Source organism: Oryctolagus cuniculus, chromosome X (genome assembly GCF_964237555.1).
Source record: "Oryctolagus cuniculus chromosome X, mOryCun1.1, whole genome shotgun sequence".
Classification (NCBI taxonomy): Eukaryota; Metazoa; Chordata; class Mammalia; order Lagomorpha; family Leporidae; genus Oryctolagus; species Oryctolagus cuniculus.
In genome coordinates, this window is record NC_091453.1 from 21,348,982 (window position 1) to 21,421,070 (window position 72,089).

At 38.5% G+C, this 72,089-nt stretch overlaps 1 protein-coding gene across 1 annotated transcript; it reads right to left on the reverse strand.

The window, feature by feature from the left end:
- Nucleotides 1-39,444: 39,444 nt before the first annotated feature.
- LOC103351821 (zinc finger protein 772) lies at nt 39,445-43,788 on the reverse strand. Its single transcript, XM_051827704.2, has 2 exons — nt 43,634-43,788; nt 39,445-43,538 (listed from the first exon to the last, which is right to left on the reverse strand). Exon 2 carries the CDS (start codon nt 43,499-43,501, stop codon nt 41,990-41,992), a length of 1,512 nt encoding a protein of 503 aa, XP_051683664.2. The 5' UTR covers nt 43,502-43,538; nt 43,634-43,788; the 3' UTR covers nt 39,445-41,989.
- Between the last annotated feature and the right edge of the window lie 28,301 nt (nt 43,789-72,089).

Here is a 72,089-nt window from a genome sequence, read left to right on the forward strand (position 1 = left end):
TTTCTCTCTGTCTCTCTCTCTCACTGTCCACTCTGCCTGTCAAAAAAAAAAAGTATTGAAATGACTGTTTTGACAATTTTGGCCCATTGTATCATTGCATTTTGAATAGAAGATTTGCCATTCTCCTAATTCTGGGAATCGTGTCTCCTCCAAATACTGTTTTTTTTTTTATTTATTTATTTATTTTTTGACAGGCAGAGTGGACAGTGAGAGAGAGAGAGAGAGAGAAAGGTCTTCCTTTGCCTTTGGTTCACCCTCCAATGGCCGCCGCGGCCGGCGCGCTGCGGCCGGCGCACCGCGCTGATCCGATGGCAGGAGCCAGGAGCCAGGTGCTTTTCCTGGTCTCCCATGGGGTGCAGGGCCCAAGCACCTGGGCCATCCTCCACTGCACTCCCTGGCCACAGCAGAGAGCTGGCCTGGAAGAGGGGCAACCGGGACAGAATCCGGCGCCCCAACCGGGACTAGAACCCGGTGTGCCGGCGCCACTAGGCGGAGGATTAGCCTAGTGAGCCGCGGCGCCGGCCCAAATACTGTTTTAAAACAGTTTTTTGTAAACAAAGACTTCAAGGAATGTTCTTCAGGCACATATATGTATTAAGATATACATATATATATATGAAGTATATAAACATGTATTAATATGAAATAAAACCTTGCTTGGGGGTAGGAATAATTTTTACTTTATAGAGACTTAAGGATAAAAACAGTATTACATGAATATAGCTAGGTTACTCTATTATCCTATGAAAGTATACTAAGTTGAAAATACAGTACAACATAATGTAATATCTGATTATCCCTTCTGATTTGGGAATGGTATATATAATGTGCTTTCTTTCTTTTTCTCTGGACTCTCAGCTCAGTCTCCCCACCTCAGGGAATCTGACTTCCTCTGGGTTCCTCCTCCAACCATGTCTTGGGGATTCTATAAGCATTAAGCTGGGGCAAATATAGATAGACCTCATCTTATTTATTTCCCGTCTCAGTAATAACTGTCCTCATACTATATTTTTTAAAAACAGCAAAATTTCACATATCTTTTATTATCATTTTTTTGTTCATGTGTTCTGATGTTCAAGTCAAAATCAGTGAATTTTTAAAAATTATTATTTGAGAAATTAAAAGATGGAAGGAAAAAGAGAGAGCGAGGGGAGAGGCAGGCAGGAAGGAAGGATGAAAAGTTTCCTATTCTAAGAATTGTATCTAGGAAGTACATTGAATCTGTTCTTTGTATTAATATCACATTAATATGAAATTGATTAGAATTCTGTTGAATTATGCATTTGCTGTGACTGAAAATCTGATGTATTAATAAATTCCTTTAGATAAAAATTATTATCTGAAAGAAAGAAAAAAAAAAGACGAGACAAGATAATACTGACTTCCCATTTGCTAGTTCACTCCCTGAATGCCTGCAATGGCTAGAGTTCAGCTAAGACCAATGCCAGGAGCTGGGCACTCAGGTAGTTAGATATGGGATACAGGTATCTTAAGCCCGCACATTGATCCTATAAGTGGTTTAAAGGAAAAAGAAATACTTTCTGGAAAAAGAGGGCTTTGACAGGATTAAAGAAGAGACAGACTTTACATAGGTAGGTATGGGGAGAAGCAGGGCATTCCAAATAAGTAGACAACTCAAGAAATAGAAATCCAAGATTATCTCTTCCCTGAAGTGATTTACAATCTTGATGAGCTTAGTAATGTTCTCCTCTGAATTCTTTTTTTTTTTTTTTTTTTTTTTTTTGACAGGCAGAGTGGACAGTGAGAGAGAGACAGAGAGAAAGGTCTTCCTTTTTGCCATTGGTTCACCCTCCAATGGCCGCCGCGGCCGGTGTGCTGCAGCCGGCGCACCGCGCTGCCAATGGCAGGAGCCAGGTACTTATCCTGGTCTCCCATGGGGTGCAGGGCCCAAGGACTTGGGCCATCCTCCACTGCACTCCCTGGCCACAGCAGAGAGCTGGCCTGAAAGAGGGGCAACCAGGACAGAATCCGGTGCCCCGACCAGGACTAGAACCCGGTGTGCCGGCGCCGCAAGGCGGAGGATTAGCCTAGTGAGCCGAGGCGCCGGCCTCCTCTGAATTCTACTAGACCATTATATTTTCATTTGCTACATCACCATAGATTCTGTTTTTCAGATTGGATTTAGTTGTGAATAGTTGGCTTGCCTTTTTTTTTTTTTTTTTTTTTTTTTGGTTGGAAATTTATTGGGAATGGATTGACTCTATTTCAATAGCTGGCAGCAATGAAAGTGGATCATTTTGTTTTAGAATTTAGAATATCAATAGTTACTTTCTCCATTGAGGTAGCAAATAATACATAAACAACAACTTTCAGTTACTAATTTTGCACTTCACTAAGATCACATCATGTGTTAAAAATGGTGAGCATAGCCATATTTGGAGGAGAGGCAAGGTAGAGTAAATGGACTAAAAATCAGATTTGCAAGTGCTTAAGTATTCAGTTCAATTCAATTCTATCAGATTATTGTGAGTATCTACCATGCAAAAATAATGTGCTAGGTGCTAGCTAAAAACAAATATAAGATGCCATGGTCTCTACTCTCAAAGAGTTTATAATTGAATTGGAATTAAGTATTTCCTCCCCATAAAAATACCAAGGAACACAGAGAAATAAAAGAAAACTTCATTAATAACAATTATTAAATGACTTTTATGAAGAGTAAGAAACATAGAAATCCTTAATGTGGAATTTCCTGAAATAAAAATAGGCATATAGGTGAAGAAACAGAGTAGAAAGATGAAGTAGGATCAATTAAACGGAAGATCGGATGGACTCTAGTGTCTAAGATATTTTGTATGTCATGCTACCTCCCTGTAAAAGAATAAACATGAACCTTACTTTGTACCAGTAATGTGGCAGTGCAATGTTTTTCCCTACTTGAAAACTCTTTCTCATTCTATTCACAAGTCTTCCACCTGTGCGCGCACGTGCGCGCACACACACACACACACACTCACACACATTTTTCCATCAGTAGTGACATTTAATTAATTATGCATCTGCTTTCTAATGGCTAATTGTCGATTAGCTCACCAATCTCAGAGGGGAATTCATAATTGTATGGAATTCTCCTGTTTCATTTCAGAAAAAAAGGAAGGATGAGAAGAATCAAGATGTGCTGCAGGGCTCCTGTATGCCATTTGAAGTATTTAACTAGTACTCACTTGCAAATCTCTCATGAGAAGTCTCTTTCATATACACACACACACACGTGCGTAAACACACACACACTTAGTTTGTTCGTTAATTGCCTGTGGCAAAAGTTAATGTCCTAATAAACTAGGTATTAACTGATGTAATGAGTGGTATCATGTAGGTTATGGCTATTATAAACCATACTTAACAGTTTAGAAAATCAATAACATATTAAGCCAAGATTAGTGCTTCTGGAAGAGTTCCTTGGAAAACTGTTGTTTTCTGACAGATGGTGACTGATTTTTCTGTTTCTTGGAAGGTAGAACGTGTACTGCTGCTTTAGAAACTATTAAGAACTTGCATATATGGGCAAAAGTAACACACACACAAGAACCATAGAAATGGTTCAATTTCCATCAGTGGAACCACTTGTTTATAGAACTATGGATTGGAGAAAAGGTAGAGAGAAGGAGGATGGCTAAAAGCCAGAACTGATGCTTGTTTCCTTTTGCTTTTTTCACACAAAGCCTTTCATTGACTTAAGATAAATAAATAGAAAGCAAGGAAGACAGTTACATATTTAGGGGTTTTCTTTAAGTGTGCATTTGTTGTCCCAAGCAATCAAGAATAATGCTAGTCTGATGGAAGTCCTCTTGCTGCTGTGGCTATTTGCTTAGTATAGTTATTCATAAATATCATCTTGAAGCTACCAGTTAGGGGAATGCAGATTCATAGAAAATTTAAGAGCTGTAATTACTAGGAAAGATCATTTGTGTTCTGTCAGAATATACTCCCCTACCTGAACTTCTAGAGTTAGAGAATAACTGGGAAATATTTATAAAGATGAAAAATAGATAATAACATTATTCTGAGTGATCATTATTGAAAGAATGACCTCATAGCCTGTATTTAATAGTGTACTATTTTAATTGGAATTCTCCATTTTGTGTCCCAGGCCCTTCATTAAGCATAGCTCTATAGATCTTATATATATAAAACCTCATTTTATATTTACTTTTTCTCTCTTTAGTACTACTATATATTTTACAGAAAAAAAACCTTATTAACGTGAATTTGTAGCCTTTTAACCATGTGTGTTTTTTTTTTTTTTTTTTAAAGAGAGACAATGAGCAGATAGAGAGCGCCTATCTGCTGATTCATTCCCCAAATGCCTATAGTGATCCCTGTCTGGACCCAGGACTGAAGCCATTATCTGGGAACTCAATACAGGTTTCCACATGGCTGGTAAGAGCCCAATCACTTGAGCCATCATCAATGGCTCAGGTGTGTGCAATAGATACAAAAGTAGGCCAGAGCTGAGTATTGAACCCAGGCTCCCTGGTATGGGATGTGATATCTTAACTAGTATCTTAACCAATAGGCCAAATGTCCACTTAATGATGGGACAAAATTATGGTTAATTCTCTATAAAAGGATAAAAGAGAAATAGTATAATGTATAATTAAAAGCATTCAGCTAGGAGAGAGGGAATATACATTTATCTTCTGAGTTTGCAGTTAAACTACCTTGGCATAACCTTGAAGAAACTATAAACATCCCTTCACCTATAAAGGTTCTTTCTCTTATATGGCAAGCATTTAGTACAGTGCTTATGATGCAATTTAGAACACCCACATCCCATATTAGATTGCTTGGATTTGATAATGGCTCAACTTCTAATTCCAACTTCCTGCTAATGCACACCCTAGGAGGCAGCAGCTGATGGATCAAGTATTTGTGTCCGTGCCACCCACGTGGCAGACAAGGATTGAGTTCCCACCTCCTTTGGCTTTGGCTTGGCCAAATCCCAGGTTTTAGGGAATCAGGGAGGTAAAACAGCAGATGGAAGATTCTCTTTCCTTCCCCCACTTTTATCTCACTTTTATAATAATTAATTATTTTTAAAGAGTCTCTCATGTAAAATGAAAGTATTGACTGAGATCTTATTTAGGTCCCTTCTAGTGTAACATTATATTCCAATGATTTTCTGTGTACTAGCCATAATGCTGAGTGATTTTCCATTTCATTTTACCCTCATAATACCCTTGGAGGTAAGTGACTCTATTTCACTACTGGAGAACCAAGACTCAGAGAGAATGAAGAGTGTACCATACACACAGCCTCCAAGGGGCTTGTCTGATCCTCTGTATTATAATGGCAGTACTGTACTCATCACCCACACCAAAACATTATATGTAGGCAAAACTACTTTTTGTTTGGCCATCAGAGCTGTAGTTCTAGGTTCCTGTATTTTGAGTAGTTCAGAGGTAGGCAAAGTATTTGAATATATTGAGGTGTTGAAGTACCAGTTGAAGAACAGCCACTTCCCTGAACTTTCAGACCTCCTCTTTGTCATTACCCTGGACATGCCCCCTCACCACCACATGTTTCACTCAGCAACTAAGAGGGAATGCCTCACACAGCCTTCTGGAATCCTCTCAGTATTAGGGCCTGTCTCCATTCTGCCTGGATACAACATTGTGATACCAGTTGTAATGTGCTCTAAATAAGACCCTGGACATTACTAACATAGCTAAACTCCCATCCTTTTACTTTCTGGTCCCAGACACAGTGAGTTGACATTTGTCCTAAAAAGTTTTTCAAAGCTCTTGGTTGAGTGTCAATGATGATTTAAAATTGAAGTTAATTTGGTTAAGTTTTTCAAAATCTGTTTATTAAGCTCTTTACTAGAGACCACTGATACTCCGGCTCTGTATGGAGGGAGAACTGGTTTCTGATTATCCCTACCTCTTTCTGAGCTCCTGATAGGAGAATGTCCCCTGCTTTTTTGGCTCTTCTGTCTGACCTTATCTTCAGTACGTTCCTGGAATTTCTTCTCCTGATTACCAGGTTTCTAGATCTATTCCTCTTAAAACTTTCTTTTATGTCCTGACCCAAGACCTCTTTTGATCAATAGAATTTACTCCCTGTCTGCGACATGTGGCTGTTTGAGGATCCTGATTTATGTCCTACCCCAGCCTGTGGGTTAGTGGGAAGTTTACTAATGTTATCTGTATCCCTTTACATTTAAAGTAGTAAAAATGTTACCCTCTTCACTGCTATATATTTGTTATCACTCTAGTGATATTTATTTTACTTATTTATGTTCTTTATTTTCTATCACCATAGATAGTAAACTCTGTTAGGGTTGGATTTTTTTCTGTTTTGTTCATTGATATGTTTCAAGTGCTTGAAACAAGGTCTAGCATACGTGGATCACTGAAAAATATTTATTAAATTAATAATTAAATGAATGGACCTCGAACTTAGTGTGTCTCTGTCTTTGACAATTATAAAAGTTATCTACTAAAAGTTTTTAAATTATATGAACTAAGACAAAATAGATCAGTGTATCAAAGTACAAAACAATTTGGCAAAAGTGCTATGCCCTAGAATAGAAAAGATTGTGTTTGATCAGAAGAGCAGTGGAGAATTGGTCTGTTTGATTGGGTGGATAAATTGCATGAGCTGAGTCAGAGAGGACAAGAGGCCAGAGTAGCTATTGTCCTAATTACTCAGCCAGCAAACCTCATAGAATTGGCCTGCAAATAACATACTCATCACCCTCATAGTCCTCTATCAACAGATGGTTCCATTTTAATTTGAGCTCCCACACCTCTTTCTAGGATGTTTATGTGGATTTTTTGGCATTTCTGCCAGTGTGAGGCTAATTTACTTAAGGAGAATTTCTACCACAGACTTCTACCACAGACAATGACAGGTAGGGTTCAGGTGTACTCAATTTACTGCCATATGAAAGGCTAATTGCTGTATAGTTTTATGGAAAATATTTTATTTTTAATTTCTAGAGCTGCCTTGTAATCAAGTTTTGTTGTTGTACTGATGACATTAATCAAACTACAGCAGAACTTCCTTGAGTTGGTAGGCATAAATAATATACCAAACACATTTACCAGGAACAAGCATTTACCATGGTCATTTCTGATGCAAAGGAATATCAGTTTAATATCATAAAATATGTATTTATAAACATTTTTCTAGGATGTTGATTAGTACCTACTAGCCATGCTCCTGTTTTAGGAAATTGCCTCCCCCATATCCTCTTTTGTCTTTATAGGCAGATTTTGTAACTTAAACTCACATCCAGACTGTGGTGAGGTAATGAAGAAAGGGCATTTCACTGAAAATGTATTGATCTGTGGGCAGCCCTGTAGCTATAGAGTCTGATAGGAGAGTTAGAATTTGACTACAGAAAGAAAGAATTTGTCAGAACTTAAGACAAAATTTAAGGGCTGTGGTAAAAATGTAAAAAGATAACCTTTGGGGCTGGTGCTGTGGTGTAGTATTTTAAGCCTCTGTCTGTGATGCCAGCATCCCATATGGGTGCTGTTTGAGTCCTGGCTGCTCTGCTTCGTATCCAGCTCCTGCTGATGCAACTGGTAAAGCAGCAGAAGATGGCCAAAATGCTTGGGCCCCTGCCACCCATGTGAGAGACCTGGATGAAGCTCTGGCTACCAGCTTTGGCCTGGCCCAGACCTGGCTGTTGTGGCCATCTGGAGTGAACCAGTGGATGGAAGATCTCTTTTGCTCTCCACGTCATTCTTTCTCTTCTTTCCTCTTCTCTGTAACTCTGCCTTTCAAGTAAATAAATAAATAAATCTTTAAAAAGTTAGCATTCACTGAGTGCATACCAAGTGCCTGGAATTATCCAGGATATTACACAACGCATTGTTTAAATCCTTTTAATAGCTCTATGGCCTAGTTTTCATTCTTAATTTGTAGGCACAGGGAAGGTAACTTACTTGAGTATGATATAACTTGTAGGTACAGGATTCAGTCCTAGGTTTATGTGATTGCAGAACCTTTCCTCTTAATCACTACATGACACTGAATACTGAGGAAATAGAATTTAATAAAGGTCATGTTCAAGAGGAAAGATAACCCATGAGCAAATTGAGATACCAGTTGTTTGAGAAGAGAAATGGAGTGGACTAAAGAGAAACAGAATAGCATATAGAAATACAATTCCTAGGAGAAAAGAGAAAGAGAGGGACTGATCCCAAAAACTGCTTTCAGGTAATGTTATGTTTTGCCGTTAGGTTCAGTCTCAAACCACCTGAACCCTTTCATACCACTTGAGTGACTCTGTGTCATTCACTGATAAAATAATCTCTTAAAAATCTGTATGTGTTAATTAGAACCATAAAAGTATATTTTGGAATAAGAACAAACACAGTCAAGTTATGTGGGTTGCTGTGTCCCATTCTTCCCTCCTGCTTCTGCATTTGTGTGCTTGCCTGTCTTCCTTACAAGGACTGGCAGAGGAGTGGGCTCCTGGAGTCACAGCCAGGAGGCCTGAGGTCCAATTCTGGTCGAGTGTTTCTTACTTGATTGGTCCCTGACAACAAGGAATACTATAGCTCTACTGAAGTATCTAGAACCCAATGCCAGTTTCTGTTTCTCCTAATGCCAGAAGACTTCCCTTATTGCCTCATTCTAATGCCTCCCGAGCCTTCTAGAAAAAGAAGCCCGAAGTGGTCCAGAAGCTACACAGATAGCACTTTCTGCTCCTAAGAAGACATAAATACCCTGACCTAGGAAGAAAAATAAGTCACATATACATATGTGCCATTAACTTATTTTGGCAGCCCTTGGTAATAGGAGTTGTGTAACTGAGGATGCAAGCTTCCGTACAGTATACCTTACCCAGGCAGCTCTCCTTTCCAATGACCACTGCTGGATCCCAGGATCTGGCACACTGAGGAAGGTCTTGGCTGAAATTCTAACTTACGTGAACTAAAAGTCTTCTCTGTCTATGGAATAAAATTCTAATTTCCTGCATTTTTTAAAGATTTATTTATTTATTTGAAAGTCAGAATTACAGAAAGAGGAGAAGCAGAAGAGAGGAGAGAGAGGTCGTTTATCCACTGGTTCACTCCCCAATTGGCCACATTGGCCAGAGCTGCGCCGATCTGAAGCCAGGATCCAGGAGCTTCTTACAGGTCTCCCACATGGGTGCAGGGCCCAAGGACCTGGGCCATCTTCTATTGCTTTCCCAGGCCACAGCAGAGAGCTGGATCGGAAGAGGAGCAGCCGGGACTAGAACCGGTGCTCATATGGGATGCTGGTGCTTCAGGCCAGAGCGTTAACCCGCTGCGCCACAGCACCAGCCCCAAAAATACCTCTTCTTAATCTTTGGATCCCTTCACTGTGTTCTTTGCCTTCACCTTGCTCTTTCAACAAGTATGGGTCAAGTTTTAAACTCATCTTATGAAGTACCTTAGAGTCTTGTCCCTTTGAAAAGTGTAAATGAAGAAATGGTGTACAAAGGAAAGAGTGGAATGATTTGGACAATGGTTGAATTGATTATCTCCATTTTACAAGGTTCCAGTAACCTCATATTGATTAGATGGCAATGCATGTAGTTTTCAGAATGTGCTATGATAAATTAGATACCTAAATGCCAGAGGAAACCAGGGCTTTCCAGAATTTCTTTAGATGATTTCTGTGCTTGTGAGTGTAACTGGAGAGTGTACCCAGATTGGCTTTTCATAAAGAGTGGTCAAAACTGCAGTGTTTTTTCTCTGTTACATAGATCATGAATAGGATGATCAGTACAGTCTCATTGTCCTATCCATCATAACAGATTATTATAATGAATAATTAGGAGATCTCAGGATATAGTTCAATTTAAAATATATATTTTAAGTAAAGCTGTTTTATAAATTTAAAGAGCAACACATTTGTGTATTGAATTCATTATCTACCATGCATATAAATTCATTTGTTAAAGTCAAGTTTATGAAGGTATGATTTACACACATGTGTATGAATTACACACATGTGCACAGTATGGTGAGTTTTGGCCAACGAATGGCAGTCATAATACTTACTACTATAATCATAACATAGTGCATCTCCCAAAAGTTCCTCAATACTCCTTTATAGTCAGTTCTGTCCCCTATCCCCAGCTCCTGGCAAGCACTGATCTAATTTTTATTCCAATAGTTTTGCCTTTTCCAGGACAATGTCTTATAACAGAATCAGATAGCTTCTTAGCCTTTTGTGCCTGGCATCTTTAACTTAGCACAAAGTGTTGGAGATTTTTAATATTGTTGCCTGTAACAGTCATTTGCTCCTATTTAATGCTAAGTAGTATCCCATTGTCTAGATATATCAAAATTTAGTTTATTCATTCAATATAGATAGGTAATTTGGGTAATTTTTTGGCTTTTATGAGCAAAACTGCTATAAATAATTTTGTATAAGTCTCCATGTAAACATATTTTCATTTTCCTAGGAAAAATACCTAAGAGTGGGTAAAGTGTTCCTTTTATTTTCAAGTGAATGTATACACATATAAAATAAGATATGAAAACTGATTATCTCTATGAAAGAATCCATAGTATTCATTATATAAGTCATTCATTCAGATGAGGCAATTTATTCATTAACTTCTAAAGCAAGGATTTTGCAAGAACTAAGTGTCTCATCTGAGCAAGATTAGTAATAAAAATGTTTTGGTCCTCTCTGAAAACTCCCAGAGAAATACTCCTGAAATTTTAATGACATCTAAGCCTGTAAAATTTAACTTTTTTCTTTTGTTTGTTTATTTTGTTTATTTCTGTGACAGAGCAGATAGATACAGGGATAGAGAGCTTCCATCCACTGGTTTACTCCACAAAAACCTACAATGCCATGGCTGGGCTAGGCAAACCAGGAACCAGGAATTTCCATCCAGGTCCCCACCTGGAAGTGAAGTGGCAGCCCAACTAATTGAGCTATCATCTGCTACCTCCAAAATGGATGTTAGCAGGAAGCTGGATGGGAAAGGGGCTGCTACTTGTCCTCAGGAACTCAATGTAGGATGTGGGTATCCCAAGTGGCATCTCTACTGCTGCACAAAATAGTAGATATTTTAGATAAGATGTAATACTTGTTGCCTATATCAGTAGCTTGCTCCTTTTTTTTTTTTTTTTGACAGGCAGAGTGGACAGTGAGAGAGAGAGACAGAGAGAAAGGTCTTCCTTGCCGTTGGTTCACCCTCCAATGGCCACTGCAGCCGGCGCACTGCAGCCGGCACACGCGCTGCCAATGGCAGGAGCCAGGTACTTATCCTGGTCTCCCATGGGGTGCAGGGCCCAAGCACTTGGGCCATCCTCCACTGCAGTCCCTGGCCACAGCAGAGAGCTGGCCTGAAAGAGGGGCAACCGGGACAGAATCCGGCGCCCCGACCAGGACTAGAACCCGGTGTGCCAGTGCCGTAAGGTGGAGGATTAGCCTAGTGAGCCACAGCGCCGGCCAACTTGCTCCTCTTTCAAGGATTTTGAATTCCATGATTTTAAAAGCCTTTGTAAAACAATACATTTTCAAAGGTTATATATTAAATAATTAAAATTTAACCAATTTTCTTCATTATAAGCAAGGTTTCTTTAGATAAAATTTATTTATGGAGTAAAAAATACAAATTTAGTGTAATTATTCTTTAATATATTGTTAAAAATCAGTGAGGAGTGGTTAGAATTTTGAACAACACACAGTAGGTAATATTTGAGTATCTCTCCATCTTACATTTATCCGTCCTAATCTGCAAATCAATTCCCCTGTAAGTCCACATGATCGCAATCCAAGATGAGGCTCTGTCAGCCTTCCTGGCAGTTTATGACCTCACTTCCCTATCTGTGGCATTTGAACCAGGGTGAACTTCTCCACTGGCTTAAGCCAATCAGATGTTCTTCCTATAGAAACCTGGGCTGGGATTGAGCTCAGGCTCTTTATGTGGGTACTTCAGTCATTTGTGTTCAGGGCTGTGGGAAACCTATTTTTCCTCCATTAAACTAAGAAGCACAGAATGCTCATCTGCAAGGAAGAATGCAATCTATGTGTAGAGCAACTGAGAAGTGAGATGGCTGCTCCCAGTGACTTTCCAAGCCTTGCTTCCAGTCTGTAGTTTCTGATGGTTCCTGCGGACCAGAACAGTCTTTTTGTCCACTGTGAAACGTATAAAGAGCAAACTTTTAGTTTCACTGAACTTGATTTTTTTTGTCACTTGTCATCGCAGTGTTTATAACTACTAGAACCAGGAGTTTGTTGCTAGTCTCCAACTAACTAGTTGAGAAATTATGTGATAAATGCAAATCTCTGTGTTCTGGTGTTTTGTGGGCTTAGTGGCTAGGAACACAGTACTTAGATATCATTTATGGGTTAATTTTTATCAGTTGGGGAAAAGTTTTTTTTTAACTCCATTAAGCTCTATTTTCTCCATTGTAAAAGACAGATAATAATACAGTAGAATTTTTCTGAGACTATCATTGCAAACTATTCCTAAGACAATTAGATAATTTCTATTGTATACTAACGTGTTCAATAAATGGTGATGTTTGTTATTACTTACAATTATGTAATTGCCCCTTTCCTCCTTTCTTTACTGTCTTTCTTCCTTCCATAGATATTTCATTTTTATGTGCTAAATATTATGTTGAGAATGTTTAATCTCAATAATGGTTAAAGACACATTCACCCAAAGAACTGAAATTCATAACCAGAGTCATAGTGTCACTTTCCAAGTGCAATAGCAGATGTGTGCAGAAGGGCAGTAATCTACAAGGAAGGCTGAGGAGAGATACAGTCAGGGTTTAAACAGCCCTCTCAGGATCTCACTGCCAATCAAAAAACTAGTGGTGGCATCCAAGGTGTATATGCAACAGTGCCTTCTGACTTTAAAGCCTGCAGGGTAAGCTCTTTATGAAGCACTTTTAGATTTGGTGATTTCAGTTTAGGCCCGTAATATCAGACACATTGTGATGCTGTCAAGTTCCTGGGACGAATTAGTTAGTGTGGTGGGCTGCTGAGGTCCCTGACTTCACCCTTCTGCAAATGATAAAAGGTTACCATATGGCTTGCAAACAAATGGCCAAATGGTCCTTGATAGGCTTCTCCCAACAGCCTATAAAATTTGCCTGATCTTTGCTACTCCAAAGGCAAATATTTTCTTAACTTATAACCTAACGTCTCTATTTCAATGACTAGTGCCTCTTGCCTAACTTCAGAGAACTCTACTGTAGCACTTGAACTTTCCAGCAAAACAGATTAAATGAAGATTGACTCCCTAAAAGTCCACATCTGAACTGAACTGTTCCACACCTTTATTCAGCTCAGAGTCAATGTTGCATGTGTATGGTCTTAAATAAAAATAAAGTGTGCTTTTTTTAGATCTTGTAAATAAAGTACCTGAACATACCTAGCAGCTTTCTTTCAAACATGCTGACATTGTCACAGATTTATATATATGAAAACAGACAGATTTCCCCCATGGGTCATGGTGTACTTGTTTGTCCAGTTGCTTGTAGCAGCTGAGCACATCCTGTGTGTTCTTACATTGCAGGCAGTAACTATATTTACTCTGTAAATTGTCTAACAGAGATGTCTCTGTAGAATGGCACTGAGATGTTTCTGTGGATATTGGCAGGTACTTAAGAGAAAGAACTGAGTCTTAAAGAAATTTGTTCCTGAAAGCACCTTGCAGATGATTCTGTAGCCACACACTGCTCAGTGTATCTATTCACTGAATTCCTGGGGGGCAAGTTGGGGATAACAATTTGACAGCTTCTAAAGCCTATATTTCTTCATGAGACTGTATAGGAGAAATTTAACTTTAGTGAACAAGGGGTTTCATTCTTCAGTGTTTAAACTGTTTCTCTAAGTTGTTTCAGTATTCTCAACTGTAATGGAAAAGTGGATGCCCAACTGTTGGTGATAGTTTTATTGGTCTGAGAGATCCTGCCACCTCTCTCAGGATTTGAAAGCCATACACTCTTTGTGAAACTGAGTTTCTAAGTATTCACTGGCTGCTTTTGTAGTATAGCTCAGGGAAAGGTCTTTTTTCCCTTCTTAGAACCCACTCTTCCAGTTCTGAGTTGAGTGATTCCTCAGAAAAATATGAATTCATGAATCCTCATTTTATATTGGTGCTGTTTCATTGGAGGTTTGTCAAGATCCTACTGGAGATGATGTAATCCATCCAACATGAGATAATTCAGGTTCTAGTTACATTGTGGGAATTCAATAGCCAGAAAGGCTCTGTCCTGTCTCCTAGATGGACTCTTTCAGAGTTCATTGAGACCATCTGTAATCCTTATTTTTTATGAAATGGAAATTTAGCTATCATAGACTGTGGACACAATGTGTAAACCTAGATGAAAACAGACCCTGAAGCCAAAATTTTCATGCAAATTTATGCTTATTTACTCTTTTTTCATAGAGCCCCATCATTTGAGCCCTGTGAAGAAAGGTCAGAAAGTTCAAGTCAGGATAGTAGGGTGGGTCTAAACAGACCCTATCTCTAAGGAGGCAAGGATTCTTATCTTAAACTGAGGATTCTTATTAATAATACTGTAAATCTGTCACTCACTGCAAAACATTCCAACATGCATCATCTCACTTAATCTTTACAACAGTATCATACGCAATAAACTTCAGAGTAATTTAACTTTGGTGGGCTCAATCGCAGGAGAGTTTCAAAGAGAAGGTGCAATTTGAGTTGACCCTTGCCAGAAGAAGCATGAATTGTGCCTGAGTGCTTTCCTTTGAGAAGAGTGCGTGTCTCTACATCCAGAGGGTGTAGCTACACCAATAGTTAGTACCCCATTTCTTCTTTCCAAATGGCTTCAACAAGAAGGGCATTGCTGAGGATGCAAATTCAAATCCTAACCCTAATTTTGAGAAATCTGACATTTAACTAATTTCATCTGTTAAAAGACAGGGACGTGATTGACAAGATGATCCCTTAGGCAGCGTTTATCAATTTAGGAGTGTTTATGAAGGTGTGGGCAGATTTAGGGTTGCCCATAGGGAATACTGAAGCACTGAGGAAGCTGAAACAACAGAAGCCTTTACTATTCTTGATGGGGAGAGCTGTTTTGGTAGCTGTTGGGTGTTAGGTGGGAATCCTGTAGGAGGCATCGCAGACAGGAGCTGTGTCTGGGGAGAACTCCAGCCAGGAAGAGGAGAGAAGAGTAAATTCCAAGGCCTTGCTATCCTCCTACCCTCTTCCTCACTACCTCCAACTTCCTGAAGCAACTTCCATTTGTGAAACCCAGCAGCAGCCAGAGGCAGAGGATCCCTGTGATGCACAGTGCAGTTCCCAGTCTCCTTGGGTACAAAAGAGAGCAAAGAAGGGTATCAGCAGATCTTGGCAGACCCCAAATCGTGTTTTGGTTGAGTTGCAAAGTGACAGATTCTAGCTACCATATATTTGTTTGGTTCTTTATTCATTTAAACAGCATTTATTTCCACTTCTATTCACAAATGTTCCCTGACAGTCTGCTGATGTAGTAGCCCACTCACCTATCAGCCAGTTTCTCTACCATAGATGGAAAACATTGCTCTTTATTTGGCTGCTGCTTGAACTTTGTGATTTAGCAATTAGGGCTATATTTTTTGAAAGAATGAAATTATATTGGTAACATAGTTTTGCTAGTTGTCTTAAAACAGGTGATATTAGAAAAACTTTAACTTGAGTAACACGTTTAGGGTTTATGAACTTACAACGGGAAATAGTTGGAACTTTAAATTAGCATTATTTTATTTCACATTGCTAGTGAAAGCATGAGAATTAGAAATTCCTAATTTTATTTGTTTTTTTTAATAAGATTTATTTATTTATTTGAAAGATAGAGTTACAAAGCGCAAGACAGAGATATAGAGAGATCTTCCATCTGTTTCTTCAACTCCCAAATTACCAAAACAGCTGGTGCTGGGCCAGACCGAAGCCTGGATCCAGGAGCTTCTTCTGCATCTCCCACATGGATGCAGGGACCCAAGAACTTGGGCGATCTTCTACTGCTTTCCCAGGCCACAGTAGAGAGCCTTATAAGAAGAAGAACAGCTGATATACAAACCAGTGCTTGTATTTGGGATGCTGGCATTGCAGGCAGCAGCTTAATGCACTGTACCACAATGCTAGCCCCGATTTTATTCTTTATAAGAATCAATATATTTATATGTATTAAGAAGTGTGTGTGTGTCTCTTGACTAATGGCTCCTTTATTTTTAGACAAAATTTAAGTGATTATGAAACAAAATACCATGCTATATAATCTCACAGGTTTTGTTTGCTTATATTGGACCTGACTGTGGTATGTCAGAAGTGCAATAGAGGATTTTCCGTACCTAACTTGCAGAACTAGTTGCTCTGATTTTCCACTTTGTTGCTTCTGCAATAATTTACTGAAATACCCAGGACTCTAAAGTCCCAGGTAGAATGCAGAAATGATACAATAATTGTAAAATGCCACATAAGATATATCTTCAGGCCTGATGTTTAGTAATCTTGAGAATAAACAGCAAATGAAGAAAGAATGTTACCTTCAAACTTCAGGTTTTAGGATCTGTGCTTTTATTTCATCCAATTAATTTCTAAAATGAATTTGTTTTATAACATTGTAACAAAAAATTCCTCAAATGGCAAAGTATACTGTGTCTTTAAGCCTGTATTACTAATATTTGCCAAGTAATATTAAGTGGCCTCTATGTGCAGACCCTCCCAAGGACCTGCACGTTATCCTAGGTCAAGGGGTTCTAGATGTAGTCGGAGATGAGGACCCAAGTGACATTTAGATCTTCACGTGGTTTCCCCAAAGAACATCCTGCTGTGAAGAGCAGCACGGATTCCAAACTGGAGGCAGGGAATCAATGCAGGTGTTCAGTCCATAAACGCAAATCTGGGGAAGGTGTGCAGCAAGGTCCGTTGAAGTGACGGAGAACAAGGGACATGCCATGAAGTCACGGTGCAGAATGAGTCCACAAGATAAGACGTGGGCTCTTCTTTGTCTTGCTCCTCCCAGGAGACCGTGTCTACTTTCAGATCGATGATTCCAGTTCTCTTGCAGGAGGCACGTAGGGGAGTCCAAGGTGTCCCTATCCATGAGTCAGAAAATACAGAGGAGGAAGACAGGCAGATGCTTTCTATTCAAGTCCTTATTGATTACCGTGCATTGGGCTGCTATGTTCTTATTTAACCCCGGTCTAGTCCGGGCAGGAAGCAGTGGCCTGTGAGGTATCATGAAGGTGATTCCGGGACCGATGTCCCTGTTCCCAAATACCTGCCACTTAAATTGCCCCGAGCCTACCCTTAGCTTATTAACCCCCCACTTCCTGGATAAAGTCCCACGTGGTTATCTCCCTAAAGGGAGAGTACCTGAAGGCCCCTACTAACATTTAAGGATCCTGACACATGCGTGGGTGACAGGTTGGCACCTGTTCAGGTCTGGAGCATGAGGGACTGTCACTCAGAGAAGATGACCTAAGGCAGGAATGCTGCAGCTGAAATGGGGAGGCAAGGCGTCTCACTCGGCCCCAGAGTAGCCAGGAGAGAATCAGTGTGCTTGATTCCCGAGCACTGGGTGGGGTGTGGTGGGGGGCTTTCGTAGCCTGGGTCTCCCCAAAGCCTCATTTGAGCCCAGCCCTTCCACAGCGAGAGTTCCCAGGAACATGATGTAACCATGGTGTCTGTTTCTGAAGTGGAGGCAGGGAAAGGCAGACAAGCCACATTTAACCTGCTCTGAGTCAGTCACCTGCTGGGATTTGTTAGCTCTACGCTTGTTAATTTCTTGTAATTCCTCTGAGTCAGTCACCTCTTGGGGCATGTTAGCCCTTCGCTTTTTAATTTCTTTTAGTTCTACTTGAGTTCTCTTGTGCTGCAAGTCTCCTCGTCCATTCAGGAGAGATTTGGGGAAACCAAACAGGAGGTCAAGTGAGGGTCCCTCCAGCCCATCATCTCCACCAGTGTCACAGGCTGTGGCGTGAGTGAGATGACCACATGGGGCTTGCACATGCTGCTCCTGAAATGGCGAGGGCTTGCCTTGGGTCCCGTTGTGGCAATGGAGCAGCAAGGCGGCCCGCCCCAGAGTTGTCCTCACACGGGACCTTTCAGGGAGGAAGCTTTTATGTATCCTGAGGGAAAGGGACCATCTTCGAACTTCATGTCTGTGACTAGATGGAGTCTTTTCAGATTGTCATTTGCTGTAAGGTCCTTTTATGGGTGAGCCAAAAACTGTGCTGTAAATGTTGTATTTAAATAGATTATTCCTCATTAAAAGTAACTGAATAAGAACGAGCTAATTTGTTCCCTGAAGATGCTAAGTGCAGGCCTTCTGCTTGGCACATCTCTGTTATGGTCTTATAAAATGCAGAATTGTAGAATTGGCTAAGTCGGTACTGGTAGGTAGTGTAAACATGTGATCTTTTTATTTCCAACTGTGATTTGCACATACCAGTCTTCAGGTGATTTTGGATGCGCTCTATTGTTATGTTCAGTGATACATGCAATTCTGAATTTGTAAATCAGAAGTTACAGGCTTCTAATTTACTGCCTGGATTTACAGACCCCTGACTCTTCATTAACTTCTTGATTTATAAACAATGGACCAAAGGTCCCAGCTGATAGATGTAAAATCTTCTGCTGGATTTACACACTCTCACCAAGAGCCCTATGGTAAATCATTCTTGAGTTTACAAATGTTCCCATTAGTTAGTGCTTTGGCGGTCTGATTTGAAAACACCTTCTCTCTTTCCTATTCAATTCTGATTTATCTTTTTAATATACAGCACATTCTGATAATTTGCTACTAGCAAGTGCTGATTTATTAGGACACTACAATAAATTTTATAACATAAATTTTAAAAGTTTTGAATTAGGTACATGAGGTTTTAGAAAGCTTTATTGCTGCAAAACAATTCTCAGAAGCAAGAAGTAAATTTTACATTCAATACCCTATAAGCAAACATGGAGTGCTGGCCATAAGTGTTTGTTCTTTTTATATTGTTTTCCCACCCCCTGCATTAAGACTTTGCTTTGTGCACAAATGTGTACAATTTTTGCCTAGGCCTAAGCAGATTTCCAAGGGCAGGTAAGTCTAAGGGTTTGATTTGGACAAGTTAATGTGATTACCATGTACTAAGCTCCTTGTTGAATTGGAGATCTTCATGGCTTTATCTTGGTTCTCTCCTCCATCTGTGCTTTTCCTACATTGCAGGGACACTTGGGCATATAGACTGAAATCCTTGCTTGGGGCTCTCAGAGCACTTATTGAACAGTCCATTAATTACATATGTGTGAAAGCTATTGTTTCCCTGGCTAAGGGCTGAAGGACTCATGTTTATCAGTTTTAGGATGTTGCTTACTGGTGTCACTACTGCACACTGCCAGAGAGAGTTGCTTCTGCAGAGGACCACAGAAGGCCTGAAGGCACTGGGTAAGGATTAGCACTTCAGGATAATAATATTCTTAAAGGTATTATGTGTAATAAAGGAAAATGGATGATTTTATATATAATATCAAATTTAGCAGATCTATGTGATTGACTTTGTTCCTTATGTTCACGTTTTTATTTTGTTGTCTTCTCTGTGTGGTATATATTGCCACATGGTAACATTTACTGCAAAAGTTTTATCTTACGAAATTTCCAGGAGCTGAGAGCTATAAAGTGTGAAATTAAGGGCACAGATATTCTTTTGAATGCTTCCAAAGAATATGCAGAAATTATTACCCTGTACCCTGTACGTAACCCTGAGATTGATATGAGACAGAGATTTGGGGCAAGAAAAAAATGGTGGGTGGACAATTTATCAGAGTTGTTGTGATTTACCATAAAGAATTTTTTTGTTAAAGCTTTTTTATTTTAAAAGATTTATTCATTTGAAAGGCAAAGTAATAGCAAGAGAGAGGGGAGGGGGGAGCTATCTTTTCTATCAGTTGGTTTATTTCCCATATGGCCTCCATCCAGATCTCCCACATGAGTGTAGGCAATCTTCTGCTGCTTTCCCAGGTGCATTAGCAGGGAGCTGGATCAGAAGTGGAGCAGCCAGAGCTCAGGGCATCTCTCATGTGGGATGCCAGCATGGCAGGTGGCAGCTTAACCCACTATGCCACATTGCCGAGAATTTTCATAAAGCATTTTTTAACAATGCAGTTTTTAGAACAGTATGCTCCAGTGCCAGGCATTGGGACTGGAGTTTGGGATACGGAGGAACTAAGACTGTGTTCTAGAATTTCAATATGTGGTCCCTGTCCTCAAGGGCAAGTTAAGGTAGCAAGGCAAATTTCAAATAAAAAGTAGTAAATAAACAATGAAAGGTTTTTACTGGAAGCTCCAGGGCTTCATTAGGTTTTCCTGCCAAGTAGTTCTTTGAGCCACAGAAAAGTTTCATCAATTTGTCAGGGCCTTAGTTCCTCCACCTTAAAAACAAATGACTTGATTAACAAACATGCATTTAGTATTCATTAATTTCCAGGCATTTTTGAAACTATTAGAGAATGAGTGAACAGTTAATCCACAGATCAACTTCAACAGAATTAAAGTCCAGAAAAGAAGGCAGAAATTTCCAAAACTAATGTCATTATATATTAGAAAAGTCTGAACCAATATTATAGAAGAGGAGAAAAGTACTTCAAGGTTTGTGTTGGTCCTTAGTACTATTCACTTTGTGACACATGCTTATAAATCCATAAGTGAAATCATTATGCACATAATATTACTTTTTCCATTCATTTCACACACGTAAAATGACCTTTATTTCATAGTAATTTCCCTCCTACTGTCACAATACTTTTACAGTTTCATTATATTAGAGATAGTTATTGTATAGTATTATTGATTTCAAAGGGGAAGGAGAGGTAGAAATAAAACTGAATCAAGTAAGAAGGTGAATAAATAGAAAAACTATCTCAAAAGGATTATATTTGTTATATATATTTTTGCATACAAGAAGAATGGCAGTGGTGTGCCCAAAATACTACGTAAATACTAAACTTTTGATGGACAAGAGCACTGCTCAAATTGATGTTGCATTTTGAAATATTAATGAATTTGATAGCATTAACCATGGCCTGTGTTATTTTTTTGGATAGGATTTTAGCAGCATAACAGCGTCATGCATTACGATCCCTAAAGAGCAGCAGGTGGCCAGCAAGTGTTGCCATATTGAGCAGAACATAGTGATGAAGATTACACATGTAAGTGATATCCATGGGTTTCACAGACCTTGCTTGTTATTGTGCTCCCTCCTCACTCACTGAAAGGTTTGAGATTGCCTAGTCTTCCTGATATTGCCTGGCAGGATATTCCTCAGTGCCTTTGGGATGCAGTTATAATGGATTCATTCCCTTAAGTTTGGATATGTTCCAAATTTGCTCACTGCATTGCTATGACCACCACATGTTTCACCTATTTATAATACTTAGGGACATCATTCAGGTCCTCTCACTGTCACTAGAGCAAATTTAAGAGCAGAATGTTTTCCCAATGACAGCTTAATTGAGGAAAAATAAGACCTTTCTTCACTTTGAATATAGGAAATGTCTAAGTAAAATTGTAATAAAGTGAATTTTTGTCTAAAGTTTTCTTTCTGAATCAGTCTTTAATTAAGACTACAATTATATATGGGCACTTAAAGTACTCATTTCTTGTATATCACTTTGACTTTTTTCTGCATGTAGTGCATTTATTAGATATGAAAGCTTTGAACATATTCATGCAAATGTAACCATCAAAACATAATTACTGAAATGATAAAAAAATTCTGTAGGCAGATGACCTCTTTGAAAAAAAGAAACAATAGTAGTTAATAAACCCGCCAAGTGAATCTGAGAAATACACTGCTTTCTGCAAATCTGAGAGGAGAGTGAACATTCTTAATTATTCATTACACTGATGCTTAGGAAAAAAATAAATTGAGGGCATCTTATTTTATGAAAATTTAATTCAGTTTACATGCTGTCCTTTTCTACTCCCTTTCTCATGATGCCTGCTTAGCTGGAGAGCTGTGTGAAAAACAGCAGCTTTCTCCTATTAGTGTTTCTTCCTGCCACAGTCTCACATATCCCCACGCCTAGTCTAGTGACATCAGACTCAATTCAAGCCTATGGCTCTACTGATAAAACTCAAGCCAGACTTATAAACAGAATGGTGTCTACCTTCAGAGAAGATATGGATGGCACAGACACATGCTTAGGTTTAGATATGTTCTTTTAAACATTTTAAAAAGTAAGTGGAATGAATTCATGGAAATGATGTATGTTTGTTAAATGCATAGATGATGCAGAAACGGAAGTTAGCTATTATGATAGATCACAGAATCAAGTTTCAAAAAGATCTTGGAAAGTTGGAAATTGTGAAGTGATCCATTTATATGTACCTGGAATTTCACTCACATCTGGTTTGGATGAGACTTTGAACTTTAGAGTTGATGCTGGAATGAGTTAAAACTTTGGGAGCCTTCAGGATGGAATACATGTATCTTATATATGAGAAGGACATGAATTTGGGGGCACTAGGGTTGGAATGAAATGAACTGAATATTTGTGTCCCTCAGAGTCTTATATCGAAATCATATTCCTTAGAGTAATGTTATTAGGAGATGGAGTATTTGAGTGGTAATTAGGCCATGAGGGTACAAGCCTCATGAATGGGATTAGTGCCTTATCCAAAGGACCACATAGAGCTATGTCTCTGTATTTCCCCCTTGTGAGGAATCAAGGAGAAGATAACAGTCTGCAATCCACAAGACTAATCACAAAGCCCTGACTATGATGGGACCTTGTTTTCAATTTCCAACCTCTAGAGAAAGGCGAAATAAGTTACTGTTGCTTAAGCCTACCAGTTTTTGGTAATTTGCTATGGTTATAACAGCCCAAGATGACTAAGGCACTCACTTAGGATACAAAAAAAATCAATTGCATATACAAGCAGATTCAGGAAAACCTAGATAGGTGGCAGATCATGTTAAAGCAAAAACAGCAGCAGCAGCAGCAGTAGGAGTGGCACAAAATGAACCTGAAGTTTTAGTTGATCCCAAGCTTAATATGAATCCCCTGTTTCAAGTCTACTGCCATGAAACTCAATTTTGGAAAATGTGATGAAGGTATTTTGCAGAGTTTCTTTGGGGGATGAAATACATTCTAGAAGTGCTCCAGGAGGAAGTTTTCCAGTTCTTTTTGATGTATGGCATCATGAATTGCACATACCTTATTTGTGTCAGGTGAAGCCAGTAGCACTAAATGAAAAAAATGTAAGAAATTAGGACTGGACATTGTGATTATGGCTCTTTTCCATAGCTGTTTTATTGAAATGTCTGACTTATCTAAAATTTGAACTAATAATATGAAGTTTTCAATGTTTGTATAGGAATAAATTTGGTACAGAAGCCAAAATTACATAAAGGTCAAAAGTATTATCCATCATTAATCTAATTTTTCTTTTTTTATTTTATTGTGATAAGAATGCTTAATATGAGATCTACCTGCTTAACAAATTTTAAGGGTACAATACAATATTGTTAACTATAAGGCACAGTGTTCTACAACAGGTCTCTAACTTATCTTGCATAACAAGATATATACCAGTCAATTAATAACTCTGTGTCCCATTACCCCCATCTCCCAGGAACTACTATTCAACTCTTGGTTTCTATGAATTTGCCTATTTTAGATGTTTCATGTAAGTGGAATCATGTAATATTTGTCCTTAAAGTTCACCTATGTTATTGCATATTGTAGAATTCCTTATGCTGAAATACGTGTGTACCACATTTTCTTTATCCATTCATCCACTGATAGACATTTGGGTTAAATCCAAATCTTGACTATTGTGAATAGTGCTGCATTGTACATGAGAGTGCTATTATCTCTTCAAGATTATTTCAGTTAGTTTGGATAAATATTCAGAAGTGAGATTCTTATTCATCCTTATAAATCAGATATGCTCATCCTTATTTGGGGATACATAGAAACACAGGATTTGGATACTCTCATATACTGTTAGGGAAGCCAGGAAACTTGTACGTATCTTTCAAATTTTCATTATACATATTTTTCATTAGATAACTCAATTTCTGTTTGTCTTTCCTACACAAATGCTCAGATATATGCATGAGATATGTAAAAAGGCTACTTTATTCCATCTTATTTATAATAGTAATACATTTAGAAGATGTAAAAAATCATTATGGCATAAATGGCTCATAATTTTTAATTAATCATGGAATATAGATACTATGGAATACTATGTATTTGCTTGAAAGAATGAGGGAAGAGCAGATGTTTGGCATAGTGGATAAATCTCTGCTTGGGACATCCACATCTCATATCAGAGTGCCAGTTTTAAGTCCTGACTACTCTGCTTCCAATCTGCTTCCTGCTTTTCCACAGCTTGGGAAGCAGCAAGTGATGACTTGAGTACTTGGTCCCTACTACCCATAAAAGAGAACTGGATTGAGTTAGAGTTCCTGGCTTCAGTCTAGTCTGGCCCTGGCTGTTGCAGGCGAATTTGAGGAGTGAACCAGTGGATAAAAAAGACTTTGTCTCTCTTTTTCCCTTGCAAATAAGATGACTATAAGTAAATACAAATTCTTTAAAAGAATGAAGCAAGTCATAAAGTATATAAAAATGGGTCTAATTTTGCAAAATGAACTTTTATATAAAATGTAAATGATTTAGTGTGTAAAAAATGAAAGCCATGCATGGTTCTTTCATAACATTCATTTTATGTAATCTTTTTCAAGACCCTTGTTATGTATGGACTTAAAATTTTTTGCTCCCAAATAAACTTAGCTTTTACTTTCATTTTAATTGAATTGTTTGAAGTACCTTTGTATGTCTGTGCATACACACAAATGTATTTGGGAGATAAATGTCCATGAATCTCTCACAGTTAGCAAATCTTATAGCAGCTGTTATTCCGGACTATCTTTTCAAAGCTTATTGTATGGTAAACAGCCTTGGAAGACAGAAATAGTGTCTCCTTCTGGAATATGAAGCAGAGGGCGTATTCATTTGCTGTCCAGGACAACAAAGATAATGTCTTCCGTAAGAGTAATGTTGGGCAGGTTCACCAGCAGTCCTCTTTAAAAGACTACAGTTTCCTAAAATCAGAGTTCCTCATGGAGATAGACATTAAGTTTTGCTCCCTCTGAGTATGTTTATGAGGAATTCCATCTTGGTCTCCCACATGGGTGTCAAGAACTCAAGCACTTTGGCCATCATCCACTGCCTTCCCAGGTGCATTAGCAGGAAGGTGGATCTGAAGCAAAGGAGCTAGGACTTGAACTGAACCTGGCACTCTAATATGGAACTCTCTGCTATGGCCTTGGGAAGCAGTGGAGGATGGCCCAAGTCCTTGGGCCCCTGCATCCATGTGGGAGACCCTGAGGAAGCTCCTCGCTCCTGGCTTCAGATCGGCACAGCTCCAGCCATTGTGGCCAATTGGGGAGTGAACCAGCGGATGGAAGACCTCTGTCTCTCTCTCTGCCTCTCCTTCTCTCTCTGTGTAACTCTGACTTTCAAGTAAAAATAAATAAATCTTAAAAAAAATAAAAAAATACTCTTAGTTTATTAATTAACTTAAAGCGGTAGGAATCTAAATTAGTATAACCATTAGTGAAAATTGTATGTAGGTTCCTCATAAACATAAAGCTAGAATTATGACACGATCTAGCAATCTTACTTCCAGGTATTCATAAGGTTTGAAATCAGTATGTTGAAGAAGTATCTGTGCTCCTATGTTCCTTGAAGTACTGTTCACAATAGCCAAGTTTTGAAATCAATCTAAGAGTCCATCAACAGATGAATGGATAAGGAAAATATGGTATATATATATACATATATACATATATATATATATATATATATATGGAATACTATTCAGCCTTTAAAAAGAGGGCATTTTGCTAATTGAAATGAACCAGACACACAAATACTGCGCTTACATTTGGAATCTGAACAAATCAAACACAAAGAAGCAGGGAAGAGAATGGTGGTTATCCAATGGCTGCCATGGCCAGGTCTGGGCCTAGCTGAAGCCAGGTGCTTGGAAATCCATCTGGGTCTTGCACCTGGGTAGCAGGGACCAAGCAGTTGGGCCATCTCCCACTGCTTTTCCAAGCACATTAGCAGGGAGCTGGATCCCGAGGGAAGCAGCTGAGTCTTCAAAAGGTGCTCATATGGGTGCAGCTTAACCTATTGTGCCACAATGCTGGCCCCTGAGTAAGTATTTTCTATTTTAATCATGTTACATTGTGGTCTGGGGCACTGAGGGCTCTTCCACTTCCCCTAATTTGGTTTTCCTTTTTCCTTCCTTTCACTTGCTGGAATCTCCATTACTTTTAAAATTGGTTTCTTGCTTGATTTTACAATCACAGCAGGCTTTAAAGGTTGGATTTTTGGATCATAATGTTATTTGAAGATTAATTTATTTATTTAGAAAGAGTTAATGAGAGAGAGGGAGAGACAACATCGAGAGAGAGCGAGAGAAAGAGAGAGAACCTTCCATCTACTGGTTCATTCCCTAAGTGACTGCAGTCAGGCAGAAGCCAGGAGCTTTATCCAGGTCTCTCATGTTGGTGCCAGGGGCCCAAACACTTGGGCTGTCTTCTACTGCTTTCCTAGGCAATTAGTAGGGATCTGGATCAGAAATGGAGCAGCCGGGACATGAACTGGCACCCATATGGGATGCTGTGTCACAGGTGGGGACTTTACCCACTATGCTACAACACCAGCCCCAAGGATCATTAAATTTTTGGACTTATCTCTTTTGAAGTATTCTTAAAAATTTTTCTTTTTTTTTTTTTTTTGTGATTTCCTGACTTGCTCACTGCTTATGGTGTCTCTATCGTGGGGTGTAGGCCACGCAGACTGCATCTATTGCAGCCAGATACAGTATGTGCTTGCTAGCTCTAGTGTTAACGTCAATGCTGAACTTGGGTAATCTTTAATTGGGGGAGAGACTTATTTAATTAAAATAAACCCTATTCTTTTTTTTTTAATTTTTTTTTATTTTTTTATTTTTGATAGGCAGAGTGGACAGTGAGAGAGAGAGACAGAGAGAGAAAGGTCTTCCTTTGCCGTTGGTTCACCCTCCAATGGCCGCCGCTGCAGCCGGCGCACCGCGCTGATCCGATGGCAGGAGCCAGGATCCAGGTGCTTTTCCTGGTCTCCCATGGGGTGCAGGGCCCAAGCACCTGGGCCATCCTCCACTGCACTCCCTGGCCATAGCAGAGGGCTGGCCTGGAAGAGGGGCAACCGGGACAGAATCCGGCGCCCCGACCAGGACTAGAACCCGGTGTGCCGGCGCCGCAAGGTGGAGGATTAGCCTATTGAGCCACGGCGCCGGCTTAAACCCTATTCTTTACATATGATCTTAAGTACTGCTGGCTATGCAAGTCATTATGAATGATTTGGAAAATATGAGCCCTAGGGGCGCCGGATTCTGCCCCTCTTCCAGGCCAGCTCTCTGCTGTGGCCCAGGAGTGCAGTGGAGGATGGCCCAAGTCCTTGGGCCCTGCACTCCATGGGAGACCAGGAGAAGCACCTGGCTGCTGGCTTCGGATCAGTGCAGCACGCCGGCCGTGGCGGTCATTGGAGGGTGAACCAATGGCAAAGGAAGACCTTTCTCTCTGTCTCTCTCTCTCTCTCACTGTCCACTCTGCCTGTCAAAAAAAAAAAAAAAAAAAAAAAAAAAAAAAAAAAGAAAGAAAGAAAGAAAGAAAGAAAGAAAGAAAATATGAGCCCTAGACTATTGTTTTATTCTGCTATGGTTTTCCTCAATCACTTTTTACCTTCTTAATAATGTTTTTCTTACTCTTTGTGAGATTTTAGGGTACTGATGAGCCTTACTAAATTTGTGAGAGATTAGAATATTAGAAAAGTAAGGGCTCATGATATTGACAAAATTAAAGAATTTCTACTCAGAAGAAATGGTCACTGTGCCCCTGAATCTACTTTCACTATTTTGAATTTCTTGACATAATCAATTACTCAAACTTGAACATCTGTAAGAATTATCAGTGTAACAAATACCACTGATCTCTATTTATTTTGTTTAATGCCACATAATTTCCAGGAATTACTGATTTCTGCTGTATACAATGAGAGGCTCAGCAAGTTCATTATTTTATATTTTAATTATATTATATTTTAATTCCATTCTGCCACAAACTTTTAAAGGTCCCTTTTATTATACTTGATCTTAGCCAAAAGGCCAAGAAGCAATGCTCCCTTTTATTATAATGATTTATTGATTTGAAAGGTGGAGCAAGATGAGAGAGAGAGAGAGAGGGAGAGAGAGAGAGAGAATCTTCCATCTGCTGGTTCAGTCCTCAAATGTCTTCAACAACCAGCAGTGGGCGAGGTCAAAGCCAGGAGCCAGAAACTCCATCCTGGTCTCCCACATGGGTGGCAGAGGCTCAAGTACTTCAGCCATCATTGCTGCCTTCCGAGAAACAGTAACAGGAGCCTGGGTCAGAGCAGAGTAGCTGAAACTTGAACCAGCATTCCAATGTGGGATGCCAGATTGCAAGTGGTAGCTTAAACTGTGATACCATGATGCTGATTCCACTCCCTTTTAAATATTGGATTTTCTGCAGACCATTGGAAGAACTGAATGAAATATTTTCTCTTCAATCATTGTGCAATGGAAAAAAATCAAAGCCCTCAAAATTGGGCTTTGGTCAAGGTCTGCTATTTACTAGCTTTGTGATCTTGATCAAATCATTTAACTTCTTTGGACTGTGTTCTTAATATATAAATTAATGGAAAGAAAAATAGATTTTCTGAAGATTTGTCTAACTGCAAAATTGTATGACCTTTAAATGAAAATGTGTTGGTATGATTGCCATTGTAATGTACAAGTATTCTGAAATTAAATCATAAAGTGAAATTCTTACTGCTCTTTCCTCTGTATGGTTCTATTGTGTGATGTTAAACAGCTGCTGTATGCTCTCATGGCTATAGTCCTTCAGTTCTGATTGAAATAACTCTTATGTGAATACCGAGAAATAAGGCTAATACATGATTCAGCACCTTTATAAATCAAAGATTCTATTACAGGCAGAAAATAGCCCAACAATAGCTATTCTATTACACTTCAATGGCATTAGAAGAGAATATGTCAAGTGAAGAACATAGGTTATTCCTTTTTATTCTGTAATACAATGAAATGATTATATAGATTTTAATAGTTTCTTTTGTCCAGTAGTTAGTACATTGACACCTTTAGTGGGAATGGGAGTTTTATTTCCTGATAGCTAACAGGAAACAATCGGCATAAAATTTGTGTTAGGGGAATAATATGAGTGTATATTGTTTTGTACCCATATATCAAAGAGCTGATTTGAAAGAACAATCATATTTAATATAAATCAAAATCATCTGTCATTACTGTTATATATCGTATTCCCACTCTTCTATTCATAAACTTACAATCCTAGTCTATGTTTTATCTTATATAGAGCAGTTAGACATTTATTCTTTGTTTTTTTCTTACCATTTCAAGAGGACACATTTAGATTGTCATTAAAGTGATTAACTACTTAAAAATCCACAACACTTGTAGATACCTTATATAGTAGGCTGAGAAAATGACTTTTTCTCTGTCACTTTTGGCCCAGAAGCTCAAGCATACAAAATTTATTTTACATGGGAAACCAATTAATTATATGGGACTTAATATGAATAAAGAAATCCAGCCTGTTCATAACATATTAGAATATCACATACTAGATGGCAACAACTATAGAAAATTTGGTAAATATCTTGCTTCATGAAATCTCAAAGTTTATACTTATAAAAACAGAAAAGACAGAGCTAAGCCCAAGCTCGTAGAACACTTTAGGGCACAGGTAGGTTTGAGACAGTAATGTATGGAGAAGAAGAGATGATGTGGCAATAAATATTTTTAAAACCATAACCCCAGGGCCAGCGCCGCGGCTCAATAGTCTAATTCTCTGCCTGCGGCACAGGCACATCAGGTTCTAGTCCCCGTCGGGGCGCCGGATTCTGCCCCTCTTTCAGGCCAGCTCTCTGCTGTGGCCCGGGAGTGCAGTGGAGGATGGCCCAAGTCCTTGGGCCCTGCACCCCATGGGAGACCAGGAGAAGCACCTGGCTCCTGGCTTCGGATCGGCGCAGTGCGCCGGCCGTGGTGGCCATTGGAGGGTGAACCAACGGCAAAGGAAGACTTTTCTCTCTGTCTCTCTCTCTCACTCTCCACTCTGCCTGTAAAAAAAAAAAAAAAGCTTCATGGGTGTATTTAAAAAAAAAAAAAAACATAGCCTCAGGCATGCCATAAATCTAGCTATGATGATTTTCTCATTAAAATTACTCAGTTTTGAAGCCATCATTTCCCTCACCCTTTCTTTAAAACAACTTGAAGGGAAATAGTATTTCATTGAGATCTAGGTAGATTTCATCTAGTATATAAAGATAAAAACTCATGTCCCATCATGTTTCTTTATGTTTCCATTAATATTCATGAATGTAGAAACATTTATTTTTCCCGAGTAGCAAGAAATATATGATTTCTTTCTATTCTTATTGTAAGTAAGGTAAGTAATGCTTTAATGTCAACTTAGAATGTAAAATTTGGGGCAGGCCTTGTGGTACAGCAGGTTAAGCCATCTCCTTGGAATTTCTGAATCACATATTGGAGTGCTGGTTTGAGTCCCAGCTACTCATCTTCCAATCTAGAACCCTGCTAATGTACCTAGGAAAGTAGCATATGATGACTTAAGTACTTGAGTCTCTGCCATGAAAGTAGGAGGCCTGGATGGAGTTCCTGGCTCCTGGCTTCGGCCTGGCTGTCGCTCCCCCTCTTCGTGGAGGAACGACACTAAACCCTGCCTAGGCTTCATATCCGAGTCACGGCACCATTATGTCGCTCCCCCTCTTCATGAAGGAACGACACTAAACCCTGCCTAGGCTTCCTATCCGAGTCACGGCACCATTATGTCGCTCCCCGTCTTCGTGGAGGAACGACACAGGACCCTGCGCTGTTCTTTCGTCTGCTCGGCCCTCCCCGGGTTTGCTGCTGGTTCTTCCCGGGTTGGCTACCGTCCCTTCCACCTCCGTGGAAGGGCGGTTCCCCCTGCCACTTTCCCCACTTCCGCGGGGGAGTGGCACACCGCCGGCCAGCTCTCTCGGGGGCTGCTCAGGTGTTCCTTCAGATGTTCCCCTTAGATGTTCCTGGTGCATGTTGTCTCTCTCCTCCTTTATAGTCCTCCTCCGCCAATCCCAACTCGGCTGCCCACACGCCGAGTACGCTGCTCTCCTCCAATCAGGAGCAGGATCAGCTCCTGGAGATCATCACTCAAGTTGGCAAGAGGCAGCTGCGTAGAAGCTGTTTCTCCCTTCTCAGCGCCATATTGTGGGAGAGCAGATGCATAGAATAAGTCTTAATTCCAGTAACTTAGTCTAGTCCGGGTTGCTCCCCACACCTGGCCCAGCCCTAGCTGTTGTGATCATTTAAGGAGTGAACAAGCAGATGGAAAATATCTTTCTGTATGTCAGTCTGCAAATAAAATTATTTTTAAGTTGAATTTGCAGGGGCTGGCGCTGTGGCATACCAGGTAAAGCCACTGCCTGCAGTGCTGGCATCCCATATGGGTGCTGGTTCGAGTCCTGCTGCTCCACTTCTGATCCAGCTCTCTGCTGTGGCCTGGGAAAGCAGTATAAGATGGCCCAAGTCCTTGGGCCCCTGCACCCAGATGGGAGACCTGGAAGAAGCTCCTGGCTCCTGGCTTCAGATCAGCACAGCTCCAGCCGTTGGGGTCATCTGGGGAGTGAACCAGCGGATGAAGACCTCTCTCTCTCTCTCTGTGTAACTCTGCCTTTCAAATAAATAAATAAATCTTTTAAAAACATGAAGTTGAATTTGCTTTTTTATTTTTGTTCTTAATTGGCAAAATTATACATATTTATGAGATACCATATGTTGTTTTGATACATATATACATTTTGTAATGTTCAAGTTAGGGTAAACATATCTATCCTCAAATTTATCAAAAAATAAGGGGAGGGTTTGGTGCTGTGGCATACCAGGCAAAGCTGCTGCCGGCAGTGCCAGCATCCCATATGGGCTCCAATTCGAGTCCCGGCTGCTCCACTTCTGATCCAGCTCTCTGCTGTGGCCTGGGAAAGCAGAAGATGGCCCAAGTCCTTGGACCCCTGCACCCATGTGGGATATGTGGAAGAAGCTCCTGGCTCCTGGCTTCAGATCAGCCCAGCTCCGCCGTTGCGGTCATATGGGAAGTGAACCAGTGGATGGAAGACCTCTCTCTCTGCCTCTGCCTCTCTGTAACTCTGACTTTCAAATAAATAAGTAAATGTTTTTTAAAACAATAAGGGGAGAATTTACACATTTGCCCTATCATTACAAGGAAGATTCTTGAATAATAATAGATTAAAAGAATGCATTTGTCCAATAGAAGCTATACTCTTAGGAGCTACATAAAAATAACATGACACATTAAAGTAGTCTCCCAGTATCTAATCCTGATAATGTTTCATAAAATAGCATGAAGTAATTTAGTACGTTAAAACTGAAGTTAAATTACTGATGTATTTTGCACTTAAATAAATCTGGTATTTCTGAGACCCAAAGAAATACATGTCAGTACACCCTTAGTGAAATAAAATCAGTCCTATAGGTCATTGCTTGACTTTGTGGGTTAAAATTGCTTTCAAAATCTTATTATTGGGGCTGGCATTGTAGTGTAGCAGGTAAAGCCACAGTCTTCAGTGCCAGAATCCCATATGGGTGCTGGTTTGAGTCATGGCTGCTCCACTTCTGATCCAGCTCTCTGCTAATGGCCTGGGAAAACAGTAGAAGATGGCCCAAGTCCTTGGGCTCTTGCATCTGTATGGGAGACCCAGAAGAAGCTCCTGGCTCCTGGCTTCAGATCGGCCCAGCTCTGGCCATTGCAGCCATTTGGGGAGTGAACCAGCAGATGAAAGACCTCTCTTTCTGTTTCTACCTCTCTCTGTAACTGCCTTTCAAATAAATAAAATACATCTTTAAAAAAGAAAAGAATGGAATGCTTTTGAGATAGGTGTCTGTGCTTGTGACTGATTCCTTTTACTTTCTTTACCACCTTCTTAATTTAGATCTCCCTTAAGCTGAAGAATAGATGTGGGAATCAACTTCTGTCATTTTATTTTACTGCCAAATCCATACTGTAATTTCTTTTTCACATGCTGCTTTCCAAATGTCATGAGATTAGAAGGCTGTTTGTTTTTACCCTGTTTTAAATGTTTCTTCAAAGAAATGAATCACATTACATGTGTGTATATCAGGTGCATCTCTAAGGGAAAGAGTACTAAAAATAGCTACCAATCAACAGATTTACAGTCTGATAGAAATATTTTCAGTGTAGTACAGTCTGTTGCTTCAGGGCTGAACAAAGTCTATTTATTTACCTTTACTTCTGCATTGCTTTTTCACTTCCATATTAAAAATGAGTTTTGCTTTGATTTTTTCCCAATTTAAGAGTACATCAAGAAACAACATAATACAATTTATATATTCTGGAACTAGTAGAATACTATTATCAACTCAAAGAAATATTTACATATTGTCATAAATATGTATCAACAGAGTAATAAAGGTATATATTTTCTCAAAATAGCATCTTTAATGGGACTGGCTGTTTTTTTTTTTTTTCATCAAAAATAATGCCATCACTCCCTATCATTTTTTAAATGCAGTCTTTTCAATAGAAGAGCTGAAGGATTTTATTTTTTGAACAGGACATTTTATTTTGTTAAGGAAACTAATTTCTGCTCCTTTCCCAAAATGTTTAGCTGAACTTTATAATATCTTCAAAATTTTATTTTTATTTTTCTGTTTTAAAGATTTATTTATTTATTTGAAAGGCATAGCAACAGAGAGCGCAAGAGTTCTCCCAGTGCTTGGTTCATTCCCCTAATGCCTGAAACAACCTTGGCTAGATTAGGCTAAAGCCAGGATCTAGGAACTCCATCCAGGTTCTCCCATGTGGGTGGCAGGAATCCTGGTATTTGGGCCTTCCTGGCACATTAGCAGGAAGTTTGATGGGAAGTGTGGAGTAGCCAGGACTGGAACCAGGCACTCCCATATGGGTTAGGAGCATCCTAAGTGGTGGTTTACCACCCTGTGTCATGACAGCTACCCTTCAAATAATCTTTAACTCTCAAATCCTTCCTATATACTAATGCTAAAGAATTTTCACGTTTTGTTATAAGAACTTTATTTTTAATTATGTCAATATTGTACCTTATATATATATACATGTTTATATGCATATCTATATTGAATAGTTTGTCTTATTAAAAATTCCATTCTGTCCTCACAGCTTTAGTCCTCAGAAGTAATAATTTTCAACTATGTGAAAAATAAAAATCAGATCAAATTAGATTTTGTTTATTTATTTTAAACTTCTCTACATCTTTATTTTCCTTCTTTTTATAAAGATATTTTTATTTATTTGAGAGACAGTGTTAGAGAGAGAATGATGGGGGAGAGAGAGTGTGATATCATCCATCCACTGGTTCACTTCCTAGATGGCTGCTACAGCTAGAGCTGGGTGAGGCTGAAGCCAGGAGCCTGGAACTGTATCCAGGTTTTCCACATGGGCGGCAGGGACCCAAGTACTTGGAACATTGTCTGCTGCCTTCCCAAACTCATTAGCCGAGAACTGGTCAGAAGTGGAGCAGCTTGGAGCTCCTATGGGATGCTGGCATCACAGGCATCAGCTTAACCTGCCTCTGCTACAACACTGGCTTTCAGGAAGTTTGTTTTAAAGATACATTATGGCGGGCGCCACAGCTCAATACGCTAATCCTCTGCCTGCGGCGCCAGCACCCCGGGTTCTAGTCCCGGTTGGGGTGCCGGATTCTGTCCCGGTTGCTCCTCTTCCAGTCCAGCTCTCTTCTGTGGCCTGGGAGGGCAGTGGAGGATGACCCAAGTGCTTGGGCCCTGCACCCACATGGGAGACCAGGAGGAAGCACCTGGTTTCTGGCTTCGGATCGGCGCAGCACGGCGGCCGTAGCAGCCATTTGGGGGTTGAACCAACAGAAAGGAAGACCTTTCTCTCTGTCTCTCTCTCTCTCACTGTCTAACTCTGCCTGTCAAAAAAAAAAAAAAAAAAGATACATTTAATTAAAAGGTGGGGGTGGGAAGAGGGGAAGGGAGAGAGAGAGAGAGAAAAAAAAATGATTACATTATACAGGGCTGGGCTAGGCCAACCAGGATCCAAGAAATCTATCTGGGTCTCCACCATGGATGGCAGGGATCCAAACACTTGGACCATCATTTGTTGCCTGCTCAGGACCATTAGCAGGAAGCTGGATCAGAAGTAGAGCAGCCAGTACTCCAACTGGCATTCTGATATGGGATGCAGGCTGGAGCTTAGCTTGCTGTGCCAAATATAGGCCCCCTAGAAACATTTTTAAAGTTTAGTGTACATACAAAAGGACAGTCGCAAACAGGTAGGCCTGATTCTAAGAGTGACAAAAAGCTTACTTCACAGCTTTTATAGCACAGTTTATAAAGCATAAAGGTGGATGTACTTTGACCTCTCTTATGATTGGTTATTATACATTAACATTCTTTCAGTGGAAAGTAAAGCTATTGAAGCAGACTTTTCCATAGCTGATTGATTTTATGTCAGTAAATCATGCTGACACATAAAAAGCTTTTTGTGCTTTGTGATTAGAGATAGTGTTTCAGAGAAACTAGAATGCCTCTAGTTTCAGTTACATTGTTTTGTACTATATATATATAGTAGTTGTTAAAGTAAAAAGGGAATTTAAATATATTAAAATATAAATATATATAAAGCAAAAATGGAATATTAAATATATTGGGTCAGTCCAAAATTAGGAGCCAGGAATTCCATCAGGGTTTTGTTACTTGAGACATCATCTTTTGCATCCTAAGGTGAGCATTAGGAGGAAGCTGGATCAGGTGCAGAGGAGCCTGGACTCAAACCAGGCACTTAGATATGGGATGTGAGTGTCCCAAGTGATGACTTAATCAGTGCACCAAACAACCTCCCCTCCCATTTTCTCTGCCTTTTTTCAATGCCCTGGGAAGACAAGTCCTATAAGCTGAATCACCAGGGGTCTATTTGAGTTTGCCTTATAAGCGCATTTAGTCAATGACATGTTTGAATGTGGTTTGTGTTCTTCCAAAGGTTCATGTGCTGTGTAATCTTGAAGAAACTGGATCTAGTTGAAGGCCTTTGGGTCACTGGGGGTATGCTCTCAAAAGTTAGTTCACATGGGACTGACTCATTGGTAATTTAAGAGAAAATGGTTACAAAAGCCTGAGTTTGTGTCCACCCAATTTCTCTCTGCTCCTGGTTGGAAATTTGACTGCTTGCCCTGATACATGCTCCTAGCATTTCAATACACCAAGATGTGATGCAGCTGAGAAAGGGTTCAACTGAGCTAATGTTATAACACCATATCTTTGAACTTTTAAAGCTGTAAACTAAATAAGCCTCTTCTTCTTCCTAAGTATCCTGTAATATTTTGTTATAGTGATGAAAACTAACACACAGGTATTTACAGGAAATCGGGGGAGCAGAGAGAGATTAGGTAACTATTCCCTAATAATCTTTCCTTGTCAGAATATAGTTACTCATATCTGTTCCACTGCCTATGGCTACTACTCCTGTTGGGTGGCTCTTTCCCACCACAGTTAGAGGTCTTGTCAGTTGCAGGAACACTGTTCTCTCGCTTGGATTCTTTTGTGGGCATAGGAATAGCTTCCTATTATTGTTAATCTCTAGGTGCAGCACCATTTCTGATGGGCTCCTTAATCTTGCCCTTGACTCTATAAATAGTCCCTTCATTAAATTCTCTTCAGCTATTCTGAATAAGCTGTTTCTGCAGAGATAATGATTAAGGAATATTTAGCTCTTGTTGCTTACTTACACACTTACTCCCCAACTCCTTTCCTTTCAGCGTAGTTATTCATCAAGATATAACCAGAAAAAAATAGGACATAAGAAAAATACATTAAAAGTATTTAACCAGAGATTCTCTTAAAAGATTTATTTATTTATTTGAAAATCAGGATTACAGAGAGAAAGGAAGAAACACACACACAGAGATCTTCCATCCACTGGTATACTCCCCAAAGGGCCACAATAGCCAGCGCTGGGGCTGGGGCATACCCAGGAGCCAGGTGCTTCTTCTAGGTCTCCCACAAGGGTAGCCGGGGCCCAAGCACTTGGGGGCCATCTTCCACTGGTTTTCCCAGGCCATTAGCATGGAGCCGGATCAGAAGTGGAGCAGCCAGGACACGAACCAGCACTCATATGGGATGCTGGCATCAAAAGTAGTGGCTTTGCCCGCTATACCACGACACCGGCCCAAAATAGATTTTAATTCAAAGAATTGGCGGGGCCGGCACTGTGGCATAGCAGATAAAGCTGCCACCTTCAGTACCGGCATCCCTTATGGGTGCCAGTTCGAGTCCCGGCTGCTCCACTTCCGACCCAGCTCTCTGCTGTGGTCTGGGAAGGCAGTGGAAAATGGCCCAAGTCCTTGTGCCCCTGCACTCGCGTGGGAGACCTGGAAGAAGCTCCTGTCTCCTGGTTTCAGATCGGCACAGCTGGGGCGGTTGCAGCCATGGTCACTCTGCTGGAGTGAACCAGCAGATGGAAGACTTCTCTCTGTCTGCCTCTGCCTTTCAAATAAATAAATAAATTTTTTAAAAGAATTGGCTACTCAGTTATTAGAACAGATGGGCAATACAGAGATTTTATAGTATTAGCAAGAAGCAGTTATCATCCTAGGCTGAGTTGGCTTCCTGTTCCTCAGGGCCTAAGGTCATTTGTAAATGTTAGAATCATAGCAAAACTCTCTGGAAGGGCTACTGGAACAAAGGATATGCAGACACTGCCAGAGAAGCCAGTTGAGGCATACAGGGAGAAGACACCTGTATTCTCCCTACTTCCTGTCTGCCAGTCTCCTTTATGAACTTCCCACTGGGTAAACCTACATGAAAGCCAGAGGACAAAAATCCTGGAAATGTAATTTGCAGGAATCATTCCTCTGAGATACTGAAAATATATCACAGGGACATCCTGAGGCATTTGAATTATTTTACAAACATGAACAATCTAGGTTTCAGCACCTGTTAGGTATACTTCAAGTTGTTTCAAGTTGCCCATTAAATGCCTCATATAAAGGAAGCCCTGCCCTTGTTGATACATTTTACTTGATTTAACTGTATATTCTGTTCTCCTTGGTCCACAGAACTTAAATTCATTCCCATAATGTGTCATGATTTCTTGCTTGTTCAAATTGGCAAGAATTTGCAATTACATTGTATATCAATGATATCTTATTTCCAGACCCTGAAATTCTCCCCTAGGTCGTCCGAGGACCTTTCTTTGCAAGGCAAGTTCCTCTCTGAAGTCATTAAAGAGACTTTTTTTTTTATTATTTGACAGGTAGAGTTATAGACAGAGAGAGAGAGAGAGAAAGGTCTTCCTTCCGCTGGTTCACTCCTCAAATGGCTGCTACAGCCGGCGCTGCACTGATCCAAAGCCAGGAGCCAGGTGCTTCTTCCCAGTCTCCCATGCGGGTGCAGGGGCCCAAGCACTTGGGCCATCCTCCACTGCCTTCCCGGGCCACAGCACAGAGCTGGACTGGAAGAGTAGCAAATAGCACTAGAACCCAGCACCTATATGGGATGCTGGGTGCTGCAGGCAGAGGATTAACCAAGTGAGCCACGGCGCCGGCCCCAAGGGTTTCTTTTAAAGAAGCTTTATTTTTAATAGCCTAAACCAAAAAAAAAAAAAAAAACCTAAATGAAAGATCTCCGTGAGTGAGATCCCAGTGGAAAGAACAGGTCATCAAAGAAGGAGATACCTTTCTCTGAAGGGAGGCGAGAACTTCCACTTTGACCATGGCCTTGTCTAAAAATTATCAGAGTCAGTGAACTCAGGGGGCTTCCATAGCCTTGGCAGCTCATGACAAGAGCCTAGGGTGATTACTGATGCCATAAACAAGAGTGTCAATTTGTTAACAGGAGTCACTGTGCACTTACTCCTCATGTAGGATCTCTGTCCTTAGTGTGCTGTACATTGAGATTTAATGCTATAACTAGTGCTCAAACAGTATTTTTCACTTTATGTTTCTGTGTGGGAGCAAACTGTTGAAATCTTTACTTAATGTATGCTAAACTGATCTTCTGTATATAAAGAGAATCGAAAATGAATCTTGATGTGAATGGAAGGGGAGAGGGAGTGGGAAAGGGGAGGGTTGCGGGTGGGAGGGACTTTATGGGGGGGAAGCCATTGTAATCCATAAGCTGTACTTTGGAAATTTATATTCATTAAATAAAAGTTTAAAAAAAAATAGCCTAAATCTAAAAGCAGTTCATATGTCTAGCAACAACCAATGGACAAAGAACTGTAGTAGTCTGCACAATAAAATATTACTCAAGAACATCCATCAATCTAAAACAATACACTTATGTTTATTGAAAAAAGTAGACAAAAATAAGAACGTGCTATATAATTGCGTTTATATAAAATTCTAGAAAATGCAGTTAACATTAAGTAGTAACATTAAGTACTATCATTAAGTAATAGTAACATTAAGTCTGTTTATATGCAGATGAGGGAACACATAAAGACAAAAAGAAAAAATGATAAAAGGTTATAAGGAAGTTTTGGGGGATGATTACCTTAACTTTGGTAATGGTATCATATGTGCATACATACTGTACAATTTAAACATGTACAGTTTATCATATTTTAATTACACACCAATAATACTTTTAAGAGAAGCTAGATTCCTATAAAATACAATATAAATTACTTATTTCTCTCGGAATATCAGTCAAGCCTGTATTCTCTCAACTGTCTATCATTTTCCAAATCTTGAGAGGCAGTGGAATGCAATGAAGCACATGTGCACTGAAATATTGGTTGAACAGCAAAAGACCCATCCTTGGACTTCTTCTTGGATTTCTTCTGTCTCCTGGGGTTCCTGCTTATGCAGTAATGGCTATCAGATTAACAGCCCAGGGAGGTACCGGGATCCAGAAAACTTTTATTATTAATTTCTTTTATACTCATTAACCTCAGCAAGAAGATTCAACAGGTCTGCAGGTCCTGAGCATTTCTGTACACCTTCAGCCCATAGAATCTTAGTCTCATTAAATTTACATATGCCCTGTAGACACAAAACCCTTAGTTTGCCATTCTTCACCACTCTGTACAGTATTTGTATATCAATTATGTTTTTATGCTATCTGAAGGGTGTACAATATTAGTTTTACTTTTTGAAAGATGTTGCCTATAAATAAGATATAGTCAAACCTATTTTACGATTTCTAAGTAAAATAACATTAACGAGTTAAACCTTACTAAGCATTAAAGATTTTTTATTTTTTATGCTTTTAATTAAAGGAAGAGACACACAGAGATCTTCTATGTGCTGACTCACTCCCTAAATGGCTACAACAGCTTGGGCCAGGCCAAGCCAAAGCCAGAAGCCTGGGACTCCATCCAGGCCTCCCACATGGGTCACAGGGACCCAGTTACTTGGGTCATCTGCTGCTGCTTTCCCAGCAACATTAGCAGGGAGGTGGATTGGAAGTGGAGCAGCCAGGAATTGAACCATTGCTCATAAGGGATGCTTGCTTCCTAGGTGGGGGCTGCTTCTGCTGTGCCACAATGAGGGCTGTAGCATTAAGGATTAACTTTTGTAAAGGTAGTGAAACAGAACTTATATCTTTAAGCTTAACAAAAATGAATACCAGTAAAAATGACAACATTCCATGCATTAAATCAACTATGTTTCCTACTTAGCCCCTATAGGTCTTATCTGACAACCACATTTTGGACTTTAGGGGCTGTGACTTCTTGGTAGGTTTTGGGAGACAGCTGTACTTCAACAACAGTTCTGTGGGAATATTAAACATCTCCTGGGGAAAAGTGACTAAACTCATGCTGTCCCCAGAAGCACTGAAGGTTTTCATAGCAACTATCTTCTAGGTATTTTTTCCTCAAAAAATGGGCAACATTGCCAATTAGACCATACTAGATTGATACCTTTTCTCTGCCATACTGCTAGTCTCTCTAGCAGTTGGAATTGGAGTACCCACCAAAGGTATTCCTCCTTTAATGCTGGCAAAGCCCAATTCCTCTCCCAATCAATCCCACACAGTGAACAGAATAAACACTTAAAAAAGAAATACACAAACAATTTCACAAATCACATCAGTGTAGGGCAGGATATTCAAAGGCTGAATGATTTGGAGGTTGAAGAAATGTATTTCAGCTATCATAGGTAGAGTCAATATTGTCCTTAGATTAAAAAAAAAAAGAACCCTTTGGAAACTTGGGGCCATCACATGTAAAATCCATATTGTCCATCAAGAAAGGAAACTTTTGGAAACTTGAAACAGACCACAACTTCTATATTTTTAACAAGAACTAGGTCATGTCCACACTGAAACCATCAAGACAGAGGGAATGAGGACTCACCAGTGGGTTTAGACCACTCATGACTCCTCACATGGAATAGAGCAGAACTCGGCCCTCCCTGAGCTCACTGGGGTGACCACCACACACAGCAGGAGCTTGGCTGCGGTAGAGGCAAAATGGCTTCTGTGGTAGAAACTGGAAATGACATAATATAGTTAAGGGCCCTATAAAATATATAACAATATAACAATATAAAATAGCTCCTGAAAATTTCCTACATCCTTGGCATTCATAGGTAATCTTCCCATGTAAAGGTACAGATATATGAAGCTAAATTTCTAGTTGTTGACTCTCATAAAAGCAACTCTTTCGAGAGCTTTTCTCTTTCCTGACTCATATTATATTGAAGAAAGAGACAGTATATTCCCCACATTCTTAAGGTTCCCCTCCAATGTGAAATCTGTGGTGTTTAAATGAGCTTAGGAGTTACAGCTAAATGATCAGCAAAAGTTCTAAATAACGATGCCTTTCACAAGTGAGAATTTTCAAGTGACAGACAAAGTGAGAACATTTTCTGTAGGCTTTCTTACATAAACTGAACATCTAAGGTCTATATCTAGTGTGAAGTTTTGGGTGTAGAATGTTCTGGAGTTGCCACCACAGAACTTTCCACATTCACTTCATCCATAGGCACTGCTCTGGTGTGAACTTTCTGGTGCTGTGTAAGGTGGGACCTAGTGATGAATGCTTTCCCGCATTCGCTGCACACATAAAGCCTTTCTACACTGTGATTTCTCTTGTGTATTAAAAGGTTGCCATTTCTTTGAAACAATTTCCCACATTCATTACATTCATAAGAGGGTTTTTTAGTGTGGACTTTCATGTGGTCTATAAATACACATTTACGTTTAAAGCTTTTTACACAAATGCTGCATGTATAAGGCTTTTCTCCACTGTGAGTTTTCTTGTGCTTAGCAAGTATTTCTCTGTTGCGGAAGTTTTTCCCACATTCATCACACCCACGAGGTCTTGCTCCAGTGTGAGTTATCTTGTGTTGAACAAGGATGGAATGTCTGCTGAAAAATTTCCCACATTCAGCACACCCATAAAGCTTTGATCTTGTGTGATCTGTCTGGTGTATAACAAGTCTGGACCTGCAGCTAAACAATTTCCCACAATCATTGCACTTAAAAGGCATTGATCTTCTGTGAATTTTCTGGTGCAGTGTAAGGTACTGGCTTCGGCTAAAGGATTTTCCACATTCAATGCACTCATAAGGTTGTTCTCTTGTGTGGCTTTTCTGGTGCTGAATAAGTTGGTCTTTGTGTCTGAAAACTTCCCCACATTCACTGCACCTTTGACCTTGTCCAGTCTGCTGGGCCTCTACACATGCAGTGCTCCTGTGTGGATTTTCCTCATTGTGGGTGGCCTGGTGCTGGACAAGTTCAGAGCTGGCCAAGAAGTCCTGCCCATCCTCCCTGGAAGTGAAGGCCTTCTCTGAAACAAGGCATGCAAGGCTATTCACAAATGAGGACTGGCCCTTTCCTCCTCTGGAGAATTTCTCTTCACACTGCTGCAAACTGAACCATAAGTCTCTCCCACATGACGTACATATATATGGCTGCAGCCCACTGGTTGTTCCCTGTTCTGCCAGGTGCAGAATTCCAGTTACAATCTGCTCACAGATGTCACAGGACTGGGTCTCTTGGGTGCTAGGGCCTGCCTCAGGACTTCTCACCTGAGATATTCTCTCCAAAACACCTTCTTCAGAATGCGCATCTTCATCCATCTCTGTATACCAATAACCAGGGCCAGACCTTCTCTTGGTTGTCTTTGCATTAACCGGAGCTACATCTGCGCTGTCTGGCTGCCTGGGCTGGCTCTCTGGCTCTGGCTGAGTAAGCAAACAGGACCTGCTAATTGGAAGTCTCAATGAAAGCACATACAGAAAGATATTTAGCATCACATCATAGTACAGACATTTCTGATCCTCATCAAGTAGCTTCCATTCTTCATGGGAGAGGTACACAAACACATCCTTCAAAGTAACGCACCTCTGGTCGTGATCTTGCTGGCCGGGCACCACAGGAACAAAGTCCAGGTCATCGTCTTCAGCCGCTGTAGCCATACTGTAGTGAGGGTACAGGCCCTGACTCGGCGGGTTCCTGAGAAATAAATGATGCGAGATGGTTGGCACCACGGTTGGCGACACAAAATCTCAGAGAAACAGATTCAGTACCACAGACATCACAACTCTTACCGAAAACTGAAGCAAGGGCCACTCTAAAAACTAGCCTTTTGCGACTGTTCACGAGGAGCCGCCTCGCTTCAGTGGACGCTTCCGGTGGCGAGTGGAACACCACCCCTATGTGTACGTAAGGGTACGCCGACCGGAAGAGCTGCCTGAATGCCGCCTTAAAGATTCTCAAACCTGGGGCCTGCGCTGCGGCATAGTAGGCTAAGCCTCTGCCTGTGGCGCTGGCATCCCATAATTGTGCCCGTTCTTTTCTCGCCTGTTCCTCTTCTGATCCACCTCACTGCTATTGGCCTGGGAGAACATTAAAAATAAAAAAGGAAAAAAAAAAGATTCGTAAACCCAACCCTGGAGGGCTGTGTTACCCTGAAGAGGAGTGGAGGCTTCCATTGCTAGGTGACTTGGGTAATTTTAAAGTGAAGCGTTTGTAAATTTATTGATGTCCATCCAGATGTCCCTTGTATATTTTACAGTCGTGTTTTCAATAAAATCTTCACTTGATAATAAATGTTTACATTTACGAATTATTGCATTTAAAATTTCTCATTGCTGTATGGGTAGCTATATTTTTTTCTGTTGATGTGTTTAGCCACGGTTGAATTCTCTGTTATAATTAGAACTTAGATTGTTTACATAATTATCATATCCTCCGTCTTGCTGTTATTAAGATAAAAAACTATTTTACTTCACATTTTACAACTATTACACCCTCTGTGTTCTTACTTTTTTCTCCTTCAGTGCAGTGATTAAAATTTTCAGGACGTTGTTCATTGGTATTGGTAATAAGAGATAATTTTCTAAATTCCTGAATTTAACATAAGATATTCTAGAACTTGCTTTTTATACTGTACTGTATGTTCTTAAGTTTCTAGAATATGCATTTAAGAGAGCTAAATTTGTGAAGCATTTTTGTATGGGTAGTTTTTGATACTATTCAAGACTATATTGACATTATTCAGTTGACTGTATTTTTCTATTTTAGATAGATTACTATAATTCAACAAAGTGAAGCGTTAGTGTGATTTTTTTAGATTGTGTTTTCCTTTCCAGTTTCATATTAAATCATTAGTTATGATATTATGATACTGAACTGTTGATTATGATATGTTAATATGCTTTTTAGAATTCCTACATACATTCTATATGTGTAAGGGTGACTAACCTACATTTATACCTTCTTGTGCATTTTTATATTGGAGACTACAATCACTGCTAAATTCATAATATAAAGAATTATCTAACTTATTTTATTTATATTATAACTGTTTTATGCAATTGCAGTGAGCTTCAGTTTTGAAAAATTTAGTAGGTCTGATATCTTTGTTGTTGCAGACATTTAACTACTTTTTATACTATTCTTTTATGATTTTCTTCTTGATGAGCTACTTTGCTAGTTTATATTTACCTAGACTTTTTTCATTTACTGATTTCATATTATTTCTTAAAATGCTATTCATTGTATCATGTTATTTTAGCTTTTGCTTAATCTTAGATAATGACTTACTAAATAATTATAAACCCATTTTTCATTACTGATGTTATTCATTCACATATTCTTTGTCTTTAAAAATAGAATCAAACTTGACAAAGGGCTAATTTTTATAATTTTATTAATTTATTTGAGAGACAGAGAGCCAGAGCCAGACAGAGGTCTCATCTGCTGGTCCACTTGCCAAATACCAGCAATGGTTAGGGCTGATCCTAGCTGAAGCTGGGAACTAGGAATTCATTCCATTTGCTCCTATGTGAGTGGAGGAGACCTAAGTACTTGAGATTCCTGCCTCCCAGCATGCACATTAGCAGGAAGCTGGATTTGGAATCATAGCCAACACTCAAATCCAGGCCCTTTGTTATGGGATGTGGTTGTCACAAACAATGGTGACTAACTGATAGCTAACCTCTTCTCCCTTGACAGAGTTTTGTCTGTTTTATTATTATTATTTTTAAAAAGTTTGTGTGTCTGCTGATAAAACTTATGGCTCTTTTTTGTTTTGTCATTTTATTTTAGTAATTACTATTTTCTTCTACTTGAAGTGTTTTGTTTTGTTGTTCTTTTTCTGCCATCTTCCATTAAAATCTTTATTCATTTATTTTTAGATCTTTTAAGTGTTCTGGTAAAAATAGATGAGGATTGACCACATTTTTCAATTATTCCTTTAATCGCAACCCTCAAATTTGAAAGATAGTTTGTTTTTTTCTATTTAAAAAATTAATTTCTACTTTGTTTCATTTTGATCTATAAATTACTCAAAATTATGCATTTACTTTTTCAGATGTTTCAGTTACTATGCTATCTGCATTACATTTTTGAAATAGATTTTTTTCTTAAAGACTTACTTATTTATTTGGAAAGTAGAATTACAACAAGAAGGAGAGACAGAGAGGGAAATCATTCTTCTACTGATTCACTACCCAAATGCCCGGAACAGCCAAAACTGGGCCAGGCTAAACTCAGAGGTCAGTAACTCCATCTGGATCTCATGCATAGGTCGCAGGAACCAAAGTACTTCTGCCATCATACACTGCCTCACACACATATTAACAGGAAGCTGGATCAAAAGAACAGAGTAGCCAGAATTTGAGCCAGGGACTCCAATATGGGATGCAGGTATCCCAAGCAGAGACTGAACCTACTGTGTCACAGAGCCCACCTCTGACATTGTCTTTTTTCCAACACTATTTTACAGCATTTTATTTTATGACTTCAGTATGATAGCTTGGGGGAAATCTGACACCATTAAATATGTTTTATTTGTGTTTGTGTAAATTTCTGCAAATGCTTAAAAGTAAATTTTGTTTCTCTTCTTCAAGGTATGTTCATAATAGATGTATTAACTTAAGATTGGTACTGGGTTATTTACATCCTTTACCTAATTCTATGAACTGCTCATATCTGAGAGACATATGCTACATTTTTCTGCATTCAGTTAGTCCTTACATGATTGGCCTGATTAAACTTAGAATGAAAGATGTTACTTAGACCTGACTCATCTGGCTCAAAATGCAAGCAGGTGCCATTTATATTCCTGAGTCCAACAACTTTCTGGCCAAAGGTTTCTGAACAAAATTATGTACAGCCTAAGTACAGATATAGTCACTACTTTGCTCGGCCTTCTAGAGAATGTGAAAGAAATTGCTACATCTACCATCTATCTACTCATCCTTGATTTTGCTCAACTTAACTTTTATATCCTGCCAAGGCACTAATGATTGTTTGGCCCTGAGAATGCTAAGAACATCAACTGCTTAGCCTCTCAGAGATTTTTGCTATCTAAGGTAGATTTCACTCTCAGACCTTGAGCACCTTATTGACATCTTCATCCTTTGCCTTATCCACCTTTAGTTTCTTAAAAGCGTATCATCTTTCTATTACAGTTTCACTTAGAAACAGTGGATATTTCCTACATGGCTGTGAATAAATATCTAATCTCTAACTACTGAGACTGTTTCCAGCTTCAAAAAGGTCACCTGTCACAAGGGATAGGTATGAAAGGTTATAACAAATGCATCTCAACTTCAGATTCTCTTGGCTTTATACATTTTAAGTAGTTGGACTTTACAGTTTTTCATTGCTTTTATTTTATTTTTATTAATAAAAACAGAATATATTTCATGTATTTTATAGGTACAATACTAAAAAGATAACCATACTTCCCTCCCTTCCCCCTCCCCCCTCAATCTCCCTCTTTCCCTTCCCACTTTTATTTTCATTAATTATTGCAAAGACATAATTTTAACCCACTCTATAATCACAGGCTTAATTCACCACTAACCATAATATTCAACAAGTAAAAAGTAGGAAGACCACAATTCCATAGGAGTATTAACAAGGGCTAAAAATGACAATCATATCACAAGATGCCCATTTCATTCCTATACATTTTTAGTATTCTTTATTAATTGTCACATATCAGTGAAAACATATAATATTTGCCTTTTTGAGAATGGCTTATTTTACTAAGCATAATGGCTTCTAGTTGAATCCATTTTCTTGCAAGAGACAGGATTTCAGTCTTTTTATGGCTGAGTAGTATTCCACAGTGTATATATACCACATTTTTTTTTAATCCAGTCAACAGTTACGGACATCTGGTTTGATTCCATATCTTAGCTATTGTGAATTGAGCAGAATTTAACATGGGTATACAGATAGGTCTTTCATATGCTAATTTCATTTTGTTTGGGTAAACTTCCAGGAGTGAGGTGGCTGGGTCATATGGTAGATCTGTTTTCAGATTTCTGAGGAAAATCCATACTGTATTCTCTAATGGTTATGCTACTTTACATTTCCCCCCACATAATTACCAGCATTTATTGTGTTTTGATTTTTGGATGATATCCATTCTAATTTGAGTGAATTAAAACCTCATTGTGGTGTTTACTTGCATTTCCCTGATGTCTGGTGATTCTGATCATTTTTTTTCATGTGTGTTGGCTTTAGAATTTCATTCTTTGAAAAATGCCTGTTCATGTCCGTTGTCCATTTCTTAATTTTTTGTTTTATTGTTGTTGAGTTTCTTGAGCTTTTTATATATGATGGATATTTATCCTTTGTCAGTTGCATGGTTTGCAAATATTTTCTCTCATTCTGTCAGTTGCCTCTTCACCTTGTTGACTGTTTCTATTGCAGTGTGGCAGTGTAGAAGCTTCTTAACTTGATTTAATCCCATTTGTCTATTTTTGGTTTTACTGCCTGTGCCTCTGGGGTCTTTTCCAAGAAGTCATTTATTGTGCTGATGTCTTAACGCAGTTTCCTCTATATTTTCCTCTAGTAATTTGATGGTAGCAGATTGTAGACTTAGATCCTTGATCCATTGTGAGTTGATTTTTGTATATGGTAGAATTGTATAAGGTAGGATATATAAGATAGGATCTTATCATATTTCTGCATATGTAGATCAAATTTTCCCAGTACCATTTGTTGAAGAGGCTGTCCTTTCTCCAGGGATTGACTTTAGCTCCTTTGTTAAAGATCAATTGGTTGTAGATGAGTGGATTAATTTCTGGGATTTTTATTCCATTGCATTGTATAACATGTCTATTTTTGTGCTAGTACAAGGCTGTTTTGATTAAAGCTGCCCTGTAGTATGTCTTGAAATCTGGTATTGTAATGCCTCCAAATTTGTGTTTGTTGTTTAAGATTACTATAGCTATTCGGGATCTGTTGTGTTTCTATAGGAATTTTAGCATCTTTTTTTTTCTAGATCTGAGAAGAATATCCTTGGTATTTTGCTTGTTATTTCATTGAATCTATAAATTGCTTTGGGTAGTATAGAAATTTTGATGATATTAATTCTTCTGATCTTGAACATGGAAGTCTTTTCCATTTTTTTGGTGTTTTCTTCCATTTCTTTCCTTAATGTTTTGTAATTTTCATTGTAGAAACCTTTCACATCCTTGGATAAATTTCTTACAAGGTATTTAAAAACATTTGTAACTCTTGTGAATGGTAGTGATCTTACAAGTTCTTTCTCAGCCATAACATTGTTTGTATGTATAAAGTTATTGATTTTTGTGTGTTGATTTTATATCCTGCAACTTTATTGAACTCTCTTATGAGTTACAATAGCCTCTTAGTGGAGTCTTTCAGCTCCCCTCTATATAGGATTATGTCGTATGCAAACAGGGATAATTTGATTTCCTCCTTATTTGTATCCATTTGATTTCTTTTTCTCGATTAGTTGCTCTGGCTGAAACTTCCAGAACTATATTGAATAGCATTGGTGCAAGTGGGCATCCTTGTCTAGTTCTTGATCTTAGTGGAAATGCTTCCAACTTTTCCCTATTCAATATGATACTGAGTGTGGGTTTGTCAAATATTTCCTTGAACGTTTTGAAGAATGTTCTTTCTATACTCAGTTTTCTTAACGTTTTTATCATGAAGGGATGTTGTATTTTATCAAATGCTTTCTCTGCATCAGATAATCATGTGGCTTTTGTACTTCAATTTGTCAATGTGATGTATCACATTTATTGATTTGCATGTGTTGAACCATCTGTGCATACCAGAGATAAATCCAACTTTGTCTGGGTGAATGATTTTTCTGACGTGTTGTTGGATTTTATTAGCTAGTATTTTGTTGAGATTTTGCATCTCTGTTCATCAGGGATATTGGTCTATAGTTCTCTTTCTTTGTTGTATATTTTTCTGGTTTTGGAATTAAGGTAATTCTAGCCTCATAAAAGAAGTTTGGGAGAATTTTTCCTTTAAATTTCTTTGAATAGTTTGAGAAAAATTGGAATTATTTCTTTAAAGGTTTGGTAAAATTCAGCAGTGAAGCTGTCTGATCCTGGGATTTTCTTTGTTGGAAGAGTTTTATTACTGATTCAGTTGTCTTGATTATTTGTCTGTTTCAATTTTCTATCTCTTCATAACTCAATTTTGGTAGATTGTGTGTTCTGAAATCTATTTCTTCTAGATTTTCCAATATGTTGGCAAATAGCTGTTTGTAGTAATACCTGATGATTCTTTTTATTCCTGTGGTATCCATTGTAATATCTCCTTTTTCATCTCTGATTTTATTAATTTGGGTCTTCTCCACTCCCCCATTTTCATTAATTTGGTCAGTGGTATATCAATTTTGTTTATTTTTTCAAAAATCCATATCTTTATTTTATTAATATTTTATAATTTTTGTTTCAATTTTATTTATTTCTTCTCTAATTTTAATTATATTTTCCTCCTTTTGGGCTTGGTTTATTCTTATTTTTCTAGGTCCTTGTGATATATTGTTAGGTCATTTACATGATGCCTTTCCAATTTCTTGATATAAAAACTAATTTCTGTTAACTTCATTCTTAACACTGCTTTTGCTATATCTTACATGTTTTGATATGTTGTATTGTCATCTTCATTCATTTCCAGGAATTTTTTGATTTCCTTTCAATTTCTTGTATGCCCCATTGTTCATTCAGGAGCATGTTGTTCATTCTTCATGTGTTTGCATATTTTCTAGAATTTATTCAATGGTTAATTTCTAGCTTTAATGCATTGTGGTCAGAAAAGATACATGGTATGATTTCAATAGTTTGTATTTGTTTTAACTTGCTTTATGGCCTAGCATATAGTCTGTCCTAGAGAAAGTTTCATACACTGATGATAAGAATGTGTATTCTGCAACTGTGGGATGAAATGTTCTGTAGATGTCAATTTGATCCATTTGATTCATAATGTAGATTGTCTCTGCAGTTTCTTTGTTGATTTTTTTTATCTAGTTGATCTGTCCACTGATGAAAGTGGGATGTTGAAGTCCCCAGTTACTATTGTATTGGAGTCTGTGTCTCCCTTTATGTCCATTAACATTTGTTTTAAATAGCCAAGTGCCTTGGCCTTGGCTGCACATATATTTATGATAGTCACATCTTCCCATTAAGTTGATCTTTCAATCATTACTAGTGCCTTTCTTTGACTCTTTGAACAGCTTTTGTGTTAAAGTCTATTTTGTCCGTTATTGAGCTAGCTACACCTGCTCTTTTTTGGTTTCCATTAGCATGGAATATCTGTTTCCATTCCTTCACTTTCATTATGTATGTATCTTTGTTGATGAGATATTTTTGTTGTAAACAGAAAATAGATGAGTCTTGTTTTTTAAGCCATTCATCCAGTCTATCTTTTTTTTTTTTTTTTTTTTTTTTTTTTTTTTTTTTTTTTTTTTTTTTGACAGGCAGAGTGGACAGTGAGAGAGAGAGACAGAGAGAGAAAGGTCTTCCTTTTGCCGTTGGTTCACTCTCCAATGGCCGCCGCTGCAGCCGGCCCATATATACTCATGGTTATTAGTGATAAATATCAACTTGGTTTTGCCATTTTTCCATAAATATTCCTATTGTTTGCTTTGGATTTCTTTTGTCCTTTTACTAGAAGATTTTTTGCCTTCATATTCTTTCATAATGATGACTATTGTTCCCTGTTTCTGCATGTCAGCACATCCTTAACTATCAGTTTTTAAGCTGGACAAATGGTGACAAATTCTTTCAATTTCTGTTTAATTTGGAAGGTCTTTATTTCACTTTTATTTATAAATGAGAGCTTTGTTGGGTACAATATTCTGTGTTGACTTTTTTTTCCCCTTTTTGGACTTGAACTATGTCTCTCCATTCTCTTCTAGCGTGTAGAGTTTCTGCTTAGAAATCAGCTGTTAATCTAATCGAGGACCCTGTAAAGGTAATCTGGTGTTTCTGTTGTGCATTTCTGAGAATCTTTATTTTTACTGTTGAAAGTTTGACTATAATGTGTCGTGGTGAAGATATTTTCTGATCATGTCTATCAGGAGTTCCATGTGCTTCCTGTACACTGAATGCCTCTTTATTTCTACAAATTAGGTTAGTTTTCTGCTGTTATTTCACCGAATAGGTCTTCTAATTCTTTCTCTCTTTCCACACCTTCAGGAACTCCTAAGACATATATGTTTGGTCATTTTATAGTATCCTGTAAGTCTTCAACATTGTTTTAAGTTTTTCTAATTTTTTTCTTCTCTTTTCTTGTCTGATTGTGATATTTCCAGGAATTTGTCTTCTAACTTGAATATTCTTTCTTCTGCCTCACCAAGTCTGTTCTTAAGGCTTTCCACTATATTTTCTATTTGAGGTATTTAATTCTTCATTTCTAATATTTTAGTTTGATTTCTCTTCAGTATCCCTAACTCCTGGAAAAATTTTTCATCCATGTCATATATGGATTTGTTTATTTTGTATTTGCTTCTCTGTGTTGTTGAGTCATCTTATGATAATTATTTTGAATTCCTTTTCAGGCATCTCATTAATCTCTTCATCTTCACATTCTAATATTTAAGTGTTAAGTTTCTTTTGGGAAGTCATATCATCTTTCTTGTTCATGTTGTATTTCTGTGGTTTTTTTAGGCATTTGTGGAAACACTTGTTATTTTTTCCTCTGATAGCTTTTGCCTTTGAACTATGCCTCTGTGATGTAGGGGAGTGTCTACTCCTTTGGTGTATATTGAGAGTCATTTGCTGAGTGGGGCAAGGGAGCTCTGGGCAGGACTCACTGGTGGAGTGTGAATCTGGGGTGACACCCAAGTTGGGAATGGGATAGCTCCTCTACTGCTTGCAGAGGGAGGGTATGATTACCTCCACCAGCATAATCAAGCCTCACCTCCTCTCTGCTAAGGTGAGCAATGTCTGGGGTTAGCCCACATGGCTACACATCCCACCCACGCAGGCACATGAAATACACAAGGGATCTGTAGGGTACTCAGTGTGAGCATTGAACCATCTGCAATGACATGCTCCAGTCCTTCAGGGAACTCTGAGCCTCTGAAGCCAGACACAGCGACTGCCCAGAGAACTAGGTGAACCCCATGTCCTATCATTCAGTCACAGAATTCCCGCAGTCACAGAAAGCAGGGGATCCACCCTCAGCCCTGTGAGTTTGCCTCTTCCACAGAGAGAGTAGAGGTATTCCCAGAGCCAGCTGCCTGTTGGTGCTCTGCTTTCGAAGTTTGAGTCCAGGTGCCTGTGATAGAATGGGTGAAGGGGAGCACCTCACAGTCCTTAGTGGGTGCCCCACCCCCTGCCAGCCCTCCAGACCAGACTCAAAGTCAATGGGGACCGCAGATTTATCCCTCTGATAAAATTCCCTGGTTGTGAACGTTAGATGCCACAGCCTCAAACTCGCGTTATTAGAATAGCACTTCTTCCCTGCAAATTGCCAGGCACCCCTTTTGGGGGACTGGGAGAAAGAAATGTGCTCTCTGTTCACGGGGTTGGATGGGTACCCTGCCCCTGCTAGTGCTCCAGGCCAGACTCAGTGTGGTCCACAGGGTTCTCCCTCAGGCATTATCACCAATGACATGGGCTGTCACAGTGTCCTCTCTCCTCTATACAAGATGATGGTATCTCCTCCAGCCCCCAGCTGCAGGAGTTGCAGCTCACTGCTATGTACTGGCACCTTCCACACTACTCCATAGTGTCTCTCTTCTTTCCACAGAATTTCCACTGTAAATTTCTCTCCAGCTCTCCCTTGAGAATGCAGCCACTCACCTTTCCTCTGTTAGCTCCCTGTGGTCAAAATCAGCATGTCTATTTCCTATTCAGTCATCTTGGATTACCCAAACAGTTGGACTCTTGGTTTGGCCCAGCTGCTGTGACAATCATCTCTGCACATACTGTGACAAACTGCACATAGACCTACACTGAAAGCAACTTTTCTCGTGTCACCCTTCTCTAGGAAATCCCTCTTTTTTCCTTAAGATTTATTTATTTATTTATTTGAAAAGCAGAGTAACAAAGAGAGAGAGGGTGAGATAGAGAGAGAGAGAGATCTTCCATATGCTGGTTCACTCCCCAGATAGCTTGCGACGGCCCCACCTGGGCCTATCTGAAGCCAGGAACCATGAGCTTCTTCCAGATCTCCCACGTGGGTTCAGGGGTATAAGCACTTGTGACATCTACTGCTTTCCCAGGCGTACTAGCAGAGGAGCTGAATTGGAAGTGGAGCAGCTGGGACTTGAACCAAAGCCCATATGGAATGCCAGTGCTGCGGACAGTGTGTGTATATGTATATGTATATGTATATCTATATATCTATATCTATATCTATATCTATATCGTCTACCTGTGGTTCACTCCCTCAAATGGCTGTAACAGCCAAGGCTAGGTCAGGCTGAAGCCAGGAGCCAGGAGCTCCATCTGGGTCTCCTGCATTGGTGGCAAGGGCCCACGTACTTGGGTCATCATCCCCTGCTTTCCCAGACACATTAGTAACAAGCTGGATAAGAAACAAAGCAGGCAGGAATTGAACTGGCACTCTGATACAAGATGCTGTCATCACAAGTGCTAGCTTAACCCAGTGTGCCACAACGTCAGCCCCTAGTGTATCCCTCTTTGATACTAAGACATGAGATGCCAAAGGACCTTTGTAGTTCTAATTCAAATATAATCCAGAAGAACAGTGGAGTTTTCAAACCTTGCAGCAATATACAGTGGACAGTGAGAGTTTGGAGCTAGCAGGTAAAGGCTCCCAACCTACCTTCCAGTGGACTGTCCTGAGATGCAGTTGTTCTTATAGCACCTTGGAAGTTGGTGCTGTGAGATGGCTCAATCAGTAGTGCTTAGTAAGCATCTGACCAGCTGGGAATGCAATGTTGAATTGATTTTTTTCCCTTTCCTTCCTCTCCCTCCATCATGCCCCCATGGTTACTTCCCTAAAAAAGCAGTAGTGCTTCAGTTGGTGTGAAGTGTAGATTTCTGGGGAATCCATCCTACAATATGGTTGAAGTTGTATGTTTGAGAGTTCTATTTTACTTTTATTTGCAACTATTTAACATCATGGAATAGGCTACACAAAATTGATGGGTGATTTAATATCTTACTGATGCATCCACACCTGAACCACTCATGTCTACAATAGCAATCTAGACAACAAGATTGCTTGTATTGATCTTTCATAGCTTCATGCACAATCTATTCACATCTTAAATTATGTCAAAAGAGTTATAGAGACACACTGGACTCCTGCGTAGGAGTGCATTATAGTGTAAACTCAGGTTCAGGGCAGGTGAGAGTGCCCTCAAAGAACATTTTGATTTTGTGGGATGTGTGTCTTCTGCTTAGCATAAGATATTGAGTTGCATCTCTTCAGTCCCACCCAAGTCCTTATTCAAGAGCTTTTCCTTTTGTGCTTACTCTTCAAAGTGGCCGAGGTCCCACCTTACATCTCATGGCTTATTAGTGTCTTTAGATGAAGAAAAGGGGCCTGACAAGTTACATTGGATGTGAATTAAGCAAATCTAGAGCTAGCCTGACTGACATAACACTTGCTGGATAATCAACAGTAATTGAACTATCTGCTGTTAGCAGGAGTTTTTGGTTTTGTGTTTGTGTTTTAATCCCTATCCTTCACCAATGGTAAGACAACTAAATCACCTTTTATGTTAATGGTGTCAATAGTCTCTGTTTGTGTCTACTGTTCACTCCAGGGTCCTGTCGTTATAAAGCCTAAAACCTCATATACCTTATTACTATTCACCCTTCCTCTCTTTCCTCTCCCCCAAATCAGGAAACCTTATTTTTCTACTTTGGGGAATGGTAAAGGGAGGAAGGAAGCTTAAAATTTTCCTGTTTTTCTTCTAAACATAATAACTCTGAATACATTTTTTTCCTATACCTCTGAACCTAAATTTTTGAAACTTAGCAGCCAAAATCTAATTATATTTATGTCCTCCCTTATCTGACTGAAAATAGCCAGGATGGGGTTAAGCTTGTTTATTCTTTTTAAATATCCTCCTGTCACATTCCTTGTGTTGATTATACTGTTCTTTTTATATGACCTGCTCTCCCCTTCCCGACTTCCTTTTGCCACAGCCCACAAAATCAAGCACTTTGAAAGATAAAACAACTTTATGACCTTTATCAAGATGAAGGAGATTCACCACACACTGATCACTGAGCAGAAGAAATTGCATAATGGAATTTTTAATATTTTAAAGTCATTTGTAATACAGTTTGCATGAGTGATTCTATACGATATATGGATATGTGGAGAGATGATGACCCTGGAAAATTTGCAGACAGCCATGGGAGGAAGACATGAGGGAATAACTTTTAATTGCACACTTAATTAACTTTGCAAGAAAATGAATTGCAGTTATGTGGTGAAGTTGCATAAAAAATTCAAAATATTGTCATACAAATAAGTTACTTGGACTATTTTATGGCATTATTAGAATCACACAATATCTAATATCTGTTCTCTGCTTTCTATCAACAAAGCTGAGGCAACCACCATTCTGTTTTATAGCAGAAGTGATAAAAAGTAGTTCAGAGGTAGAGGAAATTATACCTTCTATCAGAATTTTTTCAGTAATTTCTGATGACTTTATCAAAGAGTCTGAAAAGTTTTCAAAAATCATTTTGAAACTTTTAGATTTACATTTAGTATAGCTAAAACATATCATTTTAAGGTAGCCTATTGCTTTTCTAGCCAGTTGAATATTAATACAATTTACAATCATGTAAAATAAATAATTTGTCCACATTTTTATTTTGGATAGATCTAAAAAGGAATTTTTTAAAGAATGATTGCATCTATAATTCCCAACAGCATATGTCTTAAGGAACTTTTTCAGATGCACTGTAAGGTCTGGAAAGCTAACATATTTAGAAAAAGCATTGAATCATAGAAAAATAGAGTTCAGCCAAGATCTTATGGATAAGGGGAAATAGAAAGAAAACATAAGAAGTTATAAGGTAAGAAATGATCACTCTCTAATTTGAGATAAAACAAAGGTATTTTCTCACACTCAGGACATAGAATGGTAGTCATTTTTTATGATTGGTAGTAATTTAGGGTAAAGAAAGAGAGCTCTAAGGGCATATGGGAATTGAACTGTGACCTATTAGAACTTTTGCTCAGCTGTTTATGAATACATTTTATTCTTGAATTACATGAGTTGTACTGATGACTTTCAGTATATAAGCCAAGAAACATATGGCAATACATAAATCATAGCCTATATACTGTCACCTTAGGTTGCATTAGAAGAAGTAGTGTTTAACTCAAAAGAGGGAAGTGTCCAAAGGTACTGTACGACTTCATCTTAGGTATGCCCTAAGGGATGTATATATATATATATATATATACACCCTAGAATGGAGAACTCAAGGAACACTGCTTGCATCCTTTCAAAAATATTAGTGCTCTTAAGGAAAAAACAATTTGATTTACTTTGTTCTCCTTTTTTCTGAAAGTAGTAAAGATTTTACCTCACTAGATGTTTGATGAGTCCACAATAAATCCCTATACCTGCATTACAAACTAGGGTAGCATGGTGATTGATCAAGTCAAGATCTGTCTAGAGTTTTGAATGAAATTTGTGGGCAATCAACAAATCCTAAATATTGGAAACACAGTGTTGCATAGAAGACAGAGGATGCATGAAGTCTGTCTGTATAGTGGTAAGAAACAGTGATTTCATTGCTTGTAGGGGAGAGTAAAGACATAAGACCCTTTTCCCAAACAGAGCAGGAAGAAGGAGGAGAAGTAGCTGTGCAGGATATAGTAGTACCACATTGAAGAGTTTGCCTGTCAATCCTCTGGGAGCTTTAGTCATTCACTTAGCAACAACAAGGGGAAAAACTGAACATCAAACAGGAAAGTACTGGTTTGGGAACTGCAAAAATGAAGTTAAAGAATAAAAAATTACTGCCTTCAAGTATCATACTACTGAGATGTAAAATGTGATGCTTTACATGAGTATGCTTATCTGTGCATGAATCCTGTGCATGAATATAAATGGTAGTTTTTATATTCAGAAAACACTATGTATAAGGTTAGTTTTGTTTTTTAGCACCAATGTTTATTTTATTAGACTCAGAAATTAAAATATTTGATTCTTCCGTAAACTTTAGGTTCCACTTAAAAATTTTATCATTTTATTATTTGTAAACTAGAAAATTTAGCAATTACTTTTAAAGAGATTTTGGAAAATACTTGATCCCATTTAAAGTACCTTGAAAGAATTTTAAATTCCATATAAAACCCAACTTCTCTTTATATGTACCAATAATCTGAAGTGAAATCAAAGCCTTCCCAAATACAAAATATAATTATGAATTCAACATTTATATGTGTATATATATACATATATGTATGAATTTATATGCATATGTATATACGTGTGTGTGTGTCTGTATAGTAGTTTTTGTAATTTCTTAAAGAGTGTCTTAATGCTTTAGAGCCAACTTCTTGCCCTTTCTTGATGGCAAAGGATTTCAAAACTATCTCCTTATCGTGAGGAACTTACTAAGGAACTTATTAAGGCCAATAACATCTGGACTGACTTCTAGCCAAATACAGTTCCTTAATTGTACCTCAGGCTGATTATTTTGATATTTGTGATAGAACATCTTAACAATTAGATTTTTAAACAACGGATCATACTTCCTACCAAAGTAATGAATTTTGTGTCCCCGCGAAGGTTCAAGAATTTAGTATCTGGGGCTGGGCATTGTGGCCCAGCAGCTTAAGCTGCTGCTTCCTACATTGGCATCCCCTATCAGTGTGCTCTTTTTTGTGTCTCAACTGCTCTGTTTCTGATCCAGCTTCCGACTAATGCTCCTGAGAAGGTAGTGGATGATGGCCCAAGTGCTTGGTGCCCTGGCACCCTTGTGGGAGAATAGGATTGAGTTCCTGTCTCTTGACTTTGATCTTGCCCACACCTAGCTGTTTTGGCTATTTGGGGAGTAAACCAGTAGATGGAAGATGTCTCTCTCTCTCTCTCTTTCTCTCTCTTTGTCACTCTCTATCTTGTCTAGGTCTCCCCCTCTCTGTCTCTCTGCCTTTCAAATAAATATTAAAAAGAAAATTGTGTCTGAAGGCTACTTTTCAAGGTTATTTTAAGTAATTCCTTATTGATTTTGAGATTGGGATAGATAAAAATAGTTTTTCAATATATACTCATGATTCTTCATTGTTATGGACAATAATTTCAATACTTAGATAAATCCTTATTGTAAAGGATAGATATTAACAAAAGAAAACACCCATTAAGCAAACAGTGATGTTACTTTTAAGTACTTTTTTCTGATTTTGTCTCAAAAGATAAATTCATGGCTGTAATTCATGAAATTTCGTCATTAAACATTAAGTGGATTCAACATACTCTGTCAAGTAAACATGTTGAAATAAGTACAGGTTGAACATGCCTAATTTGAAAATCTGAAATACAAAACACCTTGAAATTTGAATTCTTTGGGGTACTAACATGGCATTCCAAGCATTTCATTTCATGTTTTCAGGTTAGGGATGCTTAAAAGGTAAAGTCTATGTAAATATTTAAGAATTAAAAACACTTCCATATTTGAATCACTAATGGTCCCAAGCATTTTGGATAAGGGATAATCAACCTATGGTATACGTTTATCTTGCTTTAGGTGAACAAGTTCACATTTTACCTGTAGTTTTTAGTTAACAATTACTTTTTATTTTATTTTGATGGGCAGCTTTCATAAGAAATACATTTCATAAGAGATACATTCTTAGTGTTTATCATTAACAGCAACAAAATAAAACAAGGCAAAAACTCATTTTTCTCCATTTTGTTTGAAAGAAAGATATAGGAACAGGGAGGAAGGGAGAAGAAGAGGGAGGGAGGGAGGAGAGAGAGAGAGAGAGAGAGAGAGAGTTAGTTCTGTCTGCTGGTTCACTCCCCAAATGTCTGAATCAGTTGGGGCAGGGCCAGTCCAAAGCCAGGAGCTGGGGACCGATTGTGAGCCTCCCACATGGGTGGCAGGGACTTGAGTACTTGAGCCTTTATTTGTTGCCTATCATAGTACACATTAGTAGGAAGCTGGAATTGGCAGTGGAGCTGAGACTTGAACCCAGGCGCTTGGGTATGTAATGCAGGCACCACAAGTGGTGTCTTATTGCTGTGCTACATACCCACCCATTAAAAGGAAGTAAAAGGGAAAAAAATTATCATTGCTCCATGCATTGGGGTTACTATCAGTTTGGGAGATGATTGTTAATATGAGGAGAGCAAATTCAAATATGACAGTTGAGGCAATTATACTCATGTCTACCAGAGCTTAGGAGGTTTGAGAGGCTCAGGGTTTGAGAGAGGCAATCAAAATCAAAATCTAGGACAGGAATTGTACAGTAGATTAAAGCAGAACTTGGGATGCCTGCATCCCATATTAGAGGGCCTGAGATTAAATTAAGTCCTCAATGTGTTTCTGATCCAGCTTCCTGCTAATTTGTACCCTGGGAGTTAGCAGATAATGACTCAAGTACTTGGGCCCCTGCCCCCCACATGGGAGACTCAGATGGAGTTTCTGGCTACTGGCTTCTCCCTAGCCCAGTCCTGGCTGTTGCAAGTATTTGGGGAATGAGCCAGGGGATGGAAGATATTTCCTCTCCTCCCCTCCCATCCCCACCCCTCCCTTCCCATCTCCATTCCTGTCCTCTCCTCCTCTCCCGTCTCCTGGCATCACATGCTTGGTTTAACCTGCTGGCCTCTGTGGTCAGTAGTTCTTAAATTTGGTTGTGTATTAAAATAATTGAGGAAATGTATGAATTCACCAATGCCTCAGTTCTTCTGCTGTGTCTTGGAATCAATGGTCTGGGCATAGGAGGGCTTCAGTATTGAATTTTAAAGCTCCTTGAGTCAACTGAATGTATGGCACTATAGATAATCACTGAATTGGGTGATCTTATCTGGTTCCATGATCACAACTATAACAGGAATAAGCCTCATGTCTCAAATGTGGCTCCATCCCTGACATCAGATTCATAATTAAAGAATTACTATAAATTTCCTCTTGGCTGTCTGTATTAGTCTGTTTTCTGTTCCCTGATAAAATACTTGAAGCTGGGTAATTTATAAAGAAAAAAGTGTATATAGCTCACAGTTTTGGAGGCTGAAAGTACAAATTTAAGGAACCTTATGGATTCCACGTTCTGTGAATGCTCCCTTGGTTATGTCACATCATGGTGGTGGGCAACATGATGGGAACATGTGTAATAGATTATATGTTAAGACTGGAAGACAGAAGGGAGAGAGTCTTGCTCTTCTATAGCAACCTATTTTCATAGGAATTAGAATCCCACAGAGAGTTATTAATGCCTTCAGAAGGCAGCACTTCCAGTGACCTAATAATGTTGTACTTAACTGCACTTCTTAATGTTCTACCCTCTCCATTATCAGTGCACTTTGGGGGCCAAACTTCTAAGACATGAGCTCTTGGAAGAAGTCTCAAACCATATCCAAACCATAGCACTGTCCAATGCCCATTTTGGTAAGCATGTTCCAAACAGACCTTTTGATTCCCCATCCAGATTTGTTCCTTCTCCACTGTTTCGGTTTGTAGAAGATGGAGCATGCCATAATTCAACCTGTTGTTGCTCAAGTCCTGAACCTAGGAGTATCCTAGATTTCTCTCATTTTTTAATTTTTCAAATCCAACTCATCAGCAAATGTATTCGTAAATATATTCAAAATTAATCATAAATTTGCTCATCTCTTACATAAACTAATCCTGAAGCTTCTCATCTGCTGTGTTTACTCTCTTTTTTTTTTAAACAAAGATTTATTTATTTATTTGAAAGTCAGAGTTACACAGAGAGAGGAGAGGCAGAGAAAGAGAGAGAGAGGCAGAGATAGAGAGAGGTCTTCCATCCGACGGTTCACTCCCCAATTGGCCGAAATGGCCAGAGCTGAGCTGATCCAAAGCCAGGAGCCAGGAGCTTCCTCCGGGTCTCCCACGTGGATGCAGGGGCCCAAGTGCTTAGGCCATCTTCTACTGTTTTCCCAGGCCATAGCAGAGAGCTGGGTAGGAAGTTGAGCAGCTGGGTCTCGAACTGGCGCCCATATGGAAAGTTCATCCATCAGGTATAAAATATTATAGGAGTGGCTATGATTACTAGCTAGTAAATTGTGCAGTAAGAAATGAGAGTCTTTTTAGGAATTTTAGAAGTCTTACTTTTAAATGTTGTGTAAGAACTAAAAAATATGGGGAAACCACTGTCTTTAGAGAAATAAGAGGAAATCTGCATGGGCTGAAACATCATGAAAACTAAGAGAATAAGGAAATAGAAGAAAAAGAAGTTAATCATCATCAGTTTAAGTCCTGCAGAAAGTTTGAGGAGGGTGAAGATAGAGAGCTATGATTAGCAGTAGTATAACCTTGGTTGTCTGGATTGGCAACATGGCAGAATTTAGGAAAATGTAGAAGGATAGTATCTTTTTAAAGTAGCAAGATTAAAAAAGACTATTTAAGGAGAGAAGGAAACTAAATCATGCCCCGAATCAAGCAAAAGAAGCTTAAGAGGAATGATTTGAAAAATCAAGAAGGGAGTATTGGATTATGCATAGAATAGAGAGGAAATACACATGTGTCAACTTCTGGCCCGGGAGAGAGGGTGGGCATTTGAGAAAGTCTTGGTTAGATAGTTAAAATACAGTGTCAGAAGTAAAATTATCTGTTGAGATTAGTGCTATGGGAGAAGAGTTGGCTATTATAGTGAAAGCTTCATGATCAACTCTGTTGGTGCCATTCCCTCCTGAGCTATCTCCCAATATAGTAATATTTATATAAAAACACTTTTTTAAAAAGTACATTTAAATATAGAGTCTGTCAGTTTTGAAATATAAAGATTTTTTTCTTCACCTAGCAAGAAAAATAAAATAACATTTTGGTATCAGAAACAGCCATTTTTCTGAACAAAGATGAACATTTATTGACTATGATGATATTAATGATACTAATAAATCTTCAATTCCAGTTGTAGCTGTGAAATATCTGCTTATAAACAGTTCAAAGTCTCCCTTTCTTGCAAAATTCATCACAACACTTTCCTCAATTGTATGTAAATTAATCAGAGATTCAGAATTATTTCTCATAAATAAGTTGATTCATGTAAAGTACTTAGAGCTTAGAATGGGCATATAGTAGGCAGCCAGTATATGTTAACTATTCTTCATCACTATCATTATCATCAATATTATCATTGCTATTGTTGTAAAGGAGCATATGAATTTGGATTACTGACTTGTGTGAAATGTTGATTTATTCAGATAAATCAACAGATAAATTTCAGATAAATCAAAGATATTGTCATGAACTTGTAATAACTTTAAACAAAGTATAGAATCTTGTAATTAACTTTTGAATATTTTCCCATAAAATTTTAACTATTCGTAGTCAATGTTAAGGCACTAATCAATATTAATATATTTGATATCATGTGGCTATTATATTTAATCTCACTAGAATTCCACTGTGGCTCAACATTAATTAAACATACTATTAAAGTGAGTAGCGTAGCTTTCTGTTGCAAATTAGTACTCACCAAAAAACACTAACTCTAATGGATTCATTTGTTATTAATGTGAATGTCATCTATATTTCTACAAAATTCCATTATAGTCATTATTCATGCATTACTGTAATAAATTATATTAATGGCAGCAAGTACATTGTTAATATGGTCAGTGTATTTTTGTCATATATATTCTTATTCTATTAGAAAATAAGAGTTCATTTTTTCTTATATTTCAATCTTAGAATTTCTTTTATATATTATGGGTGAGATTTCAATTGTATCCAAATGTGAAGGGGAAAATAACAATAAATGACTTTAGAGTTACAAATTCTAAACAGAACTGAAAATCTACTCAAAAATATTCACTTACAGTATCTGACCTTCATCAGTGAAATGATTTGCTTTAGGTGCAAAGTGGAAATGATCATCCACTATCATATTATTGGTAAAAAATGTTGGCACTTCAATGTGTAAATACTGAGTCTTAGAGTAAAATGAGATACTGATCACCAGGCCTCAAAACTGAATAAACTGCACATTTTAATAGTTTACTATAAACTTAAAAACATAAGGCCGAAGTACTTATTCTACCCTTCCCAAATCTATACTGTATAAATAGACACAGTGCTGGACTAAATATGAATATGCAATGTGAAAAGTCAGTATATGGGGGTAATGATGGAGAAGTATGATAATTCCTGAGAATCTGATAGTTTCTGCTGTAAAGAAGAGTAAAACACTTGTTAGTTTACCATGAGAATACTTGTTATTTTCTTCTTTTCATTTCCTTTTGTTCCCCCCTCCCCTGAGTGAAAGCTTATCTCCAAGTTTATCATAGTTAAAATAAATATACACATATAAGAAGATATTTTCATTTATTTGAGAGATAGAGATAGAGACAGAGAGAACACTACCATCTGCTGGTTCACTTTTCCAAATGCCCACAACAGCTAGGGCTGGGCTAGATTGAGGCTGGGATTCAGGAATGCAATCCAGATCTGCCATCAGTGGATGGCAGGGACCCACCTACTAGTGCCATCGTCTGCTGCCTCCAGGGGTACACATTAGCAGGAAGCTGAAATCAGAAGCAGAGGAACTGGGATTTGGATTCAGATACTCTCAGATAGAATATGGATATCTTAACTGGTATCATAACTGCTAGGCTGCATGCCCACCCCAGTAAACTTTTGAAATATTAAATCTCATTTATCTTCACAATTTGAATTCTATTTGATTATCCCAGAACAAAAACTTAAGCCTTTGAAAAATTTTATTTTTAATATTCTTCATTATCATGATAAACATTAATTACATAACTTTCAAATCTGCAGACACACTTATCTACAGGTAATGGAGTTCTCACTTTCTATTACCTAGGAATATAGTGAGTAGACTAGCCTATAATCATTTTTACAACTGACCCCTTTGTTACTCTTAAGATAGCCATGCACAGAACTGAATTCTACAGTCAGTGGAAAATAATTGCCCATTTTTTTCCAAGTTCAAAGAGAATGCCAAATCACATTTAGAAAATAATAAACTGTTATAGAGTTTCATTCCCCCTGAGGGGAATGGCCATTTGATATTCTCGTTTTGATTTAAAACTAGTATGCTTTTAGATAGAGATTTTTAGTAAAAAGCATTTATTCATTCACTAACAAAATACTCTTTACTTCATAATTACAAATGATGATGGGCATGACAAATGCAAAACCTGGGCCCCTAGTTCATGAATTTAAGTACAAAGTGCATAATTTTGACATTTAATTTAATTTTATGGTCTTCCTATGCTATGGGAAGTACAAGTTCTTTCTTACCATAAACGAACCTAGAGTTTTTTGATAAACATAGAGAAGCAATCTGCCAACTAACATTTTTGATAGAATAAAAGGTATAATCAAAATATTTTGACATAATGGTTAATTATATCAGCTGTGTGCCCTGATTTCTAGGATTTAGAAGGCCCTTATTACCAAGTAACTACACAAGACTCTATGGACATTGCTAAAGCTACATAAATTTCTTGTATATTCTGTCCAAAAAGCAAAAGATAAAATGAAAAATGATTTTTATATAAACAAAATTTAGCTAGAACAATTAGTCAAACATTGCATGTGTCTTACCAACTGAGATTTTTACTTTACTCCTCCAAATACAATTGCATATAAAGCAGAATTTTTATAAAATAAAATTGAGGGACTGGCGCTATGACATAGTCGGTTAAGCCTCTGTTTGTGACTCTGGCATCCCATATGGGCCTCAGTTCATGTCATGTATGCTCCACTTCCCATCTAGCTCCTTGCTGATGGCCTGGGAAAGCAGCAGCAGATGGCCCAAGTCTTTGGGCCCTTGCACCCACGTGGGAGACCTGAAAGAAGCTCCTGGCTCCTGGCTTCAGATCGGCCCAGCTCTGGCCACTGCAAGCATTTGGGGAGTGAACCAGAAGATGGAAGACTTCTCTCTCTGTCCCTCTCTCTCTAACTCTGCTTCTCAAATAAATAAATAAATCTAAAAAATACTTTGGTGGGTTAATTGTTATCATTTTTAGATTGTTCAGTAGTATCTAGAACTTTTATTTTAACCTTAACTCCTTATTTCCTTCATGTTACATAAAAATTTGGACCAAATATTTTGGGAACAAATCACTAGTCCATAGCAATTTTCCTCAGTCTTAAATATGTGTTTTCTGAATAGTTATGCCCAGTGAATACATTGTACTATTTTCAGTAGTAAAAAAGTTGACTAAAAGACACTTGGCCTCTTCCACTTTTGAATTTTTATTTTTAAAAATAATTAATTTATTTGAATTCAGAGTGTCAGGGAGAGGGAGATGGAGAGAGGAAGAGGTAGATAGAAATCTCCCATCCTTTGATACATTCCCCAAATGGGTACAGTGGCTCTGGAAGCCAGAAACCAGTAACTTAATCCAGGTCCTCCACGTTGGTGGCAAGAACTCAATAACTTGACCCATCACCTGCTGTCTCTGGAGTTAGCATGAAGCTGGAGTGAGGAGCTGGAGCTGGATGTGGAACCCAGTTACTCTGATAAGGGACATGGTGTCTTTACCAGCTTCTTAACAACTAGGCCAAATGCCTGCTCTTCAGTTGTTCTGAGTGAACAATCCTTTTTAGTTGCAGGTGGCACTACACCTAGTTTTCCCTTTCGATTTTCTGAAAAACCATCAATGAAAACTTTTTTTATAAAGGCCTTAAGACAGAGAAGGAAAGGAAGCATACATTTAAAGAACTAGTTTTTCCATTCCCTGGTTGTAGACTTCTATAGTTTACCATTTTCTTCATGCCACACTGCAAAAAATGTCTACACTCATTCCTGCAAAATATATCATAGCAGCAAAGATATAAATTTCAGGATTTTTCCTTTAGAGTTATGATTTATATTGTTCCCAAAGCAATAAAACACACTCTCTGGGAAGCCTATAATACAACACAGTGAAGAATGTTTAAATTCTGGAGGTGCTAAGCCACACAAGGCCACAGAACAGTATTAACGGGAGTACAATATCAAGATGTGTTTTCAAAATGGAAATGAGAAAGGACTATTATTATTTGCAAACACTGAGTGCTTATAATGTGCAGTATATTGTACTAAGGTCAGTGGGGCATACAGAATTCAGAAAAATGGTTCCTGCACTTGAAGAGTCTATACTCTGTTGGAGAGGTCAATGTTTATAAATAACTTATCAGATACATAGGAGGTAATAAAGTACAAATGGTAAGTGGCCAAATGTGCACTCTGAATAGAGAAGAAAAGGGCCTAAGTATTCTAAAGTGGAACGTTGTTATAAGATATTAAACACCGGGTGTTTAATGCCACACGTTCCTATCAAAAATTTTTCTAGAAGCTGTGTTGTACAATGCAATAGTACCTAGCTGCGTGTACCTATATAAATATCAAGTAATTAAAAAAATCAAGTAATTAAAAAAAAATCAGTACCTCGGTTGCAGTAGGCATATTTCAAGTGTTCAATAGCTATTGGTGATTGGTGACTACTGTATTGTTCTGAATAAACACAGAACATCTCCGTCTTTGTAGAAATTTTTTTGTACAGCATTATTCTTGAACCTGCCTTTCCTATGTATTAAAGAAAATTCAAAAGAAGCAGGGAGGGTGGACTCTGTAGCGTAACAGGTTAAGCCACTGCCTGCAATGCCAGTATTCCATATGGGAACAAGTTCAAGTCTCAGCTTCTCCACTTCCAATCCATCTCCCTTATAATGGCCTGGGAAAGCAGAGGAGGATCGCCCAAGTGGTTGGACCCCTGCAACCACATGGGAGTCCTGGAAAAAGCTCTTGTCTCCTAGCTTCAGCCTGTCCAGCCCAGGCCATTGCAGCCTTTTGAGGAATGAATCAGTGGATCTCTCTCTCTCTCTCTCTTTATATATATATATATATATATATATACTATGCACATACACATATATGTATGTATATATGTATATCTTCCCTCCCGTAACTCTGCCTTTCAAATAAATAAAATAAACCTTAAAAACAAAAAAGCAGGATATATGATTATTTGAAATACTAAGAGATCACATCATTGTACTAATTGCGAAACTCGAATTCTTTTTAAAGACTATTTACTTACTTATTTGAATGCCAGAGTTACAGAGAGGAGAGACAGAGAAAGACATCATCCATCCACTGCTTCACTCCCCAAATGGCTGCAACAGCCAAGGTTGGACCAGCCTGAAGCCAGGAACCAGAAGGTCATCTGAGTCTTCCCCCTTGGGTTCAGGGGTCCAAGCCCTTAGGGTGTTTTCTGCTGCTTTCCCAGGTACATTATGAGGAGCTGGATTGAAAGTAGAGGAGCCTGGACTTGACCCAGTGCCGGTGTGGCAGATGATGGCTTAACCCACAATGCCACAACGCCAGCCCCAAAACTCAAATTCTTAAAAAAAAAAATCTGTAATTATTTTTAGAATGTAAGAACAGATGATTTAAAAGAAAAGAAAACTATTAAATGCACAGAAAATTATTAGATAGAAAATTCTTAGATTACCATCAAGGTATATCTTTACATTTTAGTATAAACAATAGCTCTATAGTAAAGCACAAACATCTTTTGTTATATATTATGCATACCAATATAAGGAGTTCGAATTTCATGGGAGTTAAGACAGATTATCCTCAGCCAAATATGATTTACTGTGAGATTGGACATTGCACTAGTGTGTTTGAGGTAATACTGAACATGGTTGTTTTTATGGGAACATTCCTGGAGTGGCTGCTGCTGCATCAAAGGACTATTCAGGGCAGGAACATAGAAGGTTTGGTGATATGTATGCTGTGGATTCACATTCTAGTCAGGAAGTGATTTTAATTTTATCTATTGTGAATTCATTTTTCTAACCAAGAGAAAAATAAAATGCACATATACAAAGTGCAACAAGATGGAAAATATGGCATTAGAATGAAGAGGTAGCTTCAGGAATGTGCAAGACCAGTAGTTTTAATTCCAAACTGTCCTTGACTTGGTGAATAACAGAAGGTAAATTGTATCTTGCATGTTGTCAGGGTGGAGTAAAGTTTAGTAAAAAAGGAAGGATGGGGACAGTCCTAGTAGACCATGTCACAGACACATTACTTGGAAAAGGGAAAAGACTGTAAACACTGAGAGCCCCAAGCAGGAGGGTAGCATTCCAGAAAAAAAAAAAAAAAACCTTCTGGGATTCCAAAGGAAAATGGGACACCCAGGAAAAGGCCACTAGTTGGAAAAAGAGAAAGTCAGCCCGCAGTGCAGAGAGTGCTGTGTCTCCATTTTGTTTACTTATCACTAAGTCGTCACAGGGGGAAGCGTGTTGATATGGAACTGCACTTATGTGTCTTTTGTAGCTGTACATGTTTTTAGAGGTAATTTCATATCTATGTAGTTCTCATTTCAAGTTATAGATTCATTCATTCCCTCAATAATCTTAAGGTCCTTGTTTAAGGAGAGCCTCAGACATTGTCACTGATTGATCCAGTCTGAGTTCTTCAGAGAAAAGCTAGTGATGTCTTGTGAGCAGCATCACATATACAATAGCACCTGAGTAAAACTCGTTTTCATTTAATCAGTCCAACACCTCTATGAGGAATATACTAGTACTCAGAATTTGCAGATGTGAGTGGAAATTGAAGCCTAGGTATAATGAAAGTGTTGCCTGATGTCACAAAGTCAGTGGCAAAGCCAGAAGTGAAACTACTTTCTCTTTTTAAAGCATGCATCCTAATCATTACAATCCACTTTCCCCCATCCATATACCAATATGTGAAAATGCAGTTCATGAAACATTCTTATGCGCCTATTAACGTTCTGATCTTTCCCTAAAATTTTCTGCTACCTGAAAACACTTGCAATGTTGAAAGGTAGTAAAATAATAATTTCTGTTTCTGTGATCACTTGGGGTAATTTTATTCTTTATGAAATTATAAAACCCTGTGTGAAAGGTATACTATATGGTTAAATAAATATAACCACATATTTAATATGTGATTACATATAGTCCTATAATAAATACACACACAGAGATACATTTACACAATGGGCATGAAATTACATTCTAACTAAATATTAATTAAATAGCAGAAAATTATCTAGTTAAACAGTTTTATTTATACAATGGGAGTTAATATATAGAGAAGAAATAATATATAAGTTAGAAAAAGTCTATAAAAGGAAACACACTAAAATTTTTATTAATAATAGTTATTTCTGAATAGTAAAATTAACAGTGTTGTTTATTAATTTTGACTTATTTATCCAAGTTTATTATGAAAAATTTCAAACATACTATAAAATTTGACTTTTACAGTTCACTGTATTTAACTTTTCATCAGCATCTTCTACGATGCATTTAAAAATTAAGTACAGGGGCCAGAACTGTGACATAGCAGGTAAAGCAGCTGCCTGCAGTGCCGGCATCCCATTTCAGTACTTGTTTGAGTCCTGCTGGCTCCACTTTCTATCGAGCTTCCTGTTAATGTGACTGAGAAAGCAGCTGAAGATGGCCCAAGTTCTTGGCGTTCTGCACCAACATGGGATACCTGGAAGAGGCTACAGGCTCCTGGATTCGGATCCACCCAGCCTGTCCAGCACTGGCCATTGCAGCCTTTTGAGGAATGAATCAGTGGATCTCTCTCTCTCTCTCTTTCTTTATACATATACATATACACACTATGCACACACATACACATACACATATATGTATGTATATATGTATATCTCCCCTCCCGTAACTCTGCCTTTCAAATAAATAAAATAAACATTAAAAACAAAAAAGCAGGATATATGATTATTGCAGCCATTTGGGGAGTGAACCAGCAGATGGAAGACCTTTCTCTCTCTGCCTCTGCCTCTCTGCAATTCTGCCTTTCAAATAAATAAATCTTTTAAAAAATAGATACAAAAATATGATAGGATATGTCATGACATATTTTATCCTATTTTCTGGAATTTTTTTAAAGATTTATTTTATTTATTTGAAAGACATAGTTACAGAGAGAGGTAGAGACAGACAGAAGTCTTCCATTTGCTGGTTCACTCCCCAGTTGGCCACAACGGCTAGAGCTGCACCAATCTGAAGCCAGGAGCTAGGAGCTTCTTCCAGGTCTCCCATGTGGGTGCAGGGGCTCAAGGACTTGGGCCATCTTCCACTGCTATCCCAGACCATAGCAGAGAGCTGGATCTGAAGAGGAGCAGCTGGGACTAGAACTGGCACCCATATGGAATTTGGCCAGTGCTTTAACCCACTGTGCCACAGCGCTGGCCCCTGCAATATTGTTAACTCCATTTCCTTTTTCTCCCCAAAATACATAAATGTCTAGAAACTAACAATTCTCATTTTTGTAGTCTATTGGGAACTGCTTTGAGGGCTAATGTCACATTAATGGGTTTTCCTTCTGAGGCTGATATGGGAAGGTGATACGCTGAGGTAATATAATGACAGACTACATGATCTAAGAATATTATTGTTTGTTCCAAATATCGTTCAAAGTGGGCAAACTGATGTTATTGTTTCTTTATTCTTTGCATACACTCAGAAAAATCTCAACAATCTTCCACCTTCCATTAAGATAAAGCAGGGGTATTACCAGAAGCCATACCTCTGACTTACAACCTTCAATAAATTACATACTGGTAACGTTGCTAGGGAAAAAAGAGATTTATGGCAAGTATATTTCTGAGTCAGCAGAAACAGGTGTTCTCATTCTCTTTTACCAGCCCACTTTGTGTCGAAAAATGAGGGACTTTGTTCCTTTCTTTCCTTAATCATCTCTGACATTCATCTGGTCACTCAATCTGGGCTATGATGTGTTCAGCATTCTTGCAGCTATTACACTGTCTGAGAATTTAGAATCTACTTTTGGAATCTACTTTTGCCCCAGCTTGTTTTCCTCCTGATGTGGAGTTTGCAGAGGTCACTGTTAGATATGCTTAATCTACCACTCACTGTTCTCATTTCCTTTACTTAAAAATAATCAGAAAAATTATGTTCGGTAACTTACACTTCAGATATTTTCACAAGAATTAAATTATCCTTATGCTAAAATTGAGGACTTTTTAAAAACCTGTACCAATTCAATCCCATCAAGGTGGCAGGTACCAATGCCATCTCACTAGTCAAAGTGATCAATTTCCGTTCACAATTGATCATAATGATAGGACTAAGAACCAAAGGGATCACA

Coding starts and splice junctions, on each gene's coding strand:
- LOC103351821 (XM_051827704.2), bottom strand. CDS start 43,501: ATGGCTACAGCGGCTGAAGACGATGACCTGGACTTTGTTCCTGTGGTG.